Source organism: Notamacropus eugenii, chromosome 5 (genome assembly GCF_028372415.1).
Source record: "Notamacropus eugenii isolate mMacEug1 chromosome 5, mMacEug1.pri_v2, whole genome shotgun sequence".
NCBI classification, from domain to species: Eukaryota; Metazoa; Chordata; class Mammalia; order Diprotodontia; family Macropodidae; genus Notamacropus; species Notamacropus eugenii.
Window position 1 is genome coordinate 24,285,600 of NC_092876.1, and position 60,948 is coordinate 24,346,547.

Below are 60,948 nucleotides of genomic sequence, written 5' to 3' on the forward strand. Positions count from 1 at the left end.
AAATGAAAAGAATATTTAGAAGTTGCTTTGTCCAACTGTATGCCCATAAATTCAACAATCTCAATGAGATGGAAGTTATTTTAAAAAATATAAACAGCCCAGATTAATAAAAGTGGAAGTTGAGTACATAAATAACCGCATCTCAGAAAAGAATATTGAACATGCCATCAAAGAACTTCCTAGCAAAAAAATCTCCAGGGGCAGACAGATTTAACAGTGAATGCTATCAAACATTTAAAGAACAGCTCATTCATATACTACGTGGACTACCTCGAAAAATTGTCGAATAAGGATTCCTACCAAATTTTTTTTTTAAGATGCAAATATGGTTCTGATACCTAATCATGAAGAACCAAAACAAAAAAAGAAAATTATAGACCAATACCTCTAAGGAATGTAGAAGCAACAATTTTAAAAAAAGAATACACCAACTTATTGTGAGAATACTACATTATGATCAGGTAGGATTTATAGCAGGATTGCAGGGCTCGTTCAATATTACTAAAACTATTAGCATTATTGATCATATCAACAACAAAACTAACAGAAACCACATGATTATCTCAACACACACAGAAAAAGTTTTTGACAAAATACAACACCCATTCTTAATTCTAAATGGAAACTGGAAAACACTGGAAGTTCCATAGGAATAAATAGAACTTTCCATAAAATAACAAGCAACATCTACCTAAAACCATCAGCAAGCATTTTATGCAATGGGGACAAGCTGGATTAGAAATGCTGGCTGTAGAAATGAGAGAAGCAAAAGAAATTGAAGGAATTAGAATAGGCAAAGAAGAAATTAAGTTACCACTCTTTGAAGGTGATATGATGATATACTTAGAGAATCCCAGAGAATCAAGTAAAAAAAAAAACTACTTAAATAGCAAACAACTTTGGCTAAGCTTCAGGTTACAAAATAAATCCAGATAAATCATGCACATTTCTGTATATTTCTTACAAAGTCCAAAAGCAAGAGGTAAAAAACAAATCCTGTTTAAAACTACTGTAGACACTACAAAATATCCGGGAGTCTATCTGCTGAAACAAACCCAGGAACTATATGTACACAATTTAAAAAACACTTCTCACACCAAGTCAGATCTAAGTAAGTGGAAAAATTTCAGTTGCTCATGGGTAGAGAGAGTTAATATTAAAAAAAATGACAATTCCACCTAAATTAATTTACTTACTCAGTGCCATACCAATCAAATTACCAGATAATTATTTTCTAGAGCTAGAAAAAATAATATCAAAATTCATCTGGAAGAACAAAAGTTTCAGAATATCAATTGAAGTAAGGAAAAGAAATGCGAAGGAAGGTGGTCCAGCTCTATCAGATCTCATATTGTATTAGAAAGCAGCAATCACCAAAACTTCTTGGAACTGGCTGAGAAACAGAGGGGTAGATCAGTGCAATAAGTTAGGTACTCAAGACACAGTAGTTAATGAATAGAGCAATCTGCTGTTTGATAAAACCAAGGACCCCAGCTTCTGGTATAAGAACTCTCTGTCAGACAAAAAAATTGCTAAGAAAACTGGATAACAGTGTGGCAGGAAATGAGCATAGACCAATGCCTGACACTGTACATGAGAATAAAGTCCAACTGGATACATGATCTAGCTATAAAGATTGATATTATAAAAAAATTAGGGTGGCAAGAAATAGTGTATTTATTTGATTTATGGAGAATTGAGAAATTTATGACCAAACATGAGACAGAGAACACTATAAAGTGCAAAATGGATAATTTTGATTACATTAAATTGAAAAGTTTTTGCACAAACCCAATGCAACCAAGAACAGGAGGAAAGCAGAAAGCTAGAAAGAAGTTTTGCAACTAGTGTCTGTGATAAAGCCCACATTTCTAAAATATACAGAGAGCTGAGTCAACTGTACAAGAATACAAGTCATTCCACAATTGATAAATGGTCACAGGATATGAACGGGGAATTTTCAGAAGAAGAAATTAAAGCCATCTATAATCATATGAAAAAAAAGCTCTAAATCACCATTGTTTGGAGAGATGCAAATGAAAACAACTGTGAGTTGCCACATCACACCTATAAGATTAGCTAACATGACAAAACCAGACAATGATAAATGTGGGAGAATTTGTAGGAGAGTTGGAATACTAATTCAATGCTAATAACCAGTAGGTAGAGTTGTGAGCTGACCCAACCATGCTGGAGAGCAATTTGGAACAATGCTCAAAGGGCTACAAAAATATAATTTTCTTGTTGACTTCACCATTTAATTTTTAACTAATCATTCCAGTACATGATTTGCTCATTAATTTAGTATTCACCTAATCCTCAAAAGACATGATTAGTTTCTTGACTTTTGTTGTTGAGGACATGATCTTAAGGTCATCCCTCAAGTTACCTTCTTCTTGAAGCTGTCCATGGTATCCCTTTCTTAAATCAGGAGACCCAGAAAGGAATATATTTCACGTGCAGCATGACCAGGGCAGAATACAATAACATTGTCATCTCCCTTGTACTGGGTACCAAATTGGACTAAAGCATTGAAGTTTCGAGTGTGTGTTCATCCTTCATTGCCAAAGAAGACCATGCTATCAGAGAAATAATGACATGACTTGTTCTTGACTTTGTTTTGAATGAGGGAGGGCTGTGAAGGTCACCAGCCTCACTTCTCCTCCAGATCCATCTGAATCCAGTGACCAGATATTCATCAAAATGACTGGAGATGACGCAAGATAAGGCAATTGGGGTTGAGTGACTTGCCCACGGTCACACAGCTGGTGAGTATCAAGTGTCTGAGGTGAGATTTGCCCTCAGGTCCTCCTCACTCCTGCCCTGGTGCTCTATCCACAGCACCACCTACCTGCTTGGAGTAGTTAACACATTAAGGCCAGGCTTTTGATTCAGAGTATAAAGAGTGAAATGAAAAATTCTTTCACAACTTAGTGTGAAAAACAAAAAAGGTTATTTTAACCAATTAATAGTAAGTCAAGAAGCAGGGACAAAGGTGGCAAAGAGTGCCTGTCATTTTATACACTGTGATTGGTTTGGATACATATTATTTATGCTATTATTTTTCATCTGTTATCTATGTAGCTCTCTTAATGAAGTACATTTCTGATTTTGGGGAGAAAAGGCTTACATTTCTGGATGACATTGGACCAATCATTTCCCTTCTTTTCAGATAATGGATGGAATGTTCTTTGTAAACGTAAAACTCCTTAATTCGGTGTCCATAGTTTTTTTTTCCTCCATTGTTGGAGGAAAACAACCATCATCCACTTTTATGCTTAGGTATCATATCTGTAAGACCCAATATTTTGTCATGTATCCTATACATAATACAAATATTATTTTGAATGAATTAAACCCCATAGAATGCTGACTGATTAATTCCTTTGCTTTCACATGAGAGAGCCTTGAACTCAGATAGATTTCCATGGGAAGCTTACATTGAAGCAAACTTTTCTTCACTGAAGATCATGAGCCCAATTAACTGGAGTTAAGACAATCTAAATCTCTTTCTGAGCTCAAATTCAGCCTCAGACACCTACTGGGTGTGACCCTGGGCAAGTCACGTAACCTTGTTTGCCTCAGTTTCCTCAGCTGGAGAAGGACATGGCAAAACCACTTCAGTGTCTTTACCAAGAAAACCACAACGTGTGGTCATAAACCATCAGATATGACTAACACAATTTAACAACATATTTAAATCACTATGGAGGTTTTTAGGAATACATTGTTCATATCGGGAAGAATTTGCTCAGTTCTGCAAAAGACTGTTTTTTTCTACTCTGGAGCAGTTAAAATTCCCATACATATGATAAGTTTTGGAAAATTTTGTTTCCTCAAATTATTTACATTAATGTAAATAATCAGAGAAACTATTTTGCTGGGGTATGGTATGGAGATTAGCTTGATTTACTTCAAGATGAGTCAGTGATTGTTCCCCCAATTAAATAGAATTCTATTCACCAGGGAAGGTGGAACATAGCTTCTAGGTTTAATGTACTTTGAGTTGGAAGCAGGGTGCCTAGAGAATGGCTGCTCATCTCCACCTCAGGGGTCCACAGGTATCCTTGAGGCATTCCTGGTTTTCTCTCTACTGCCATTCTCTACTGCTACACTTCCTTCTTTGATTATCAGTTGTTATAAGTTTTAATTAGCTTTTTTAAATGATTATTTGCCATGCTTGTACACTTCATATAAAATTCTTCCTCTTTCCCCCCAAAAAATCTCGGACATACAGACAGAAGTCCAGGTGACAGTGGGCTCCACTTACAGAACAGACATGATCAAGGCCATAATACCAAACTCCTGGACACTGTTGAGCTGGAATTCCTGAGATCTTCCCCTTCACTAAAGTAGAGCTTTTCTATTGGGCTCCTGGGTCACTTCCTGAATCTACCTTTGCTTATTGCCTTCATTTCGTTCTCTCCTTTCTATACAGGCATTGGTGCCAGCTGATGCTGCCCCCACCACTGTCAGGGGACCAGTGGAAAAGGGCAAATCCCCTACTCATCTAATTTCTGCAAGGTTCTCCTCAGGCAAAGGTGCACTTTTCCTCCTCCCACTCGATGATCTCTTGTCAGAGCCCTGGCTAGAGGCTTCCAGCTTTGCTACTCGACTCTTCATTCTAAATTTTCTCCCTTGGTTTTACACAATACCCCACAACTGTGAGCAATCTAAGTGGACTTCTTATCACGTTCAGTTGAAATGCACTGATTGGACAGATATGTCTGTCCTGACCTGAATGTGCTGATCCAACTAAGACATGTCCTCATCTAGGTATCTGCAATGGGAGCTTCCTTTAAATGGGGTAGGGAGGTTTGATTGACTGAATCAACCAAGCTCCATCACAACATTCTCAGTTGCTCTTAGTCAACGTAGTAGAAGGTATGTTTACAGAAGTTGGCCATTCAGGGTAATGCCTATGGAGAACCTAAGATTCCTAGATCAAGCCTAGAATGGACTTAGGAGGTCATTGGGTCCAATATTCTTATTTTACAGAGGACTAAACTAAATCTCAGAAAGAGAAAGAGACTTCCCCAGTGGAGTAAATGACAGAGCTGAGATTCAGACCTAGAACCTTTACTTCTAGAATCAATGATCTTTTCACTGCCCTACCACAGAAATCACTGACTAGACCAGCTGTAGTCTGGAGAATCAAAATTATTTTTTTTAATTTTACTTTATTATTATTATTTTTTCATGTTTTACAATCACTGCCATAAAATTAAGATTTTATCCCCCCCACACCTACCCCGCACTGCCGCCCTCCCTCCCCACGACCGCATACAATTCTGTATAGGTTCTACATATACTTTCCTATTGAGTACATTTTCACTATAGTCATGCTACGTAGTCGAACTAAAATAAATGGAAGAAATCTTATATCAAAACATGATACACAAAAACACACACACACACACACACAAACATGATCTGCAACATTCTGCAAATGACTTCCATAGTTCTTTCTCTGAGTTTGGAAGGCATTTTGCCTTAGAAAACCACCACTGGGATTTTTTTTTTTAATAAGTTCTTGCGTTATTATGAAATTCCAAGTCTATCAGAAAAAACTCTCGCTCACTGTGGTCGTTGCTGTGCACAAAGTTCTCCTGCTTCTGCTCCTTTCATTCAGCATCAGATCATATATGTCCTTCCAGGACTCTCTGAAGTCTTCTTGTTCATCATTTCTTATGGCACAATAGTACTCCATTGCATTCATATACCATAATTTATTCAGCCATTCCCCAACTGATGGGCATCCCCTTGACTTCCACTTTTTGGCAACTACAAAAAGTACAGCTATAAATATTTTTGTACATGTGGGACCCTTTCCCATTTTTATGATCTCTTGGGGATACAGTCCTAGTAGGATATTGCTGGGTCAAAGGGTATGCACATTTTTGTAGCCCTTTGGTCATAGTTCCAAATTGCTCTCCAGAATGGTTGGATGAGCTCACAGCTCCACCAACAATGAATTAGTGTTCCAACTCTCCCACATCCTCTCCAGCATTTATCATTTTCTTGTTCTGTCATGTTTGCCAATCTTATAGGTGTGATGTGGTACCTCAGAGTTTTTTTGATTTGCATCTCTCTAATCAAAAGTGATTTGGAGCATTTTTTCATGTGATTATAGATATCTTTAATTTCTTCTTCTGAAAATTGCCTGTTCATATCCTTTGACCATTTATCAATTGGGGAATGACTTGTATGATTACACATTTGAGTCAGTTCTCTATCTATTCTAGAAATGAGGCCTGTATCCCCGAGCTTAGCTGTAAAAATTCTTTCCCAATTTACTACATCCCTCCGAATTTTGGTTACATTGGGTTTGGTTGTGTAAAAACTTCTCAGTTTAATGTAATCAAAATTATCCATTTTCACTTCATAATGCTTTCTATCTCTTCTTTAGTAAAAAAATTCTTCCCTTCTCCATAAATCTGATAAATACACTATTCCTTGCTTCTCCAGTTTATTTGTGGTATCAATCTTTATGACTAAATTGCGTACGCATTTGGACTTTATTCTTGTGTACAGTGTCAGGCATGGGTCTATGCCTAATTTACACCACACTGTTATCCAGTTTTCCCAGCAATTTTGTCAAACAGTGAGTTCTTATCCTAGAAGTTGGGGTCCTTGGGTTTATCAAACAGGAGGTTGCTATATTCCTTGCCTGCTATGTCTTGAGTACCAAGTCTATGCCACTTGTCTACATCTCTGTTTCTTAGCCAATACCAAGTGGTTTTGATAATTGCTGCTTTATAGTACAATTTGAGGTCTGGTAGCGCTAGGCCACCTTTCCAAGCATTTCTTTTCATTAGTCCCTTTGATATTCTGGACCTTTTGCTCTTCCAAATGAATTTTGATATTATTTTATCCAGCTCTGGAAAATAATTATCTGATAGTTTAATTGGTATGGCATTAATAAGTAAATTTATTTAGGTACAATTGTCATTTTTATTATATTAGCTCAGCCTACCCATGAGCAACTGATGCTTTTCCACTTACTTAAATCTGACTTTATTTGTGCAAAAAGTGTCTTGTAATTGTGTTCATATAATCCCGGGGTTTGTTTTGGCAGGTAAACTCCTAAGTATTTTATAGTGTCTAACTTAGCTTTAAATGGGGTTTCTCTTTCTATCTATTGCTGTTGGACTTTGTTGCTAATATATAGGAATGCGGAAGATTTGTGTGGGTTTATTTTGTAATTTGCAACTTTGCCAAAGTTGCTTATTATTTCAAGTAGTTTTTACTTAAATATCTGGGATTCTCTAAGTAAATCATCATATCATCTGCAGAGAGTCATAACTTAGTTTCTTCTTTGGCTATCCTTATTCCTTCAATATCTTTATCTTGTCTAATTGCTACAGCTAACATTTCTAGTACCATATTGAATAATAGTGACGATAATAGACATCCTTGTTTCACCCCTGATCTTATTGGGAATGCATCTAACTTATCCCCATTGCATGTAATGCTTGCTGAAGGTTTTAGATAGATACTGCTTCTTATTTAATGGAAAGTTCCCTTTATTCCTATGTTCTCCAGTATTTTTAATAGGAATGGCTGTTGTATTTTGTCAAAAGCTTTTTCTGCATCTATTGAGATAATCATGTGGTTTTGGTTACCTTTGTTGTTGATGTGATCAATAATGCTAACAGTTTTCCTAATATTGAACCAGCCCTGCATTCCTGGTATGAATCCTATCTGACCATAATGTATTAATCTCATGAGAAGATGCTGTATTCATTTTGCTAAAATCTTACATAAAATTTTTGCATCTATATTTATTAGGGAAATTGGTCTACAATTTTCTTTCTCTGTTTTGTCTCTTCCTGGTTTGGGTATCAAAACCATATTTGTAGCATAGAAAGAATTTGGGAAGTCTCCTTCCCCAATTTTCAAAAATAGTCTGTATAGTATTGGAATTAACTGTTCTTTAAATGTTTCATAGAATTCACTAGTGAATCCATCTGGCCCTGGAGATTTTTTCCTAGGGAGTTCATTGATGGCTTCTTCAATTTCTTTTTCTCAGATGGGGTTGTTTAAGTATTCAACTTCCTCTTCTGTTAATCTGGGCAATTTGTATTTTTTAAAATATTCATACATCTCGTTTAGATTATTGAATTTGTGGGCATAAAGTTGGGCAAAGTAGTTTCTAATTATTGTTTTAATTTCCCCCTCATTGGAGGTGAGTTCACCCCTTTCATTTTTAATATTAGCAATTTGATTTTCTTCTTTCTTTTTTTTAATCAAATTGACCAAAGGTTTATCAATTTTGTTAGTTTTTTCATGAAACCAACTCTTGGTTTTATTTATTAATTCAATAGTTTTCTTAATTTCAATTTTATTGATCTCTCCTTTGGTTTTCAGTACTTCTAATTTGGTATTGACTTGGGGATTTTCTATTTGTTCTTTTTCTAGCTTTTTCCACTGCAAGCCCAAGTCACTGATCTCCTCTTTCTCTATTTTATTTATGTAGGCATTCAAAGATATAAAACTTCCCCTAAGAACTGCTTTTCCAGTATCCCTTAAGATTTGGTATGTTGTCTCATTATTGTCATTCTCTTGAATGAAACTGTGGATTGTTTCTATGATTTCTTCTTTAACCCATTCCTTCTTTAGAATTAGATTATTTAGTTTCCAATTGATATTTGCTTTATATTTCCATGGCCTTTTATTACATGTAGTTTTTATTGCATTATGATCTGAGAAGGATGCATTGATTATCTCTACCTTTCTGCACTGTATTGTGAGATTTTTATGCCCTAGTCCATGTTCAATTTTTGTAAATGTTCCATGTACCTCTGAGAAAAAGGTATATTCCTTTCTATTCCCACTCAATTTTCTCCAAAGATCTATCATATCTACCTTATCCAGAGTTTTATTTACCTCCTTAACCTCTTTCTTGTTTATTTTGAGGTTAGATTTATCGAGTTTAGAGAGGGGGAGGTTGAGGTTCCCCACTAGTATAATTTTGCTGTCAATTTCTTCCTTCAACTCCCCCAACCTCTCCTCTAAGAATCTGGATGCTATACCACTTGGAGCATACATGTTTAGTAATGTTATTGCTTCATTGTCTATGGTGCCTTTTAGCAGGATATAGTTTCCATCCTAATCCCTTTTGATTAGAACTATTTCTGCTTTTGCTTTGTCTGAGATTAGGATTGCTACTCCTGCCTTTCTTACATGAGCTGAAGCACAATATATTCTGCTCCATCCTTTGACCTTTATCTTATGTGTATGCCCCCGTTTCAAATGTGTTTCTTACAAGAAGCATATTGTTGGATTATGGCTTTTAATCCATTCTGCTATCCATCTCCGTTTTATGGGAGAATTAATTCCATTCACATTCTCAGTTATGATTACAATCTGTGTATATCCCTCCATCCTGTTTCACGCCATTTGTACTTTTAGCTCTCCCATCTCCCTTCCCCTCCTCAATAGCATTCACTTTTCACCCCCTCCTCCTGCAGCCTTTCCCTCCTTCTTTTAGCCCCCCTCCCTTTTACTCCCCTTTACTCTTATTGCTTCTTCCCTCCCTTTTAGCCTCCCTCCCCTTTCTTCCCCCTTCCCCTCCTACTACCTATAGAGCTAGTTAGGATTATCTACTTAAGTTTATTGTTCCCTCCTTTAAACAAATCAGATGAGAGTACCTCTCAAACAATGCTCATCTCCCTCCCCTCCTTCCCTCTACTATAGTTTTGTACTTCTTCCTGTGATGTAATTTGCCATTTTCTGCTTCCTCCTTTTCACACCTCCTTTTACAATCCTTTCTCATACTTAAATCATATTTTTGACATGACATCATTTACTTTATACCTTCCCCTCTATGTATATCCCTTTCATCATAATAGCTGCACAATTCTCAATATTAACAGGTGTCATCTTCCCTTATAGGGAGGTAAACAGTTTGCCCTAATTGAGTAACAAGTTTTTGTTTTTGTTTTTGTTTTTGTTTTTCCCTGCTGTTTACCTTTTTATGATTCTCTTGAGACCTGCATTTGAAAATCAAATTGTCTATTGAGTTCTGTTGCTTTGGTGAGGAAGCTCTGGAAATCCCTTATTTTGTTGAATGACTTTTTCCTTGCCTGAAGTGTTATGCTGAACTTTGCTGGATAGATGATCCTTGCTTGAAGTCCCAACTCCTTTGCCTTATGGAATATTGGGTTCCAATTCTTTCGATCTTTTAATGTAGAAGCTGCAAGGTCCTGTGTGGTCCTGACTGTATGTCCTTGATAATTGAATTGTTTCTTTCTGGCTGCTTGTAGTATTTTCTCCTTCACTTGATAGGCTCTGGAATTTGGGAACGATATTTCTTGGGGTTTTGAGTTTGGGATCCCTTTCAGGAGGGGAATGGTGGATTCTTTCAATGACTATTTTGCCCTCTGAATCTAGCACTTCTGGGCAGTTTTCCTTGATGATTTCCTGGAAGATATTGTGCAGACTCTTATCTTCATCATGGGTTTCTGGCAGGCCAATAATTCTTAAATTTTCTCTCCTGGATCTATTTTCCAGGTCAGTTGTTTTTCCAATTAAATATTTTACATTTTCTTCTATCTTTTCATTCTTTAGATTTTGTTTGACTGATTTTTGTTGCCTCATTGAGTCATTAGTTTCTACTTGCCCAATTCTAATCTTTATCATGTTGTTTTCTTCAGTTAACTTTTTCATCTCCTTTTCCATCTTGCCCGGGGCAACTCCCGGGCCTTCGCCTTCTACTTACCTATCCCCGGTCCTCGGACATCTCCGGCCGTCTTCCTGGTTCGGGGGAGGGAATTCCCTCTCCCTGTTGGGGAAGGGGAATAAACAGGCAGAGCACCCGAAAGGAGTTGCAGCCAGCAAGCTTTATTCCGTTTTCTCCTTCCAGCTCTCCTGGTCATCCCCTTTTATTATCCCCTGTCTCCTCCCCCGTACCTCCCATGGGCGGGCGAGCTCCTCCCAAGTGCCTCCCCGTGGGTGGAGCCAGCCTGTTACCAGGGCCATCCCAGTACCTCGTGGCTTGCTAGACCAGCTAGCCTGCCACGTAAGCAGGTTCGGACCCTCAGACGTCTCACGGTCCTCACGGGGGACCCCGGTCCAGAGCTGTCCCCCAACACCATCTGACCAATTTGTCCCTTTAAGGAGCTATTTTCTCCAGTTAATTTTTGTATTTTCTTTTCCATTCGACCAATTTTCCCCGTTAGGTTTTGTGTTTCCTTTTCCATTTGACCAATTTTCCCAATTAGGTTTTGGGTTTCTTTTTCCATTTGACTAACTCTTCCTTGTAGGGAATTATTTTCTCCAGTTAATTTTTGAACTTCCTTTTCCCTTTATTCAATTTTCCTTTTCAAAGTAATGTTCTCATCAGGGAATTTTTTTTTTTATAAGTTTAATATCATTGGCCAGTTTTTCTAACATTTCCTTCTTCTGCTGTTCCAGGAGAGCTGTTTGTGCTTGCGAGAAGTTCATAGTGCTTTCTGAAATTTCAGATGGAAGTACAGTCTCAGCTCTGACCTCTTTGGTGTTTGTGTTTTGGTCCTTATCCCCATAGAAAGATTCTATGGTTTTTTCACCCTTCTTCTGCCTTTTCCTGTTCATGATGTTGACTGAGTGTTGTAGCTTCTGGTTCTTTCAGTCACAAGGTACAGAACTTTGTGTTGAGCTGATGTGTGAAAAAGCTAAAAGCAGGTTTTTGTTTTTTGTTTCCTGGATCAACCCTGGGGTTAGCTTGTTCAGTGTGTGGGTGGAGTGGTCTGGTCACAGGAGGTCTCCTTAGCTGAACTGAGGCAAAGGCAAGCTCAGGGGATGGTGATCCCAGCTTCCCTATTGTCTTCCCGTTTCCCCTGGAATGCTGAGGCACACCTAGATGCTAATGCGTGTTCCCACCCCTCCTGTCTCCTCTCCTGCCTCTGAGGCTTGCCTGGGTACTAGTTTGAGTTTTCTCTGCCCTGGGTCCTTTGTCCTTCGGGTTTGCCTCCTCCACAGTATGAGGAATCCTCCTTAGCTATTCTCCTAGCCTCTGGTGTTATGAGACTATTTTCTCCCTTCTGCTGTTCCCACTGAGCCAGGATTTTTCTGAGGAAATATTTTATGGTTCTTTCGTGGCCATGGGGGGGAGGAGAGAGCATTTACTGATCACTCCACCATCCTGGCTCCCGGAAGTTCAAGCAGGTGACTAACCGAAGTTTAATCCTCAGGCTGAAGGTCTCAGGAGCTCCTGCGCTGATATCTGGTGCTCAGCAGCTCTCAAACAGCTTGGTTTGGCTTGTCTCCCTCTCCGCTGGTTCCACCCGCCTCTCTCAGGTTTCTCAGGTCCCTTCTGCTCTGCTGTGCAGACCACGCTGCTCTGTGCACTGGGGGTTCACCCCTGTGGAACAGATCCTTCCCGTGGACCTTCCAGTCTAACCTGGTCTCCGAATCCATCACAGTCTGTCTCCTACTGAATTCTGCACCTCCAAAATTTAGTCAGATTCTCCTTTCAGAGGTATCCAAAGGAGTTTGTCCAAGAGCTTAGGTGAATCGTTGCTCTCACTCTGCCATCTTGACTCCGCCCCTCCAATCACAACTATTAATTGATAAAATATTCTCTTTCCTGAACCTCTTTCAGATTCTCTGACCATCCAGTGTCTTGGCAGTGTGGACAGATTAAATCTAAAGAAAGAGGGGTGCTTTGACCACCTCCAAAGAATTCCCAGGACCTAAAAGCATAGCTGGGGTTTAGTAGCATTGATGAAGAGCTCTGTCTACATTCCAAAGTCCCTTCTTGATCTTATCTATAAAGACATTGCTAGGAGGAATCACAGACACAATAGGAAGGACCAAGTTCAGGAACAGCCTCCTAGGCAGAAGGAACAAGTGGGAGGTAATATTCCTTGTAGGTCTTGGGGCCGGGGCTTGCCTGGCACTCAGAGATCAGCTCAACTGCCTCCCAAGGACCACTACCAATGGCCATTTGCCAATCTCAGTTTCTTGCTGCTGATGACTCTGCCACCAGCCTATTCCCATTGCTGTCACACCCACAATTTCTGCACTAGCTGCTGTGACATTTCCAGCATTCAATGCTCCAGTAGCAGCAGCACCATTTAGATAGCTCTTTCAGATTATTTGTTGTTGTTGTTTAGTCATTCCAGTTATGGGCTACATTTTCTGAACCCAGGTGGGGTTTTATTGCTAAATATGTTGGAGTGGTTTCCTTCTCTAGATCTTTAAAAAGGTGAAGAAACAGAGGCAAAGAGGGGTTTTTCATTTCCCCAGCGTCACAAAGCTAGTAAGTGTCTGAGGGTAGATTTCAAGTCATGAAGATGACTCTTCCTGATTTGAAGCCCAAGGCTCTAAACACTATAGCACCACCTACCTGCCTCAAGTTACAAAGGTAATACAGAGATAGATAGAAAGATGGAGAGACAGAGAGATAGATAGATATGTACATACATACATACATACATATATACATACATACATACATACATATAATTTCATTTGTTCTTCACCATCAGTTGTTGTCCTTTTGAAAGAGAACCAAAATGACATCACCACTACTCTATAAGGTAGATTCTATTGTTTTTCCTATTGTGGATACTGAGGCAGATACGGGTTAAATAACTTGCCCAAAATCACACATTTAACAAATGACTGATGCCAGATTTGAAATCAGAACGTCCTGAATTCCTGGCTTCTCAACACAACCAGACCATTTCTTTTGAAGGAAGGAGGCATGACAGACAGTCAGGAGCCTCAGTTCTAGCAAAGTAAACTCAGTTCCCACTTCATGTGAACCCCATTTGGAAGGTTCCTGGGTTTTTTTCTGCCATCAAATGTTTCAGACTTAGTAACCAAATAGGGAAACCAACCTCCTACCTCTAACAGGTATCCATCACTGGAAGGAGGTACAGAACTTCTGCATAGGTACACATTTCTGCTCATTTTTTCCCTCACTCCCTGAATGTCTCAAGGGGACAGGAAAGTTAATCATTGTCCCACATACACCCGCAATGGACACCAGCCTTGTTGGCCTAGAGGCTGGTCTACAAGATAGCACAGATGAACAGAAGCCTCATTCGTTTGTCAACCAGGGATCTGCTGACAGAGGCAAGAGCCATTGTTTTCTAGAATTAGAGCTCTGGACATTGAAATGGGTCACCACTCAAATTTCCCAAGGCCATATGTGAGGAAGCCATCTGTCTACAGGACACAGAGATGCTTAAAGAATGGATAATGTTGAACTTGCAGTCAGGAAGCCTTGTGTTTGGATCACTGCCTCAAGGGCTCCATGGGTGGGTGCCTCAGGGCAACCCACTTAACCTCTGAGATCCTCAGTTTCCTTATCTCCAAAATTGGGATGATAACACCTCCCACCTAACTGGAAAGAATTGTGAGAATCTAATACATGCTATATGGAGAGCTCTTTGTAAAATGAATTGTGGCCTTCTTTCTAACCCTAGCCTCCATTTATCATGTTTGTATCTTGTTTAGGCATGGGCATTTTCACATGGTCTCTCTTTAGATTGTGAGCTCCTTGACAGAAGGGGTTATTTTTTTTCTTTTCTTTGTATTCCTACTTTGTACTAAGCAGAGTACCTGGCACACAGTCAGTACTAAATAAGTGCTAGCTGACTCACACACTATATGAAAGTTATCTGCTTTTATTTCCAGGATGATTTGACCTAGGAAGGCAGGGCACTGTCAGGGATTTGAGGTCAAAAGACCTTCCCGCCAATCATCCCTCTCACTCACTTTCTGTGTTTGCCTTTAGACAAATGATTCCATCCTCAAAATCTCAGTTTCCTCATCTATAAAATGAGGCAAGCTTGAACTATGTGACCTACTAAGTTCCTTCCATCTCTACATGAGTGATCCTGGCAGCTTAGATGTCTTGGCCTTGGAGTGAATGGATGTCCGCTGAAAAGTTCCATATTTAAATGTGAGAAGCATGGACCTGGGGATCCTATGATGGAAAGGGCTCTCCATTTGAAGTAAGAAGTACTGGCTTCCGAATTTCCATTCAGCCATATGTTAGAGATATGAACTTGCATAAATCCCCTTTCTGAGGCTTAAGTTTCCTCATCTATCAAATGCAGGAGGTTAGACTAGATGACTTCTAAGGTCCCTTCCATGTGACCCTTAATTGTTCTAGATCTAAGATCCAACGATACCACCATTCTGCCATCCTTGTGGGTCAGGAGCCCAGTGATATTTCTCACAGAGGAAGTAAAGCAACATGTGGCTCTGACGGACCAAGCACAGCACAGAAAAGCACATCCCAGACAAGGAGAACAAAATGTGCCCCAGGAGGATGGAGGGCTGAGCCCAGCTTCAACGACCAGGCTGGATATGCATGACTGGTGGCGAACCCCAGAAGGATCCTCTATGCCTAGGATAGATGGGCATCATTAGCAGTAATCTTGGCTGAGAGTCCTACCTGAAGCAATCACACATAGAAGCCACTGTGTCCCTGGAAGTCTACGTCTGACCTGAGTCCTGCCTTTCTGTCTGTGATGTCACTGGCTGCCTGGATGAATGGAAGTATGGATGAATGGAATGCTGAAAGGATGGAGGGAGGGAGGGATGGAGGAAAAGACAGATGGGTGAATGCAGAGAGGAAAGGATGAAAAATCATCTACTAAGCAATTTCCACATGTCAAGAGCGATGGCACGAAGGTGCAGAAAGAGTGAAAAGCTGACCTGGGGAAGGTTGCGCATTGGGCTACCAAAAGTATCCCTGTCTGCTAGCAAACATAGTAGAGGTAGCTGGGCTCCATCTCCTGGAGAAAATGTAAACTGCAAAAAGCCTGAAGTAAAGCTGAGCAGCTGGAATTAGGGAGTGGCAGTAGTTGGTTTCCTTTTAACATGTTTAATTGTCCCTTAAGACACTAAGTCTTCGTTAGGTTCAATACTACTCAGAGCAAAAATACTCTAGGCTACAACAAAGAGAGTAGTCCTCCAAACAAGGGAGCTAGAGAGGAGTGTTGACAATTCTGATCCCCATGAGCAGGCACCCCCAATATTTAACTAGTATATTAAGTTTATAAGTCATCAGCAGAAAAGGGCAACAGTAAAAAATAAGACCATAAAAGGGAGCTTTTTTCACATGAATACTATCCTAAAGATCAAAGCAGCATAACTTGCAAAGTAAAATTCACATCCTGGAACTCTGTGCTCAATCAGAGAAGCCATGTGGGAACTGGTATCAGGACCTGTTGGTTTGAGGACATATGAACCTCAAACAAGTTCCAGACATCCACACGAAGATCAGCAGAATATCCACTATTACTGATAATTTTGGGATAAGATGACTTGGATACGGTTTGAATAGATGCTACCTTGAGCAAGCACAAATATGTTACTTTGTTCCCCCAGAAAAATATACCCTGTAAAGCAGACCTTCAACTCAGCCCCCCACTCCCAGTCCCTGTCCATCTCCATTGCTGCTGAGTGTTCCGAATTCTAATCCAAAGTCATGTGAGTGAGATTTTCTGCCTTTCCCCCTCCTGCCTTCTTTCCCACACCATCCTGTTCCCATCCTCATGTCCATCATCTACCTCTGCACCCTTGTGTTCTGGCTGACCTCTGTTGCCCCCTGTACTCTCTGAGTCCTATGAAAGTGTGATTTCAGGAAGAGCTGCACTGCACGAGGATTTGTCTGTTGGTTCCCTTTACAGCAGTATAAATAAAGCTTGACTAGGAGTTCCTCACTTTTTCCCTGAAAGATGGTGAAACATGATCTCACTATTTCCATCACAAACTTTTTGGACTGCCATCTGGTCTTCTGCTGCTCGAGTTTCTCTCTTTTCTTTTAATATATTCAATATATTTAGTTTTAATGCTCTTCAACCACTACCATAAAATTTAGATTTTTTTCCCACTACCTACACCCCCAGCACTCCCCTCCCTCCACAAGACAGCATACAATTCTATACGATCTACACATATGATCCTATTGAATACATTTTCATCATAGTCATGCTGTGCAGAAGAACTAAAATAAATGGGAGAAATCACATAACAAACTAAAACGTAACACACAGACACACAGACACACACACACACACAAATGATCTCCTACATTCTGCGATTGAATTCCACAGTTCTTTCTCTGAATGTGGAAGGCATTTTGCCTTAGAAGACCAATGGGATTTTTCTTTTAATGTCCTTGCATTGCTATGAAGATCCAAGTCTACCAGAAAATACTCTTGCACACTGTGGTCATTGCTGTGCACAAAGTTCTCTTGGTTTTGCTCCTTTCACTCAGCGTCAAATCGTATAAGTCTTTCTAGGACTCTCAAAAGTGATGTGCAACAATACAAGTCATTCCCCAATTGATAAATAATCAAAGGATATGAATAGGCAATTTTTAGAGGAAGAAATTAAAGATATCTATAATCACAGGAAAAAATTTTGTAAATCACTTTTGATTAGAGAGATGCAAATCAAAACAACTCTGAGGTACCACATCACACCTATAAGATTGCTAAACATGACAGAACAGGAAAATGATAAATGCTGGAGAGGATGTGGGAGAGTTGGAACACTAATTCATTGCTGGTGGAGCCATGAACTCATCCAACTATTCTGGAGAGCAATTTGGAACTATGCCCAAAGGGCTGCAAAAATGTGCATACCCTTTGACCCAGCAATATTGCTTCTAGGACTATATAACCCAAGAGATCATAAAAATAGGAAAAGGTCCCACATGTGCCAAAATATTTATAGCAGCACTCTTTGTAGTTGCAAAAAACTGGAAATCAGGGGATGCCCATCAACTGGGGAATGGCTGAATATGTTATGCTATATGAATGCATTGGAGTACTATTGCACCAAAAGAAATGATGAAGAAGAAGACTTCAGAGAGGCCCAGAAGGACTGATATGATCTGATGCTGAGCAAAAGGAGCAGAACAAGGAGAACTTTGTGCACAGCCACAACTACAGTGTGCGAGAGTTTTTTCTGGTAGACTTGGAACTTCGTAATAACACAAGAACTAAAAAAATAATAATGATAAAATTCCCAGTGGTTTTCTAAGACAAAACACCTTCCACACTCAGAGAAAGAACTATGGAATTAATTTGCACAATGTAGCAGATCATGTTTGTATATGCGTGTGTGTGTATTATGTTTTGATTTCTTAGATGATTTCATCCATTTATTTTAGTTAGTCTATACAGCATGACTATACTGAAAATGTACTCAATAGGAAAGTATATGTAGATCATATATAGAATTGTATGGCATCTTGGGGAGGAAGGTGGGGGGTGGGGGATTAGTGGGGGAGTGAAAATCTAAGCTTTTTGGTAGTGATTGTAGAACATTAAAAAATAAATAAAATAAAGTGATTTAGAGCATTTTTTTTCATATGGGTACAGATATCTTTAATTTCTTCCTCTGAAAATTGTCTTTTCATATCCTTTAATCATTTGTCAATTGGGGAATGACTTGGGTTGTTGTACTTTTGACTCAGTTCTCTATGTATTCTAAAAATGAGGCCTTCATTCCCGAGATTAGCTATAGAAGTTTTTTCCCGATATACTACATCCCTCTGAATTTTGGTTGCATTTGGTTTCGTTAAGCAAAAACTTTTCAGTTTAATGCAATCAAAATTATCCAACTTGCCCTTCATAATGCTTTCTATCTCTTCTTTAGTCAAAAATTCTTCACTTCTCCAGAAATCTAATAAATACACTATCTCTTCCTCCTTCAATGTGTCCATGATATCAATCTCTATGCCTAGATCATGTAATCATTTGGACTTTTTTCTTGTGTAGGGTGTCAGGCATGGGTCTATGCCTAGTTTCCACCACACTGTTATCCAGTTTTCCCAGGAATTTTTGTCAAATGCTGAGTTCTTATCCCAGAAGCTGGGGTCCTTGGGTTTATCAAACAGGAGATTGCTATATTCATTGTCTACTGTGTCTTGAGTACCAAGAATATTCCACTTGTTTATCCTTCTGTTTCTTAGCCAGTACCAAGAGCTTTTGGTAACTGCTGCTTTATAATACAGTTTGAGATCTGGTAGCACTAGGCCACCTTCCCAAGAGCATTTCTTTCCATTTGTCCCTTTGATATTCTGGACCTTTTGTTCTTCCAGGTGAATTTTGATACTATTTTATCCAACTCCAGAAAATAATTATCTGATAATTTGATTGGCACTAAATAAGAAAATTAATTTAGGCAGAATTGTCATTTTTATTATGTTGCCTTGGCCTACCCATGAGCAACTGATGATTTTCCACTTACTTAGATCTGATTTTATTTGTGCAAAGTGTCTTGTAATTGTGTTCATATAGTCCCTGGATTTGTCTTGGCAGGTGAACTCCCAAATACTTTATAGTGTTTACCCTAGAATTAAATAGGATTTCTCTTTCTATCTCTTGCTGTTGGACTTTGTTATTAATATATAGGAATGCAGAAGATTTGTGCGGGCTTATTTTGAAACCTGCAACTTTGCCAAAGTTCTTTATTATTTCAAGTAGTTTTTTGCTTGAATCTCGGGGATTCTCTAAGTACATCATCATATCATCTGCAAAGAGTGATAACGTAGTTTCTTCTTTGGCTATCCTTATTCCTGCAATTTCTTTATCTTGTCTAATTGCTACAGCTAACATTTCTAGTACCATGTTGAATAGTAGTGGTGATAATGGACATCCTTGTTTCACCCCTGATCTTACGGGAAATGCATCTAGCTTATCTCCATTGCATAAAATGCTTGCTGAAGGTTTCAGGTAGATACTGCTTATTATTTTATGGAAAGTTCCCTTTATTCCTATGTTCTCCAGTGTTTTAATACGAATGGATGTTGTATTTTGTCAAAAACTTTTTCTGCATCTATTGAGGTAATCATGAGGTTTTTCTTAGTTTTATTGTTGATATGATCAATAATGCTAATAGTTTTCATAATATTGAACCAGCCCTGCATTCCTGGTATGAATCCTACCTGACCATAATGTATTATTCTCGTGATAAGATGCTATATTCCTTTTGCTAAAATCTTATTTAAAATTTTTGCATCTATATTCATTAGAGAAATTGGTCTATAATTTTCTTTCTCTGTTCTGTCTCTTCCTGGCTTGGGTATCAAAACCATATTTGTATCATAAAAAGAATTTGGGAGAACTCCTTCTTCCATAATGTTCAAAAATAGTCTATAATATTGGAATTAACTGTTCTTTAATAATTTGACAGAATTCACTTGTGAATTCATTTGGCCCTGGAGATTTTTTCCGAGGGAGTTCGTTGATGGCTTGTTCTATTTTTTTTTCTGAGATGGGATTGTTTAAGTATTCAACTTCCCCTTCTGTAAATCTGGGCAATTTGTATTTTTTAAATTATTCCTCCATCTCGTTTAGATTATTGAATTTGTGGACATAAAGTTGGGCAAAATAATTTCTAATTATAGTTTTAATTTGCTCCTCGTTGGAGGTGAGTTCATTTTTAATATTAGAAATTTGATTTTCTCCTTTCTTTTTTTTAATCACATTGACCTAAGATTTATCAATTTTATCAGTTTTTTCACAAAACCAATTATTGGCTTTATTTCTTAATTCAATAGTTTTCTTGATTTCAATTTTATTAATCTGTCCTTTAGTTTTCAGTGTTTCTAATTTGGTATTTACTTGGGGATTTTCAGTTTGCTCTTTTTCTAGCTTTTCCAGCTGCATGACCAGGTCATTGATCTCCTCTTTCTCTATTTTATTTTTGTAGGCATTCAAAGATATAAAACTTCCCCTAAGAACTGCTTTTCCAGTATCCCTTAAGATTTGGTAGGTGACAATAACATTATTGTCATTGTCTTGAATGAAGTTGTTGATTGTTTCTATGATTTCTTCTTTAACCCACTCCTTCTTTAGGATTAGATTATGTAGTTTCCAATTAATTTTTGGTTTATCTTTCCATGGCCTTTTATTACATGTAGTTTATACTGCATTATGATCTGAGAAGGATGCATTGATTATCTCTGCCTTTCTACACTGGATTGTGAGGTTTTTACGTGCTAGTACATGGTCAGTTTTTGTGTATGGGCCATGTACTGCTGCGAAAAAGGTATATTCCGTTCTATTTCCATTCAATTTTCTCCAAAGATCTATCATATCTACCTTATCCAGAGTTTTATTTACCTCCTTAACCTCCTAATTGTTTATTTTCAGGTTAGACTTATCAAGCTCAGAGAGGGGGAGGTGGAGGTCCCCCACTAGTATAGTTTTGCTATCTATTTCTTCCTGCAACTCCCCCAACTGCTCCTCTAAGAATCTGGATGCTGTACCACTTGGAGCATACATGTTTAGTCATGATAATGCTTCATTGCCTATGGTGCCTTTTAGCAGGATATAGTTTCCTTCCTTATGTCTTTTGATTAGATCTATTTCTGCTTTTGCTTTGTCTGAGATTAGAATTGCTACTCCTGCTTTTCTTACATCAGCTGAACCACAATATACTCTGCTCCAGCCTTTGACTTTTACCCTGTATGTATCCCCCCATTTCAAAAGTGTTTCTTGTAAACAACATATTGTTGGATTACGGCTTTTGATCCATTCTGCAATCACTCTCCGTTTTATGGGAAAGTTCATTCCATTCACATTCACAGTTATGATTACAATCTGCATATTTGCCTCCATCCTCTTTCCCACTCTTTCTATTTTTAGCTCTCCCATATCCCTTCCCCTTCTCAGTCGTTTTCACTTTTCACCCCCTCCTCCTGCAGCCTTCCCCTCCTTCTTTTAGCCCCGCTCCATTTTACTCCCCTTTAACCTTTCTGCTTCTTCTCTTTGTCTTAGCTTCCTCTCCTCTCTCTTTCCCCTTCTTCTCCTACTGCCTATAGAACTACTTAGAATTATCTACTTAAGTTCATTGTTCCATCCTTGAACCCAATCAGATGAGAGTACCTCTCAAACAATGTTCATCTCCCTCCCCTCTTTCCTTCTACTGTAATTTTGTACTTCTTCCTGTGATGTAATTTAGCATTTTCTGTTTCCTCCTTTTCACACCTGCTGTTACAATCCTTTTGCACGCTTAAATCACATTTTTAACATGACATCATTTGCTTTATACCCATTCCCTTTATTTATATCCCTTTTATAATTCATAATAGATATACAATTCTCAAGATTAACAGGTATCATCTTCCCTCATAGAGAGATAAATAGGTTGCCCAAACTGAGTAGCAAGATTTTTCCCCCCTGTTTACCTTTTCATGTCTCTCTTGAGACCTGCATTTGAAGATCGAATTGTCTATTAAGTTCTGGAGTTTTTGTCAGGAAGGTCTGGAAATCCCTTACTTCCTTGAATGATCATCTCCTTGCCTGAAATGTTATGCTGAACTTTTCTGGGTAGTTGATCCTTGCTTGTGGTCCCATCTCCTTTGTCTTACAGAATATCGGATTCCGGTTCCTTCGATCTTTTAATGTCGAAGCTGAAAGGTCCTGTGTGATCCTGACTGTAGCTCCTCAATATTTGAATGGTTTCTTTCTGGCTACCTGTAGTATTTCTCTGTCACTTGATAGCTCTAGAATTTCACAATGATATTTCTTGGGCTTTTGAGTTTGGGATCCCTTTTGGGAGGTGAACAGTGGATTCTTTAGATGACTTTTTTGCCCTCTGGATCTAGCACTTCTGGACAGATTTCTCTGATGATTTCCTGGAAGGTATTGTTCAGACTCTTTTTTTCATTTTGTCTTTCTGGCAGGCCAATAATTCTTAAACTTTTTCTCCTGGATCTATTTTCCAGGTCAGTTGTTTTTCCAATTAGATATTTTACATTTTCTTCTATCTTTTCATTCTTTAGATTTTGTTTGACTGATTCTTGCTGTCTCATAGAGTCATTAGTTTCTACTTGCCCAGTTCTTTAGTTTTCTTCAGTTAACTTTTGCATCTCCTTTTCCATCTGAGTAATTTTTCCTTTTTATTAAATTGTTTTCTTCATTTAACTTTTGCATCTCCTTTTCCATCTGACTAATTTTTTCTTTTTAGGAGTTATTTTCTCCATTTAATTTTTGTACTTCCTTTACCATTTGTGCAATTTCCCTTTTTAAAGCAATGTTTTCATCAGTGAATTCTTTTTTTATACTTTTAAATTCATTGACCAGTTTCTCTTCTATTTCCTTCTTCAGCTGTTCCAGGAGAGCTGTTTGTGCATGCGAGTACATCATAGTCTCTTCTGAAGTTTCAAATGGAAATACATTCTCACTACTGACCTCTTTGGTATTTATGTTTTGATCCTTGTCCCTATAGAAAGATTCTATGGTTTTTTCGTGCTTGTTTTGCTTTCTCTTGTTCATGATGGTGACTGGGTGCTGTGGCTTCTGGGTCTCTCAGTTAGAAGCTGCAGAACTTGATGTTGAGCTGACCTGTGTGAAAAAGGTAAGAGCAAGTGTCTTTTTATCTTTTTATTTTGTGTTTCCCCAGTCTTCCCTGGGATTAGTTTGTTCAGTGTAGGGGAGGTGTGTTCTGGTCATGCGAGATTTCCTCAGCTGAACTGAGGCAAAGGCAGACTCAGGGGATGGTGATCCCAGCTGCCCTATTGTCTTCCTATTTCCCCTGGAGTGCTGAGGCATGCCTAGATCCTAGTGTATGTTTCCAACCCTCCTGGGTCTCCTCTCCTAGCACTGAGGTTCGCCTGCATCCTAGTGCAAGTATCCACCACTCTGGGGCCCCTCTACTTCTGGTTCACCTCCGCCACAGTAGGAGGAATCCCCCTTAGCTATTTTGCTATCCTCAGGTGTTATGAGACTATTTGCCCCTTTGCTGTTCCCACTGATCCAGCATTTTTCTGGAGAAATATTTTATGGTCCTTTCAAGGTCATCAAGCAGGACATGGAGAGCATTTACTGATCACTCTGCCATCCTGGCTACTGGAAATTCAAGTAGGGGACTTTCACACGTTTAATCTGCTGACTGAAAGTCTCAGGAGCTGCAGTGGCTTGTACTTGGTGCTGGGCGCCTGTCACTTGTTCAGCTCTGCTTGTCTCTCGCCCTGGGCTGGTGCTCCACGGGTTCTGCCTGTTGCTCTCTCAACTTTCTCCTGGGCCCTCTCACTCTGCTGAGCTGGACAGGCAGTGCTGTGCTCTGTGGGCTCACCCCTGCAGAACAGATCCTTCCTGTGGACCTTCCAGTCTGTCCTGGGCTTTGAATCTGCCACAGTCTGTCTCCTATTGGATTATGCACCTCCAAAATTTGGTTAGATACATTTTAGAGGTATCTAAAGGAGTTTGTCTAAGATCTTAGATGAGTCGTTGCTCTCACTCTGCCATCTTCAACGCTCGAGTTTCTTTCAGTCAAAGAAATTTATAGAAAAGGAATTGTTTCAAAGAAAATTGGTCCTTCTTAGTGACACAAACATGTTGGATTTTTCAGGGAATGTGTATAAAAACCTTTATTCTGATGACATTCCTCATGTTTTGTATGTGAAAAAACCACTATTGTTGTACAAGTAAAACAGCTACAGGAAGAAACTGAACCAATAATGAAGGTTTTGAAGACTCAGGAACAACAAAGTTGAGGCAGTCTACCTGGGATGGTCAGATAACGCTTGACTACCTGAGTAACAAACACGGTTTTAAACAAGAATATTTAGATACATTCTAGAGAAATGCAAAACTTCAGTATGAATGTGGCACCTCTTCTGAAGCACCAGAATGTCTTTACTTTTTTAGAGAGTTGTTCCCCTCAACTGGTAGAAATGCTTTGGGTTAACTGTGGGAAAAACTAGCATCAAAATGTTGATGCATAATTGGGATGCAGCCATGGAAGACTTTATAAGACTGAAAGAAATGAGAGATGGTATTTCTCTCCATTCTCCAATCCATTCCCTTCAGCCGAAGAACATGGCTGATTCATTGGTCTCTATTTGCATTTGTCAATAACACAAAAGACAACATTATTGATATCTTTCCTTACCATCCACAGAATCCTAATGCAATTGAAACCATTGGTCCACATATTCTCCACTATTTGACTTCTTCAGTCATAACAAACAAAGGTGTTCCAAAACAAAAGCAGGTATTAAAGATCCAGTCAAAGTTATTCAGCCAGAGTCCTACACATACAAAGATCTTATAGCAGAGTTCATTAAATGTTTGTTTGTTAACTTTGACTTAGATGCTCCATCCAGGACCCCCTCTGCTCTTCTTCATCTTTGCCACTAGATGGTGGCACGCCTTGTCTGTTCTACAAGGGCTTACTTTTCCCACCCCCACCCCCATCACTCCCTGTGAAACCCAATACCTTCCCCAGGTGTCACTTCCCAGAGACACCACTTGTGGAGGTCCCAGCCTCACACTGGTGGCAAGCGTTCCTAGAACCACATTGGCTCCAATCAGGGGTTCCCAACACCACCAGAGTAGACTCAAATGATGTCCCTAGAGCAGGGACATCGCGTTCCCTGAATAAACCATACAGGGCAGCAGAAGCAGAGCAGAGGGAACTGGGAGTGCACTTTCTGTCTTCTACAAAGGCAGGCTCTGGGAGGAGTTTGGCACTCCACCCTCCAAAGGGAGAGGAGGTTGAGGGAACCTCTTCAGACTCACAGCCTACAAATCCAATCCATGAATCCAAAAAGTCAGAATCCAGACTTGGGGAATCTGTTCCCCAGCTACTGTTTGGTGCATTTTATGTTCATGAGGTTTTCACCTAGAAGCTCATAATTAGGTCATTTCTAAGTCACTGAAGGTGGGAGTAAAAGATATCATGTGCAAGGGTCAATGGTGCACCAAGAATACTTGATGTAGGGCAGCCTTGATTTTAGACCATCAATAATGCAAAGTCAGCAAAGCAATGCATATGGTCCATAAATTAGCAATGTTCACATGTGCATTGACTCTAACCTTCTATACAGAGACATGTTGTATGGCACAATTCTAATGGTTTAGGGATATTCAAGAGTCAATCTCTGACATTTTAACGTGAAAACTGATTATCAATAATCAATAATTGGCATGGGGTTAGATTCAGAGCTCTCCCCTCCAAAAGCCAGACTTTAAGTTCAGTTCTTAAGGTCAGAACTGATTATAATATTGGACTCCCTTTCCTGTCCTTGAACACCCTGGTGAAAGCTCTCAGACTAGCATGGAGTATACATCCTTTGAAATGGTAGAGTAAAGCCTGGTTTGATAGAGAAATACTTTCCCTATTCAAGAGATAACAAATCCTTCATTTTAACATACCCCATCCTCAATTAGATTAAAAAATTAAATGTTAATGTTGCTTGATGGACCACCTACAATTTCAAAGGTTATATAAAGTGTGAATCCAACCCCATGATTTTCTTTGGTGTAAGAGAAAGGCCAAATGACCATCATTTTGCTAACAACCTTCTGGCCTTAGTATTAAAATTTTTATATTAACCAGAAATTCTGTTTCTCTAATGCATTTAAATGCCACATCAATCAGTCCTATTCTTCACCCTATGGGTCAATAAAGGCCTCTTGCTTTAGAAACTCATCTTTAAAACTGGTTGACATGGGTCTGGCCTAGGATAGAAATGAACTTGGGAATTTTTCAGAGGTACCATCCTTCCCATCAGACTAGGAATCATTGGACAACTCATGTTACCAGTGAGGTACCAAGTCCTAACTTCATCCTCTCCGTCAACCCTCAATCGCTGTTTCATCCTCAAGCCTCAAACCTAGAAGGACTGTTAGATCTTGGAACATCAGACCTAGAAGATCTCTCACAGCAATCTGAGTACAGTACCTCAGAACTGGAAGGGAGTATAAAACCCCATTCAAATTCTCCCTTGCTGGAAGAGCCCTAGGCTGTAAGAGTGAAAGAATACATCCATAGCTGATCAGTAAGGTAGTGGCAGAGCAGTAACAAAATTCAATCCCCATCAATTCCAATCAACAAGTATTTATTTAAGACCAATGCCCTTCCAAGCACAGATCTGGGTACTGGACACACAGAAATAAAAGGAGACAAGCCCTAAGGCTGCTGGGAGGTTTTGTTCTGCTGAGGCAAAAATCCGTTGTTGCTAGAATAGCAAATCAAGAACATGTTCAAAGTCATTTTGGAGAAGAGGGTGCAGGTCTGACCTCAAGGGTAGAGCATTCCCAAGAAACTGAGGTTCCAAAAGGTTCACTGGATGATCAGAGAAGAATGAAGAGGAACAAAGGAAGGATTGGGCTGCCCTGAATGGCTGTGATGAAAGTGTGATGGTTGTTTGGGGGAGGGAAATTTGTCCCAGGCAGCTTATGTCTAAGGAAGTATTCCATCAATCCACCCCTCAATGAACAGTCCTTTACTAATGCTGGGGACAACTGTGTAGAACACTGGACAGAGCACTGGGTCTAGAGTAGGGAAGGTCTAAGTACAAATACAGCCTCACACAAACTGTGTAACCAAGTCACATAACCTCTCTTGGAATCAGTTTCCTTATTTTTGAGTTGGGAATAAGAACAATACCTTCAAGGTTGCAGTGAGGATCAGATAAGATCATAATGGTAAAGCCCTTGGTGCCCTGCCTGGCACATTGTGGAGCCAGCATGCCAAGGGCTTTCTATGCCAACTGAAGGATCCAGTCCTGTTTCCTGGGAGCAGTGGGGAGCTAGTCAAATTTTCTGAGCAGAGAAATGACATAGCCACGTCCCAGATTCAGCAATATGAATTTGGTATCTTGGGGGCGAGAGGAGGATGTGAACACAGAAAGAACAATTACCAGGTGCATGCAGTAGTTCAGGGCAGGGTGGATGAGGGCTTGAATTCTAGGGTCAGCTCCAGGGGAGCAGAGATAAGCAGGACCCTAGGAGATGTGGATGAGGTGAAATGGAGATCGGCATCCATATATGTGCCGAAATACATGAATCAACTTGATATTTGCCACGTATTTGTATACAGAATAAATATGAAATCATATGTAACTATACTAATAACAAACTCCGTATAAATGCACATATATCTAAACATATACACATACATGTTGCATGTTTGTATACTCATGTGTATATATACACACATATAGATATATGTCTGCATATATTTTTATTTGTATACACTCAAATGCTATTTTTCTGCTCCATTAAAATCTAATCTCACGTGAGTAGGGTTCAATTCATTCTTTGTCTTTGTATACTCAATGCCAGACACTGAGATCTTGCTTGAACTAAACTGCCAAGCATTCAAACTCTCTCTTCATGGGGTGCAACTCTGATGTGCTGGCCACGTTGCTTGAATACAAAATGAAAGCTTGCCAGAAAGACTATCTTGTAGAGAACTGGCATGGAGCAGATCACATGGTGGTCAGATGAAGTGATACAAGGGTCAGATGAAGTCATGCCAGGACACTCTCAAGGTCTCCCTCAAGAACTTTGCATTTGATTGTGACATGGCAGACACAGGTACAAGACCACTGTGTATGGTGTGCCCACATCAGATAGGGTGCTGTGGTCTATAAGCAAAGCAGAATTGAAACAGCACAAAGGAAAGGCAGGATGCACAAAGTCAAAGTATCTACCCCAAATATTCACACTGACTATCTTTGCCCAATCTGGGGTAGAGCATCCTGAGCTCATATTGATCTGTTCAGCCACAGTTGACCAACATTGAAATTTGACTCTGTCATGGTGATGTCATTTTGGTCCTCTTCTAGAATCAAGGACAACACCAACCACCACCAATGACTCTCAAAGTCTACAGCACAGCCAAGGGTATAGTAAACCCTTAATAAATACTTATTGATTGGGGCCCTCACTACCTACCTGAGCCTTCTGCCCACCTTTGGTTACCTCTCACAGTAAGGAAGTCTGTCCTGGCATTAAGTCTAAATTGACCTCAGGTTTCCTTCCACCACTTTCTACTCTTTTTGCACTCTGGGGCTGACCTGAATAAATCAAATCCCATTTGCACTGACTGCCCATAAAATATTTGAAGGAAGTTGTCCTCTCCCCTGTACTCTTCCTTCAACCTGAGTTACATTACCTAAGGTTTTTTCACTAATTCTCGTATGGAAAAACTCTGATGACTCTGGAGAGAAAGTGCAGTTGATGACTTTGCATAGCTTTGCCCACTCAAATATAATTCAGTTTCAAGTCAGGATATTATCACCTTCCTAATGTCACTGGTCCTCTTGAAGAATTAAGGAAGAACAGTATTCTGGGAAGAGGAGAAGCTGCCAACATGGGGAACCAATTGTCCACTTCCATTTGGGCAGTACTGCACTTTCCTCCTCCTTCTCCTTTTCCTCTCCCTCTGTCCTCAAGGGAACTCTTACCCCTATGTCTGAGTGCTCTGCCAAAGGAATATAAATTTTGATGTTTACACTTTACAAGGTATCATGAGGTTTGGGGAATAAACTTTTCTTCCCTATTGATTCCATCATTGATTATTCTTTTCAAGCTGAGATAATTACTTCTTCTGTCCTGTAGTTTTCATCTGTGATTTCTTGAAATATAACTCCGGAAAACTTGGCTTGGATACAGGCAATTAGGATTCAAATGGAGCTACTTGACCATACCTTTCAACTCAAACACTTTTTCTTTCATGGATTGGCCACTACTGGGTCCCAGCCCAAGCCTCACTTTCTCATTGTTTGTGTTGTGATGACTCAGAGTAAGTGTAAATAGCCAATGTTTCTGTTCTGGTCACAAACTCTGAGGGTTCTCTCCCCTCTCAGACTGATTGTTTGCTGGAGGTAAACAAAACCATCTTATGCCTCTGCTTTTACCTAGCCTTTAAATACCTTAAATACTTAGAAAAAATGAAAACTGGGAAAGACCTACCTTAAAACAGTCCAGGTCTCCCACTACACCCGGGTCATCACCAGCTGTCCTGGTCTGTGCCTTGCCACTGAATTGCAATGACTCTGGAAGAGAAAGTGAAACTGATGATTTTGCACAACTCTGCCCCACTCACATTCAATTTACTTGCTAGTTAGGGCATTATCACCCTCCTGATGCCACTGGTCCTCTTCAAGAATAAAGGATGAAAAACAACTACATGGACAGGACTAAATGACCTTTCCCCTTCTGGAAACACATGCTGTGGACCTTTGACTGATTAAATGCATAGGGAGAAGTTAGAAGGAGAAAGAAGAAGAAAAACAAAATGCTGGGGAAAACAGCCCTGCCGCGGCCGTGGCACTGAGAGGAACAGATCCGAGCGGGCCTCAGGGACAGGATCTCCAGCAGCCGAGCAGGTCCCTCCACCCACAGATGATGGGGGTCAGTGAGAAGGTCTCTTTGGTTGGTTGAGAGAGGAGTGGGGTGCCCCCATAACTCAGGCCCCCTCGGGAGGCAACAGCAGAGGCAGCAGCAGACCAAGGCTCCCCAAACAGGCAGGAGCCCAGATCCATTGTTGAAGATCTCTGCATAAATCCCCTGAGGGAACTGAGCCCGTGAGGCGGCCCTACTCCCACTCAGGCAGCTGAACTTGATATCACACTGAATAGCAGCCCTGCCCCCACCCAAAGCCCTGAGGCTGGGAAGCAGCATTTGAGACTCAGACCCCAAGCACTGGGTGGGAGGATCCGGAAGCGAAGTGGGTGTGAGGAGAATATGCAGAGGTCAAGTCACTGGCTGGGAAAATGCCCAGAAAAGGGAAAAAAACCAAGACTAGAGAGGGTTACTTTCTTGGTGAACAGGTTTCTCCTCCCCTCCTTTCTGATGAGGAAGAGCAGTGCTCACCCTCAGGGAAAGACACGGAAGTCAGTGCTTCTGTATCCCAGCCCACTCAATGGGATCAGACCATGGAAAAGCTCAAAAAGAGCTCCGAAAATTTTGAAAATTATGTTAGAGGACTGGAGGAAAAACTGGAAAGAGTAACCAAAGACAGGCAAGCAAAGTATGAACAGCAGATCAGCATCCTGCTAACGGAGACCCAAAAAATGCTGAAGAAAATAACACCTTGAAAAATAGGCTCACTCAACTGGCAAAAGAGGTTCAAGAAGCCAATGAGGGGAAAAATGCTTTCAAAAGCAGAATTAGCCAAAGGGAAAAGGAGGTCCAAAAGCTCACTGAAGAAAATAGTACTTTCAAAATTAGAATGGAACAGATGGAGGCTAATGACTTTATGAGAAACCAAGAAATCACAAAACAAAACCAAAAGAATGAAAAAATGGAAGATAATGTGAAATATCTCATTGGAAAAACAACTGACGTGGAAAATAGATCCAGGAGAGACAATTTAAAAATTATGAGACTACCTGAAAGCCATGATCAAAAAAAAGAGCCTAGACATCATCTTTCATGAAATTATCAAGGAAAACTGCCCTGAGATTCTAGAACCAGAGGGCAAAATAAGTATTCAAGGAATCCACAGATCACCGCCTGAAAGAGATCCAAAAAAGAGAAACGCCTAGGAACATTGTGGCCAAATTCCAGAATTCCCAGGTCAAGGAGAAAATATAGCAAGCAGCTAGAAAGAAACAATTCAAGTATTGTGGAAATACAATCAGGATAACACAAGACCTAGCAGCTTCTATGTTAAGGGATCGAAGGGCATGGAATAGGATATTCCAGAAGTCAAAGGAACTAGGACTAAAACCAAGAATCACCTACCCAGCAAAACTGAGTATAATACTTCAGAGGAAAAACTGGTCTTTCAGTGAAATAGAGGACTTTCAAGCATTCTTGATGAAAAGACCAGAGCTGAAAAGAAAATTTGACTTTCAAACACAAGAATGAAGAGAAGCATGAAAAGGTGAACAGCAAAGAGAAGTCATAAGGGACTTACTAAAGTTGAACTGTTTACATTCCTACATAGAAAGACAATATTTGTAACACTTGAAACTTTTCAGTATCTGGGTACCAGGTGGGATTACACACACACATGCACACGCACACGCACACACACATAGAGACAGAATGCACAGAGTGAATTGAAGAGGATGGGATCATATCTTAAAAAAATGAAATCAAGCAGTGGGAGAGAAATATATTGGGAGGAGAAAGGGAGAAATGGAATGGGGCGAATTATCTCTCATAAAAGAGGCAAGCAAAAGACTTATTAATGGAGGAATAAAGAGGGGAGGTGAGAGAAAAACATGAAGTTTACTCTCATCACATTCCACTAAAGGAAGGAATAAAATGCACACTCATTTTGGTATGAAAACCTATCTTACAATACAGGAAAGTGGGGAATAAGGGGATAAGCAGGGTGGGGGGGATGATGGAAGGGAGGGCATCAACACTCATGGGGAGGGACAGGATCAAAAGACAATAGAAGTAATGGGGGACAGGATAGGATGGAGGGAAATAGAGTTAGTCTTATAAAACACAACTATTATGGAAGTCATTTGCAAAATTACACAGATTTGGCCTATATTGAATTGCTGGCCTTCCAAAGGGAAGAGGTGGGGAGGGAGGGAGGTAAAGACGTTGGAACTCAAAGTTTTAGGAATAGCTGTCGAGTAATGTTCTTGCCTCTCGGAAATAAGAAATACACGTAAAGGAGTATACAAAGTTATCTGGCCCTACAGGACAAAAGAGAAGTTGGAGACAAGGGCAGAGAAGGATGATAGAAGAGAGAGCAGATTGGTCATAGGGGCAATTAGAATGCTTGGTGTTTGGGGGGAGGGGACAAAAGGGGAGAAAATTTGGAACCCAAAATTTTGTTAAAATGAATGTTGAAAGTTAAATAAATTAATTAATAAAAAAAAACAAAATAAAATTAAGAGGGTAAAAAAAAAATGCTTCAACTCTGGAAAAACATCTCAACTATCTACAATCCAAGTCAACCCAACTGAGCTTTCAGATAGAAAGACAAGAAAGAATATAAAACTGTAGTCCTTCCAGAAACATACAGTGAGAAAACTACAATGAAGATGCTTAAGCAATCACACAGAAAACTTCACAGACATAGTGAGGAGAGTCAAGCTGAGAGTGACTGAATCAGAGGACACTGACACGGAGAAGACTCACACTTAACTTACTAAGAAATGTCACAGTTGATCATATTAGGTAAGTCAACAGGCTGTCTCAGAGTTAGAGGAGACAGACAGTAGAGATGGTTACAATGGGAAGACTTGGTCCATTGGGGAGTGTCCCTCTCTGATCAGAGACTTTTCTTCTAAGGGTCACCTCACACCAGAGGGCAAGGAGTTTTAGAGTCTGAAAGGTGCTTGGTCCATTGGAGAAGTAAAGAAGATAAGGTGCATAGTGCAAAAGCTCATGATGTTACCAAACCTGTGGACTTGAAACACCAATCCCTTTCACCACCACAAACCGCTCACTTTAAACATCCAAGTTGGGAGAATGAGGTTCCCCAAGGAAGGTCTTTTTTTCACAAAAGCAGATGACAGAAGAAAATCCAGACTTGCTCACTCATTTCACTAAATTCTGGGGACCTGTCCTTGTTTTCTAGAAGGCTCATTGTGTAGGAGGGATGCAGACCTTGGCTTCCTCCTCCAAGGTGCCACAAGGTGAGAACAAATCACTGCTAAGCTGTGGCAAAAGAGCAACTTCATGTCAGGAAAAACTCCCTAAGAATTAGTGGTGCTCAAAGAGGGAGAGGTTACCTGCAGAGTTTGTGGCTTCCCCTCCTTGGAGTCTGGACAGCCACATGTCAGACAGGGGCTTCATGGACAGGGAACTGTGGAGGACTTTTCTACCTCTGCATTTCTACTGATCTTCAGGGATTCTTCTTAACTTCTCTTTTCTTCTGTCACACTCAGGAAATTCACTTTTGTCCCCAGAGGGAGACTTTGCACTTCTCCTTCTTGGAGAAGAGATAATAGAAGGAGTGTTACTCTAGTTTCCAGTAAGTGCCAGGCATTGTGCTCAACACTTTTAGAACTATTGGACCATTTGGTTCTCACAACAACCCTGAGATACAGAGGCTATTCTTATTTCTATTTTACAGTGGAGGAAACTGAGGCAAAAAGAAGTGAAGGGACTTGCTCAGGATCACACAGCTGGTAAGTGTCTGAGACTGGACTGGCAGTCAGCTCTCCCTGATTTCAGGTAGAAAGCTCTATTCCCTCAACCACATAGCAGCCCATGTAAAATGATAGATCATTAGATAAAGCCTAGTGTTGCAGGCTCTTAACATCTTTTTTCTTCCTGCCTCGTTCCTGGGCTTCTCTCCTGGAGAGATTACCTCTCTGACATTGAACCATAAACAACTGCTCTCTGAGGGACGTTGTCCAATTGTGGTCTAAGCTATTGCTGCCCATCCTCTTTATGGGATGTGATCACTCTGCCAATGTAGTGCTCAAATCCAGGTCATTTGTGTCCACAGGACTGTTCTCTTCAGGTACTAAGTTAGTAACTGTGTCCAGGAAGGGAAGTTATCTTTGGTTAGGGAAATCAAGCTGGCTAGTCACCATCACTAGTTACTTCTCTATCTAAGCATTATCCATGTATGTCTTTAATTATCCATTCTCCTATACCCCTGGGAACAGAAGCCAGTTCTGTAGCTTCAGTGAGAAGACTGTTCTCTTCTCTCTTGTTGAAAATCAAGACCACATTTGCCCTTCTCCAATCTTTTTGTGCCTCTCTCTTTTTCCATGACCTTTTACACATTATTTTATTTACTTATTTTATTAAATATTTTGCAATTACCTGTAAAATTTTAAATATTACTATTTTACCTTTTGAATTCCCAATTCTCTGTCTCCCTCCTCTTTCTCGTTTCTCTTTGAGAAAGCAAGTGTTTTGTGTGAGTTTAAAAAGAAGAAGGAAGTGAGAAGAGAAAGCAAGAGACAGAATGAAAGAGAAAATGGAAATAGAAGAAAGAAAAAGAGAGAAAGAGAGGAGTAAAGCAGATATTATGGGATTGTTTTCTCTAACTTCTCCACAACATATGGACAAGTCTTCAGTCAATCTGAAGACTCTCTGGGACATTCAGTGATTGGATGAAGGCAGATGTCCCCAGGGAATGATCATGACACTGAGGGAAAAAATCAGAGGCAGATTTGAACTGGTGCACCAAGGGGGTGCACAGGACTAGAAGAGTCAAAACTGGGGAGGGCCTAGAGGAGGCTGATGTTTGTTCCTATAGCACAGGATTGCAGGGACACCAGAGAGTGAGCCCAGGGGAAGTGTTCCAGTCCTTGCCACCCACCCTTAATTGTCAGTCTGATCAGTGGGAGCTGCAAGAGCAAGCCCAGAATAATTTTACACCATGCTGTGTAGGAGCTTATCCTCTCCCTGTCCTGCACTGAGACTAAGCTCCCTGAAGGCAGGTGCATCTCCCTTTTCTCTGCATCAGCAGTGCCCTGGGCAGAGCTTGGCACATAGGAGGCTCTTCATGAGTCATCACAGGGTTTGTAGCTGAAATCTTGGAGAACAGGTCCTGACCTGCATCAATGAGATAATGGTGGCTTCACTGAAAATGAATCCCAAGGAGATCAAAGACAACACAGAATGGTCCCATAGGTACCAGAACATCCATAACAAAAGTCATGGAAGCTCAAATACTGCCACCAGCAGAAGAGAAAGGATACTGGGGATTCAAAGGTGCAGGGAATCTGACTGAATTATGGGGCATGAGAATCCTGGAATGTGGAACTCAGGTGGATATGATCATACAGAGAAGCACATGACAATCATTATGAACTGGTGCAGCATGAGAAAGGGGAATCCAGGAGGATACTGAGGGCAAAGGTCACAGGAATCCAAATAAAACAAATGTCAGCCAGTCAAGAGTCACCCAGCATTTATTAAGAGCTTACTGTGTCTCAGGCGTTGTGGGAGGTACTGAGGATACTGAGAAAGGCAAAAGCAGTGCAAATTCACCAGGAAGGTTCATTCTCCTGTAATGAACACCAAGTCATTAACCATGCATTTAGAAGAGAGAAGAAGAGTAGAAGAAAATAGGTAGAAAGAGGAATCAGGAAGTGACATTGGAGCTGAGGTTTGGGGTTCAAGCCAGGAAAAAGATTGTGAGGAGTGAAATTCTTCCAGGCATAGGGTATAGCCAGAGCAAAGGCCTGGAGATGGGAGATGGAATGCCATACCAAAGCAGGTCATTGGCTCATGTAGCTGAATTAGAGAGATCTTAGAGGAGAGTAAACTAATAATAATCATGCCCAGCATTTCTGCAGTGATTCATGGTCTGTGAAACACTTGGCAAATCTCACATTTGATCCTCACAACAAGGCTGAGGGGGAGGGGCTGTTACTGTCCCCATTGTATAGATGGGAAAACTGAGGCTCAGACAGAGGAAAGACTGACAGGGAATGTCTGAGGCAGGATTTCAGCTCAGGTCTTCCTAATCCCAGTTCAGCTTGCACACGAGAGGGGCAGCAGTGTTTAATGGTCAGCACCAGGTCTGGGCCAGGCTCTGGTCACTGCCCCCCATCAGCAACACAGACACCCTGGTCCATACAAGATCCATGCCCCAAGTCTGTGCAGCAGATCTGTTCTCCCCCAGCACCTCAGTCCTGACTGTCCCAGGAGCTGGCCCAGGAGAGGAGCTCCCCATCCCCACCCCCACACACACCCCTCTCCCTGACCTCAATGAAGGAGGCCAGAAGGCCACTGATGAGAGGACAAGGGTTCCTCTTCTGAGGATGGTCCTCCCTCTCTCTCCACACAAGGACTTCCTGTTTCATCTTCCTCTTTGCTGTGACCCTGACAGGGAACCATAGTGTTCAGGGAGTGACACAGAGCCCCAGAGCAGCCTGGCTCTCTCCTGTCTCATCCATGCTGCTGCTGCTGCTGCTGCTGCCCCTGCATTGGAAGGGTGAGTGAGGCTGGGGCAGAGGGAGGCTGGTCTGAGGGGTGAGAAGAGGTAGAGATGCTGACCAAGCCTCTGTCTGCCCTCAGGGTCCCTGTCCCAGAGATTGGAGGTGCAGCCTTCAGTGACTGTGGAGGAGGGAATGTGTGCCCACGTTCCCTGCACCTTCAATACCTATGGACTCTACGTCAATTACAACAAGAGCATTTATGGCTACTGGTTCAGAGCAAGTTCTGATGTTGTGAGAGACAGGCCCGTGGCCACCAATGACCTATTGTGGAAGGTGGCACATGGAGCCCAGGGGAGATTCCATCTCACTGGGGATCCCAGGATGAAATCTTGCTCTCTGAGCATCACAGACGCCCAATTCTCAGACAGGGGACGATACTTCTTCCGTATTGACTATGAATCTGGTAGATACAGTTTTGGAAATCAGCTACTTTATGTGAATGTGACAATTAGGATGCTCCTCTCCTGCTCCTCAGTGTATGAGGCAGGGAGGTCTGAGGAATAGGATGGCCTTGAAGACTGTAACGCCCCATGGAAATGGTGAGGGATCAGAGGATACCTGGGGAAGACCCAGGAAAGGTGTGAAGATCCTGCCTAAAGCTTCAGAGCTACAAATGGTGAAGCCTTCTTTGAGTGGAACCAGGACCCCAGACAAGACTGAGAGGCACCACGGTTGTTCTGAAAAGAACTCTGGAGCTGCTGCCAAAGGAAGGAGATTCCAATTCTATATTTCTGCCTGACTCTCCTTGGGGCATTTTGAAGTATAATTTTTCCCTTTGCCTCTTGACTCCATTTCTCTTTATGTGAAATGAAGGGCTTCTCCTCCATTTTCTTTATTGATATTTCCCCTTGACTTACAATCTGTGGGTGACTTCAGTCCTGAGGATAACTCGGGATGCCCAAAATGCTGTTAAGGAGCAGGAGTCTGAATGGGGTCATATTATGCATGGAACGTAGTAGGACCCTGAGGAATGGGGGAGGGACCAGCATTTGGAAGAACACTTGAGTCCTCAGTCCCCTTCCCACTCCATGGCTCACTGTCTCTCTCCTCTCCAGACTTGAAGCAGAAACCAGACATCTCTATGCCAGAGGTACTAGAGTCGGGAAACCCGGTGACTCTGAAATGCACATTTCCTTCAGCCTGTGGGCAAGACAGGCCTTTCACATTCTCCTGGATTGGGGCTTCCCTCTTTTCTAAGACACAGAGCTCTAGGACGTCACCCTCCTCACAGTTCTCCTTCATCTCTGGGCCCCAGCACCATGGCACCAACCTCACCTGTCAGGTCACCCCTCCTGGAGGCCATTTGAGCACAAAGAAAACTGTCCAACTCAATGTGTCCTGTGAGTACTGGGGCAGCAGACCTGCATTCCCCATGTGAGGCTGTAAGGGAGGGATGCGTTAAGGGACCAGGGTCAGGGCCAAACCTTGGAAAAGCAGATCCTTTTTTTCCTGTGCTGAGTAGGAAAAGCTGCCTCCAAGCATATACACAGGCTGGAATTTCCTGTATTTTTTCTCTCTCAGCCTCTGTGGCTTCATGTGCCAATGCCAGTCAGGTAAGGTTAGCCTAAATGCCCTCTAAGCTCCTTCCACTCTGATAATCCGAGATTCTGGAATTTAATCTTTTCCTTGCCTAATGCTTCGCTGGACAGAAAACCCCACCCCCAGTCAGCCTGGTCTTTCTGTTGCAAATGCTGTGCAGAATGTGACCATCACCATGGCCCTGGACAATAGGACAATAGGTATCAGCAGAACCTCTAGGGGTGTTGAGGGAGTGCATCCTGGGGTTTCAGCTTGTACTCTGAGGGTGGGTGTGGATGTCAGGGAGAGGAAGGAGACAGGAGAGACTAGGACTCGCTGCACAGGCCCAAGTTCTCTTTGGCCTGGGCTCCTCCTGCTTTTGGAATGACATCAGCTCATGTTTACACCAGACTTTAAGAGTTAGAAACCATTTTCTTCCAAATAGTCTCAGTAGATAAGGAGTGTGAGAGTTCTGATGCCCATATTCCAGATGAAAAACACTGAGACTGAGAGCTGTGAAGGAAGCCTTACCTAGTACACACAAGTCCCTAGTAACAGAGAGCTCTGAGCCCTAAATGTAGAGACTGAATGTAGTGACATCTACACTGCAGCTGGCTTGGGCTGAGAGGGACATGGTCCACCTTGAATCCAGTTATTAGGACAGTGCTTTGTCCACTGGACCCATCAACGTTTCCATGTTGGGGAAGCTGACGGGGCTCTCTACACTCCAGTTCAGTCAGGGAGTCTTTGCTACCTGAATCGTTGATGTTGGGTTCAGGGTTGATCTTGAGTGTTTGAGGGGTCTCTGCAGGAGGAGGTCATGGGGATTGGTCAAGGAGCTGCTTTCAGTGGGGCAAAAGAGTCTGGCCATCAAGGTTGAGCCTTGAGCATTCAGTCAGGACAGGGCACTATTGGCCCTGAGGACTTAGGCCTGCTGACTATGGGAAAGAGCAACGTTGTGTTCATCACTTTGGGCTCATATGATGTAAGATGTAAGAAGGCTCATTGTGCAGACATTTCACTCTACTGGGAACCTGTTTTTTTGTTTGTTTCCATCTTTCATAATATTGTTCCCTTAATTCCTTAAGTGAAAGAGAGAAACAGGAAGAGAGGGGGAAAGAGAGAGAGACAGAGAGAGAGAGAGAAATGGAGAGAGGAAATGAAGTTACGGAAGAAAGACAGAAAGAAAACAAGATGGAAGGTAACAAGGAAGAAAAGGAGGAAAGTAGAAAAGAAAGGAGGGAAAGATAGAAGAGATGAAGGAACTGAAAGTAAAAAGGAAGGACTGGTCAAAGGAAGAAAGGAAGAATAGGAGAAAACCAATAAGAAGAAAGATGAGAAAGGGAAAAATAAATGTGAAAAGAAGAAGAGATGGAAGGAAGGAATGAAAAAGAAAGGTAAAAATACAGGAAAAAGTAAGAACAAAAGGAAGAAAATTCATAAGAGAGAAAGAATGAATAAATGAAGGAAGGGATAAAGAAATAAAGAAAAAACATGGAAAAAGGACGAAAACAATAAAGGAAGGAAAGTAGAAAAAAGAAAGAGTTTCCAAACAAAAAAATATGAAGGAAAACAAAGAAAATGAAGATGAGAGAAAAGAAGGAAGAAAGGAATGAAGGAAGGAAGGAAGGAAGGAAGGAAGGAAGGAAGGAAGGAAGGAAGGAAGGAAGGAAGGAAGGAAGGAAGGAAGGGAAAGGAGATATACAAAACCCAACCTGAGGCAAAGTCAGGAACATGACCCAGCTGAGTGTGCCCTGGTAGCACCAGAGGCAAGGGAGGCCTCCTTGGTCTGGCTCTGGGGAGCAGCCAGGGAAGAGGCAGTGCCGGGAAAAGGGGGCAGCAATTCAGGCCAGGCTGGGCCTAGACTTTCCCTCCCTGCCTGGGGTCCTGTTCTCCTACACTTGCCCCTTCCTCATGGTATCTTCAGGAACTCACACCTGATAGAAAGCTCTCAGATCCTTGCTCATTACAATGAAGGTGGGAAACAAGGGGTCTCTGAAGTCCCTCCAGGTTCTCAATGCTGGGACCTCCTGATCTTTTTCAGGTTTTCTTCCAGCAAACAGCTCAGCTTTTGTTGTACAGGAGAGACAGTCACTTCACCTGCTCTGTGCTGCCAACAACAATCCTCCAGCCACACTGAGCTGAATCCTGGGAAACCAAATCCTGGCCTCTTCCCAGCTCTCAGAGGATGGAGTCCTGCACCTCGATCTGTCCCACCTGGGCCCAGCAGATGGAGGAAATTACACCTACCTGGCTCAGCATCCTCTGGGCTCCAAGCAGGCCTCCTTGAGCATCTCTGTGAATTGCGAGTGTGAGGTGTCTGGGCACCATGGGGTGTTTGGACCCTCGTGGAGAAAGGAGAGTATACAGGGGTTAGCTGTATCTTGCTACAGACACCCCAAGGTTACTCAGCCCTTCTTGCTCCTGGGTCAAGGAAGGCTTGATCTGTACGTGTTGTGTCCAAGCAGAGCCACCCACCTCCTTCCTTTGGTGGGTAGGGGGGAAGCCTGTGGAAGACAACTGTAACAATGACACCTTCCAGGTGACATCAACCAAGTCTGTGCCCTGGGCCAACAGCAGCCTGAATGTGAAGGTGGACAGGGTCTCCAACATCACTATCAGCTGTAAGGGAAAGAACCACCAGAGGATCCACACCCTGCTCTGTCACCTGGTGCCAGGGGATGGATGGTGGAGGGAGGGAGCTGGGGCAGAGGATCCCGAGGACAGGAGGCCATTATTGCCATGGCCTCTATTCACCCCAAACTAACTCTTTGTTCAGATGAGTCCACACTGTCCCACCTCATCCAAAAAGATGTGATCCTGAGTGTCCTCTGTGGAACTGGTGCCATAAGTCTGCTAGCAATCTGCCTCCTTCTGTGAGTGTCAGGGCTGGGAGGACGAGGAAATCTTGGGGGTCAAGATTCAGGAAATGATGGCATGATTTCATCTCTGAGAAATCCTCAGATATCAATGTTTCCCTGAATTCAGGCACCAATTTTGTAAGTGTGTAAGAAGAGAATCAGAACAGAAATTCCAGTACCTTTCCTTTTTCAGATTAAAAAAACAGAGATTTAGAGAGGAAAAGTGACTTGCTCAAGGTCACCCTTATGACCCAGTATGTAGTTAAGTCATGATTTAAAGCAATCCAGGCCCCTGACTCCACTTGAGCTGCCAGGATCAAACAGAGAAGCTGAGACTCAGCGTATACAGCACTGGGTCTGGAGCCATGAAGATCTGAGTTCAAATCCTGCCTCAGATATTTAGAAGATGAGTGAACCTGGGAAACTCACTGAAGCTGTCTGCCTCAGTTTCCTCATGTGTAAAATTGGGATGATTGGCTCTGACTTGTAGGGCATTATGTTAATGTTAGCTGTTATCATAGTTACATGGGATTATATCTGTAACAGGCTTCTTACAGTGCCTAGAACATAGGAAGTGATACAGGAATGTTACCTATTATTGTTAGTATCATTATCATTATTATTGAATGGGGTCATATCTGTGTAGTCCCGGGCACACTGAGTGGAACGTAGTAGGTCCTTACAGCAATCTTGTTTCCTTCCCTGGCCCCTCCCCATTTCAGTTCTCCAAGCTGCAGGAGGGGCTCAGTGTCACAGATAGTGAAGGGCAGAGCTGGGTTTGGCCCCCACATGATCAGCCCCCAAAGAAGTGAGATGAAGGGGAGGTGGTCTGCTGCCTGGGATTGATCAATCCTCAGGATAGGCATTTATATTCTCTGGACAGGAGGAGAGAAGATTCCACGGTAAGAGGCTAATAATTCCACTCTTAAAGCAAGAAATTAGGACACTTGCCCTTCTCCATTTGGTGGAACCACTGAAGCGTTTAAATACATACATATATTTAGTATATCTAATATAAAATATACATTATATTATTGTCTATTATAATATGTAATATAAATATATATATATTATAAATATTTAAATATATTCAATGTATGGTATAACAATATGTACAGTTTACTTTCCCTCTGAATGGCAAAAATAAAAGCCTAAATCACTGTACAAAATATATCTGGTGCAGCAAAACCCCAGTGAAATACCCAAAGCAAAGCTCTGACCTTGTTTCTCAGTCCCCTCTACGCTTTTGTTACATTCCTTCCTTTCTAACGATCTTCCCCCTGGATGAGGATCTGCCTTCTGTCTGCAGGGCATTGTCCTTTCCTTCTATAACAAGCAGTGGCCCTGTGCCTTCTCCTGCCTCTCCCCTCCACCCTTTCCATCGTCCTTAGCTCCTCGTCCAGCTTCGGCTCCTTCTCCTCTTGAACAGCCCTGATCGCACCTTCCCACAGCGCTGCTGCACTTGCATCCATGCTTCCTTTTGGTGCCTGCCTTGGTTCAAATGCCAAGCGAGTTTCTGCATCAGCATAAGCTTTTTTATTTTGTCTTTTACTTTCCTTTTCCATTTGTTTCTTAAAACTTTGATTTTCAGTTCTGAAATCTTTGCCTTCCCCATTCATTGAGAAGGACAGAAATACAATGCTCATTATATGTACAGATGATTTTGATATAGGTATACACACCTGTATACATAAATGTATATTTATGTGTGTGTTATATATGTATATATATATCAAGTCAGGACAAACGTGTTTCTAAAAAGGTGAAAAAAATGATTCCGTCTGCACTCGGAGTTCATCAGCTCTCTCTGTGAAGGTGGATAGTTTTTTAGTCTTGAAACCTCTGGAATGTTTTAGGATCTTTGTCTTCAGCAGAGTCGTTAAATCTTTCATGGTTAATCATCCTTACAATAAATTCGTGCTGTGGTTCTGCTCTCTTCACTTTACGTTACTTCATATGAGTCTTTGCATCAGTTCATAAAAGCCTTTTAAGCATTTTCTGAACTCTTCCATTTTTCCCTTCTTAAGACATAATAGTATTCCATCACAACTTGTTCAACCAATCACTCCCCAACTGATGGGTATTCTTTCAATTTCCAATTTTTTGCCCACATCAAAGGAGCTGCTATAAATATTTTTGTACCTTTGTGTCTTTTTACTTTTGCTTTGAGTCTTTGGTGTACAAACCTAATAGGAATATTGAGGGTGGTGTCAAGAGATAAAGAGTCTGATAGCCCTTTGGGCAGTATTTCAGATTGCTCCCCATAATGGGTAGACCAATGGGGACCCAGCTAGTTGGTGACTCAGCTCATCCTCCCCTTTCTGTTCCCTCTTTCCTTCCTTCTCCTCTCCAAAGCAATGTAACTTTATGTTTACTGGCTAGATTTCTTTCTTTTCTTTTCTTTTCTTTTCTTTCTTCCTTTCCTTCTTTCCTTCTTTCTTTCTTCCTTCCTTTCTTTGTTTCTTTCTTTCTTTTTTCTTTCTTCCTTCCTTTCTTTCTTTCTCTCTTTCTTTCATTCATTTTTTCTTTCTTCCTCTCTTTCTTTCATCTGTCTTTCCCCAAACCTTAAACCCAGTGCACTATGAAGCCCATACATTGGACATTAATAAGGCCCTGCCCAAGGTCCCTTTAATGGCTGTTTTCTGGACCCTCCTGGCTTAGAGTGATTTTAAATAGTAACTGTTTCTCATTCCCTCCCAACATGATTTAGTTATTTTTTTCCTTTTGCTCCTTAAAGGGACCATGCCCTGAATACTACTTACAGAGGCCCATTCATTGAATTCACAATGCTACCTCACTCTAAGTGAGTACCTGAAAAACCTTAATCTAAAAATGCCTGTCTCCCATTACATCCTAGGGTGTCTCAAGACATCCTGATGAATATCTGGTCACTGGATCTATATGACCCAGGAGGAAAAAGTGAGGCTGGTGACCTGCACAGACATCCCTCACTCAAAACAAAGTCAGGTGCAACTCATGTCATGATTTCTCTGATGTCATGGTCATCTTTGAAAATGAAGGATGAATATACAATAGACCCATTCACAGCTGCACTACAAGTGCATTAGTGTGCCTCTTTTTCTACATTAGTTCCAGTATCTGACATTTTTCTTTTCCATCATGTTAACCAGTATAATGTGTATGTGGTAGTACTTCAGGGATGATGGATTTGCATTTGTCTAATGAATACTGACAAAGAATTTTTTCATATCACTATTGATAACTGTGATTTCATCTTCTGAGAACTGCCTGTTCATGTGCTTTATCAATTAAAATATGTCTCTTTTGGATAATCTTGGCTCACTTCCCTATATGTTTAAGAAATGGGACTTTTTTTCACAGAAATGTGATATAATTTCTTTCTCTGTTTCCTTCTAATATTGGCTTCATTACTTTTCTTTGTGGCAAAACTGTTTTCATTTCATCTAATCAAAACTGCACTTTTCCTCCCATACTTCTGTCCATCTCTTCATAGACTCTTCTCTTATCTATAGATCTGACAAGGAAGTTTTTCCATGTTCCTCCGACATGCTTATGAAATTGTTTGTGCATCAAGATCATGTATCCATTTTGAGCTTATTTTTCTATATAGGATGATATTTCATCTTTATCTCTGTTATGCATAACTACTTTCCAGTGTTCTCAGTGGTGTTTCTTACCTCAAAAGCTTCGATCTTTCAGTTTGTCTTTGAATAACTCTAGGTACTATGCTCATTTGCTTTGGAATGTTGTGTGCCTTATTCATTAATAATTCATTCTCTTTAGTATCTAGTATGAGATTGTTCTGATAATTACTGCTTTGTAACAGAGTTCCAGTACTGCTTAGCCTCCTTCCCCTTCTCCTTCCCTGTTGGGTAAGTTGAATCTCTAAACCTGAGTCTATGTGTGTGTCTGTGTGTGTGTGTGTGTGTGTGTGTGTGTGTGTGTGTGTGTGTGTGTGAGAGAGAGAGAGAGAGAGAGAGAGAGAGAGAGAGAGAGAGAGCGAGAGAGAGAGAGAGACAGGCAGACAGACAGAGAGACAGAGAGACAGAGAGACAGAGAGAAAGGATTGTTCCTTCTTTGAGTCAGTTCAGATGAGAGTGAGGTCCAAGTGGTACCACCACCCTCCCCTCCTCCCTCCACTCCCCACTACATTCCCCCCTACATTGTAAAAACTCTTCCTTGCATACATCTTTTATGGGTGTTAATTTCCCAATTCTTCACTCCCCTTCCCCTTCTAACAATGCAACCCTCTTTCTCACTCTTATATTCTTTCTTTAGCATCATCCCAACATAACAGACTTATACCCCTGCCCTCTGTCTATGCACATACTTTCTAACTGCCCCAACAATGATGAAATTCTCAGGAGTTACCTGTCTCATCTCCACATATAGGAATGTAAGCAGTTTGACCTAATGGAGCCCCTTATGAAATTTGTTTTCCATTTTTATCATCTCATGCTTCTCTTGAATCATGAGTGAATGCCATATTTTCTTTTCAGCTCTGATCTTTTCATCCAGAATGCTTGAAACTCTTCTGTCTCATTTTTCCCCAGTAAAATTATAATGTTTGGCCAGCTACGTTATTTTTAGTTTGAATCCTGTCTTCTTTGTCTTCTGGAAAATCGTATTCCAAGTTCTCCATTCCCTTAATGCTGTAGTTCAGCTGTTTCAATCAGGTCTGACAATTTCTGACCCCATTTCAGTTTTTCTAGGCAAAGAAAATGAAGTATTTTGCCATTTGCCTCTCTAGCTTGTTTTATACATGAAGAAATTGAGGCAAACAAGGTTAGGTGACTTGTCAGGCTCATACAGCTGATAGATGCCTGAGCAAGATGAGTCTTCCTGGTTTCAGTCCTGGCACTCTATCCACTCTCTTACCTAGTGCCCCTTTAAAGTAGTTAATGATAAATCTCATGTGATACTGACTGAGGTTCCACAGTATTTGAATTGTTTCTTCTGATTGCTTGGAATATATTTCCATTGATTTCAGAGGTCTGGAATTTGACTATAATATTCCTGGGAGCTTTCATTTTGGATTCTCTTTCAAGGGGTAATTGGTCATTAGCACTTTTTAAGTTTTGGGAGAACATGGAAATGTTTGTTGTGAGTGAGGTAGTAGTCAGTAGATAGGCAAAGATTTCAGACGAGACAGTGGGGAACATAGTGAGAGCGCTTGGTACAGCAAAAGATGGCATCAAGGGCTTTAGGTAGAAGCTTTAACCAGGAACAAAAGGAGAGCATCTTCTTCATCCATGAGGAAAGTAAAGGAAGAGGTACGGAAGACATCTCAGTGATGTGGAATGACTAAGACATTTCATGTTATGTTTCAGTGAGGTGAGGAGAGGAAGAGGGGACTAAAAGGAGTTCTCAGCCAATGGCCTCAGCCATTGGGTGCATCCTGAGGCACAGTCTTCAGATGAGAGAGTAAGGGATGAGGTTATATGAGTGACCTAAGGAGAGATGAAAAGGTTCGAATTGCTCTGTGGTGAGTGGGATAGAGAACTGATTTAGGAAGAGTAGGAGGATTGCCTTGATCCAGTGAGGGACCATTTCGGAACCACAGTGGGAAAAGCCTTCAGCCTCTAATGATTGGGAAGCAGTATTATCCCATAGGATCATAGAATGTAGAACTGGAACAGACCTTAGAGACATTTTTATCCAAGCCTTTCATTTTACATATGAGGAAACTGAGGCTTAGAGTGAGGATGAGATTTACCCAAGACCTCAGAAGGAAATAATAGCAAGCGCAAGTCTCTTGATGCTCAGCTCCATGGTCTTTCCTAGACACTCCTGTGGTTCATAACTTTGTAAATTTGGAGGTTGGAAATCACAGAACAGGAGAATGTGAAGGGGAAGGGACCATAGAGACTCTGTAGTTTTATTGCCTCATTTGACAAATGTAGAAAGAGGAAGCCATTGAGGGAAAATGGTATGTCAGGGTGAGCCACAGAGTGAGTGATAAGGCCCTACTTCTCTGTATCTGAATCTCAGCTTCTCTCCCTTGCACCAACTCTGCATTTTTACCTCCTCAGGGTAAAGATGCTCAGGAAGAAGTCTGTGGAAGCAGCAGCAGAAGAAGCATCTATGGGAGAGGCAGAGGTAGAGCATGCCAACCCCTACCCCTCAAATGTTCACTCAACTCTCAGTGCCCAGCACAATCGCTAACCCAAGGCCATCTCTCCCCATCTTCTACTCCTGCTCTCATGATGCTGGAACTGGATTTGACTGAACATCCCTTTACCCTTTCTCCAGGTTCCCAAGAGGCCATCTGGAGTGGATCTGTCCCTCAATATCATTTCACCACCTGAAGACACAGCCTCAACACCAGCAGCTCCAGAGGATGGACTAGATGAGTTACCTTATGCCTGCCTCAACTTACAAGGAGCAAAACCTAGAGAAGACAATAGATTCACTGACCCCTACACCACATACTCAGAAATTAGGTTCCAATGAGCAATGGTTGAGGCCTCAGCCTTGGTTGTACACAGAGTGGTTCAGAAGTCACTTCCTGAGCTCTATTATCATTCATTACACAAACGTGTATTAAACACCTTCTGCAGACAGATACTGAATAAGACACATTCCTCATGCTCATGGAACTTTCAGTCTAGTAAAGGGAACAAACACAAGCCCATTGTTGTGGTCCCTCCCTGAGACGTAGACTATTCTTCACTAATTGGAATCCTGAGAGAGCCATCTGCCCTCTTGGCCTCTAGTGGTCATTTTCATGGGTCATCATATTTCTAACCCCATAACTTCTGAGTCCCCACCAGTGTGTTTCCCAATAACATTCAAAACGCATAACGAGAATCCTAAAGCATCCCTCCCCCAAACCTGGGACTGACCTTCCCACCAACACACACAGTGTAGGTCTGTATGGGGGAGGGTGGGAACACGAACTCTTAGTGAAAGATAATGAGACACCTGTTCAGGGAACACATGTGGCCAAGACAACTTACCATTCTGAAAAGGCAGAGCCTCAGTAATTTTTGTCTTTCCTGAAATGTCCTTGCAAAGTTCATTGCTGACCATGGGATCTCTGAGACTTCTACACTTGTTGCTGTGCTACTCCATTCAGCTACTAGGCTGAGCCAGTCTGCTACTGACCACTATTAGCTCTTCACAGGGCACAGCATCTCAGCTGGATGGGTCACTTCCTTGGACTCACTTGGCTGCGGGTCTTTACTGGTCTTTTACTAAGCTAGGTTGGCCCCATGATTAGAGCTACAATCTCCTGAATTTCCCATTTCAGACTATGCTCTGGGCAAGACACAGGATTTGGTTAAGCAAATTCTCTTTCCCCAGGTATCATCCAGGCTAGCATCCAGGCTAGCAAGGAAATAAGACCCAAACACAAGGAATGCTAATATGTCATTACATGTAAGAGCATTAGAGTGAAAGAGAACACAGTAGTAAGTCCCAGTAGTGAGGTCATGTATCAAATATTTCACCTCAATATTTCATAAGCACCTGCTATGAAGGCCCTTCTCTTGGTGCTTGAGTTGTTCCAACCTTCTTTCACTCATGCAGAAACTGAGGCTCAGAGAGAAATATGTCATCTTAGATTTATCAATGTAAGGGAATTTTGAGGTTACTGAGCAGAGCCCCCTCATTCTAGGAATAAAGAAATAGAAGACAAGAGAGATTAAGTGACTTTCTCAAGGTATTCTCACATGCCTCATCTATCTCTTCAGATGTCATGAGAGGAGACTGCATCCTTAAGGTAGCTTTCACTTCTAAATCTACAACCCAATGAGCCAGTAAGATGTGTCTCGTGATTGTAGTCTCTAGCATGACATGGCACTTAAAGGTTTCCCAAGTGCTTTACAAATATTCTCTCATTTCATCCTTACAACAGCCCTGGGAGTTCAGTGTTAATATCATCTTCATTTTACAGTAAACTGAGTCACAAAGAGGTTAACTAATTTGCCTAGGGTCACACAGCTAAGAAATCTCTAAAACAGGTTTTGAACTCGGGTCTTCTCAATTCTCAGTCCAGTGTTCTGTGGACTGTGGCATCGTTTGACCCCCTTCACAAGCCTAAAAATGTTAGCTAGTAGTATTACCTGCAAAACCTCACTCTTCTCCTTTCTACAGTCTCTTCCTATGCATCTCTAAAATTTATGGAGGACTGACACAGGGCAAGTGTTCACATCGTGGACGGAAGAAGCGATACAAGAACACTGTCTTAAGTTTCTCTTCAGTTCTCTCTTAAGAACTTTGGAAATGATTGTGAAACATGGGAGACACAGACACAGGACTGCCCAGCATGGTGTTTCATCATCAGAGATGGTATTGTGCCCTATGAGCAAAGCAGAGCTGAAGTAGCTAAAAAAAAATAAGATTCCCAGATTAAGAGAATCCTCCCCAAATGTTCCCATGCACTGTTTGTACACAACTGGTGGTAGAGCATTTGAATTTGTATTTTCCTGATCAGCCACAGTTGGACATGCTATCAATTATGATAATGTCACATTATGTCAATTATGTCCATTATATGACACACCTACTTTAATTGTCTGTTAAAACTTCCTTGCCTAATAAATGGGGAAACAGAAGAGCAGGGAGGGACGTACCATTTCCCTGAAGTCACTGGTCTAGGAAGTGACAGGTCCAATTTTCAAACCCACTTCCCCCGACTGCAAAGTGAAGTCTTTTTCTATTGCCTAATACTGTGGCCTTTGAAACCTGTAGAAAACTGTCCCACTGTGAGAAGAGTTGAACTCAGATACAGATAGGTAGAAAGATAGTGAGACAGACAGATGGCAGAGACATAGTTAAAGAGATACAGAGAGATAGATGTGGATAAACAGAAAGACAAAAATACACTGTGATCAGTGATATCTGAAATGACTGAGGAAACAAAGTTTGAACTTCTAAGAATGCCCATTTATTTGTTGTTTTGCCTTTAATTTTAGTTTTCTCAATTACATATAAAGAAAAAATTTTATCTTTTTAAAAATATTATTTTGAAACCTATATTCTTTTCTTTTCTCTTTCCCTCCCCCTGATTGACAAAACAAGCATTTTCTTATGGATTATACATGTGCAGTCATGCAAAATATTTTCATCTTAGCCTTTGCAATAAAACATGCAGACCAAAAACCAAGAAAAAAGAATAATAAAAATTTAAAAGCATGCTCTGATCTGCATTCAGATTCCAATTCTTTCCCAAAAGCTGGATAGATTTTTTCATCATAAGTCCTTGTTGTATTCCTGAGAAGAGCTAAGAAATTTACACTTGAATACTGTACAAAATTGCCCTTACTATGTATGTCCCATGTTCTCCTGGTTCTAATTTGTTTTATTGCTTCATCGTATGTAAGTGTCCCGGGGTTATTTTGAAAGAATCCTGCTCATCCTTTCTTATAGCACAGTAGTATTCCACTTCACCATATACCACAACTAGTTCAGCCATTCCCCAGTTCATGGGCATCCTCTCAATTTCCAGTTCTTTGCCCCCACAAAAAAAAAGATGCTATAAATATTTTTGTAAGTATAGAGCCTTTTTTCTTTGATCTCTTTGGGTTACAGACTTAGTAGAAATATTTTTGGGTCATACCATTTTATTAAACAATGCATGTGAATTGTAAAATAAATTGGGACCAGACCTCCCCAACTTGGCATTGGACCCTGAAAATGATTTTTATTCATTAAAAGATAATAATCAGGGTAAAATTAAGACATATAATTAGTCAGCCTGATTTCTCATTAGAGGAAAGCTTAGGGGCTTTTCAAGTTGGAAGGAGGAGTGAAAACAGATGGAACTCCCTAAAATCAGCAAAAGAGATCTCACTCCTTCCAAATGTCTGTATTCAATGAAAAGAACAGTGACACAGTAACTGGTTGACCACAATAGGGCCAATTTTCAGATGTATGATTGAGACATACACTTGTGAAAGAACTCCTCACATCAATCGTTGGATGTGACCAGGCTTCTGGTCAGTATAAGCAAGGTCCTTAATCAAGGGTCTCTAAGCAGCAGGTAGAGCGGTTCAGCTTTCCAGTCGCAGAGGAATGGGTTCAAACAATGCAATGTGAACTCCTCACAATTCCCATAATGGAATAAGTTTTCTCACAAGAAAGAAATTAGACTAAAGTCACTAGAGCTGTAACGGAAAAATAAAAGGAATCTGAGCTAGATCTAGACTTGAGTCACATAATGGAGTCAGTGAGGTTCCTTCAAATACCATATGAGAGAGACAGAGAGAGAGAGAGACAGAGACAGAGAGAGAGAGACAGAGAAACAGAGAGAGACAGAGAGACATAGGGTAGGAGAGAGAAATGATAGACAAAAGAGATACATAGGTAGATAGACAATAAAATAGATATAGATACAGACAGATAGAGATAACTAGAGATAGATATAGAGAAGACAGACAGATGGAGAGAAACATATAGATATCTATGCACATGCATATATATAGATAGATATGATATGCACACATATGTATATATATTTTTTTCTCAAAGGGCTGTTTGTGCCTACTCTTATGGATCTGCTATGATCACAATTGAACATAACATTGATTTCACACAAAGTTAGTTAAAATATAAATCAGGAGAATGAGTCAGTGGAATAACCCATTGGTATCAGAATGGGGAGAGAGTTTTTTGTACTCCTGATTCTGCCACCAAATCTGAATGATTCCATGAGAGGACTAGCCCCATTTGAACCCTCATCCCCTCCTTTTTGGAACAGAAACCTGGGTGGGGGGGTAGAGGCAGCAGAAAGGGAAAGGAAGGTATGATACTAAAACATGAATCCAGTGAGGATACATGAGTCTCCCAAGGAAAGGGAAAACATCTCTCAGGGAATCTGTCAGCTCTGCAAGGCATATTGACCTTTAAATATAACTCCCTTTCAATTCCATTAAATAAACACACTTTAAGAAACGCTTTTTAAACTAAGGGTCCCCGCATAGATTTCAAGGGTTCATGACCATAGATGGGGGAAAACTTACATCCCTATTATCACTAATTTCTAGCCTAATTTTGGCATGTCTAGCAATTATTTGAAAATATGAGTCTGGGGCAACCATAGGCTTGCCAACTGGATCTGAGACTAAAATACCTCCTCCTTTAACTTTATAAAGTCCTCCTCCAGTGTTTTATCATGGTATGGAGGACATTGCAAACTTTCCAAGGTTCTAACTGCAGATCCCAAATTCTAGGAGGTCTTACCAAATCAAAAGCTTTTAAGTCTACGCCCCCACTCCCCCCACCTCCAACCTGGAATGTTCCCCCTCCTTATCTCTACTTCCTTGGATTCACTGGCCTCCTTCAAGACTCAATTCAAATTCCACTTTCTTCAGAAGGTCTTTCAGTGGTGCTCCTTCCACCCTCAGGCTTCCCCAAAGGCTTTTTCTTTCTCTCTGCTATGTTGCCTCATTGAATAGACTGTGAACTCTTTGAGAGCAAGGACTGTGTTTTTGCCTCTCTTTGTATCCCTGGTGCTCAGTCCAGTGACTGGCTTGCAGTTGGTGCTTAATAAATACTTGTTGAGTAACTTATTGACTTTGAAGCACAGACCTGGGAATGAACTGTGTGTCTATTTCTGAGGACATTTCACACTGGATGTCCTGTAGGCATCTCAAACACAACAATAAGTCCACAACTCAACTCATTAACCAACCCAATCTCTTTCCAGGTCTTGTAATTGGTACTTTCACAATATGTGTCATGTCTTTTTCCCCATGCCCCCACACAGTCACCCTCCCTGAACTCTCTTGGCTATGCTCCCAACAAGAATGTGCTAAGTGATCTCTTCTTCCTGGCTGAGCCATTCGTCTAGTTGTTACTGTGGCTGTCCTTCACTCTCAAAGAGGACCACAGCATCAGAGAGATGATAACATAACTTGTAATTGACTGCTGTTTGAGAGAAAGAGGGCTGTGCAACGTCACTAGCTTCCATTTCTCCACCAGAGCCATCTGGTTCCACTGTTCAGATATTCATCAGGATAACTGAAGATGGCCCAGGATGCAATGGGAGACCCTTGACCTTTTAAGCTAAGATCATTTCAGGTTCTCATTTTGAGTGAGGAAACATCCATTCAATGAATAAGGCTCTTTAAGGAGTGAGCTGAGTTAACAAACTGGAACTGGCCAGCTGGGTGCCTATTGAGGCAGCTCAGACTACTCACAGGTTGTGTTTGTCATCCCTCTAGTAGATGTCTATTAAAAGAAATCAAAGGAAATGGGAAAGGATTCATGTGTGCAGAAATATTTATAGCAGCTCTTTTCATGGTAATCAAAAGTTGGAAATCAATGGGCTGCCATCTAATGGTGAATGGCTAATCAAATTCTGACAAATGAATGCATTGGGATATTACTGTGCCCTTAGAAGGGATTAACTGGATAATTTTCAAAGAAACAGGGCGTCCCTCCATGAGTTGATGCAGGCCACCACTGGAAGAGTTTATGCAGTGATAACCACATTAAGAAGGAAAATCATTTTGAAAGACTTCAGAACGCTGGTCAGCACAAAAACAAGGCCCAAGTCTAAAACAATGGTGATGATTGTGTATTTAATTGACCATATAATGGGTACCAGTGGAAAAGGGCAGATCTCCTACTCATCTCATTTCTGCAAGGTTCTCCTCAGGCCAAGGTGCTCTCTTCCTCCTCCCACCCAACGATCTCTTGTCAGAGCCCTAGCTAGAGGCTTCTAGCTTTGCTACTGGACTCTTCATTCTAAATTACCTCCCTTGGTTTTACACAAGCCCCCACAGCTGTGAGCAATCTAAAGAGAATTCTTATCATGTTCAATTGAAATGCACTGATTGGACAGATATGTCTATCCTCACCTGAATGTACTTATCCAAATAAAACATGTCCTCATCTAGGTATCTGGAATGGGAGCTTCCTTTAAATGGGGTAGGAAAGTTTGATTGACCGAATCAACCAAGCTCCATCCCAACTATTTCAGCTGCTCTTAGCCAATGTAGTAGAAGGTATGCTTACAGAAGTTGACCATTCAGGGTAATGCCTATGGAGAACCTAAGGATCCTAGATCAAGGGCTAGAAGGGACTTTGGAGGTCATTGGGTTCAATGTTCTTATTTTACAGAGGACTAAACTGAATCCCAGAAAGAGAAAGAGACTTGCCCAGTGGGGTAAATGACAGAGCTGAGATTCAGACCTAGAATCTTTCCTTCTAGAATCAATGGTCTTTTCACTGCCCTACCACAGAAATCACTGACTGGACCAAATGTAGTCTGGACAGCCACAACTATTATTTGATAAAATGGTCTCTTTGCTGAACCTCTTTCAGATTCTTTGACCACCCAGTGTCTTGTTAGTGTGGGCAGATTAAAGCTAAAGAAATAGGGGTGCCTGTTAACCTGACCACCTCCAAAGAATTCCCAGGACCTAAAAGCATAGCTGGGATTTAGTAGCATTGATGAAGAGCACTGTCTGCATTCCAAAGTCCCTTCTTGATCTTCTCTATAAAGACATTGCTAGGAGGAATCACAGACACAATAGGAAGGACCAAGTTCAGGAACAGCCTCCTAGGCAGAAGGAACAAGTGGGAGGTGATATTCCTTGCAGGTCTTGGGGCTGGGGCTTGCCTGGCACTCAGAAATCAGCTCAACTGCCTCCCATGGACCACTACCAATGGCCATTTGCCAATCTCAGTTTCTTGATGCTGATGACTCTGCCACCAGCGTACTGCCATTGCTATCACACCCACAGCTTCTGCACTATGCTGTGACATTTCCAACATTCAATGGTCCAGTAGCAGCAGCAGCATTTAGATAGCACTTTCAGGTTATTTGTTGTTGTCGTGTAGTCATTTCAGTTATGGCTGACATTTTCTGAACCCAGTTGGGGTTTTCTTGGTAAATATGTTGGAGTGGCTCGACATTTCCTTCTCTAGATGTTTATACAGACTAAGAAACAGAGGCAAACAGGGTTTTTTGACTTGCCCAGGATCACACAGCTAGTAAGTGTTTGAGGGTAAATTTTAAGTCATGAAGATGAGTCTTCCTGATTTGAAGCCTGAGGCTCTAATCACTATAGTACCACCTAGCTGCCTCAAGTTACAAAGGTAACAAAGAGATAGATAGAAAGACAGACAGACAGACAGATAGATAGATAAATGCATATGTACATACATACATACATACATACATACATACATACATACATACAATTTCATTTGTTCTTCACCACCAGTTGTTGTCTTTTTTCAAAGAGGACCAAAATGAAATCACCACTACTCTATAAGGTAGATTCTATTGTTTTTCTTCTTGCAGATACTAAGGCAGATAGGGGTTAAATAACTTGCCCCAAATCACACATTTAACAAATGACTAATGCTAGATTTGAAATCTGAACTTCCTGACTCCTCAACACAACCAGACCATTTCTTTTGAAGGAAGGAGGCATGACAGACAGTCAGGAGCCTCAGTTCTAGCAAAGTAAACTCAGTTCCCACTTCATGTGAACCCCATTTGGAAGGTTCCTGGGTTTTTTTCTGCCATCAAATGTTTCAGACTTAGTAACCAAATAGGGAAATCAACCTCCTCCCTCTAAGAGTTATCCGTCACTGGAAGGAGGTAGAGAACGTCTGCATAGGTTCACATTTCTGCTCATTTCTTCCCTCACTCCCTGAATGTCTCAAGGGAGCAGGAAAGTTAATCATTGTCCCACATACACCCCCAGTGGACACCAGCCTTGATGACCTGGAGACTGTTCTACAAGACAGCACAGAAGAACAGAAGCCTCATTCATTTGTTAATCAGGGATCTGCTGACAGAGGCAAGAGCCACAGTTTTCCAGAGTTAGAGCTCTGGACACTGAAATGGGTCACCACTCAAAATTCCTAAGGCCATATTCGAGGAAGCCATCTGTCTAGAGGACAGAGAGATGCTTAAAGAATGGATAATGTTGAACTTGCAGTCAAGAAGTTTTGTGTTTGGATCCCTACCTCAAGGGCTCCATGCCTGGGTGCCTCAGGGCAAACCACTTAACTTCCAGGACCCTCACTTTCCTTATGTGTAAAATTGGGATGATAACAGCTCCCACCTAACTGGACAGAGTTGTGAGAATCTAATACATGATATTTGGAGAGCTCTTTGTAAACTGAACTGTGGCCTTCCTTCTGAGCCTAGCCTCCATTTATCCTGTATATACCTTGTTTAGGCATGCGCATTTTCACATTGTCTCTCTCTTTAGATTGTGAATTCCTTGAGAGAAGGGGTTGGTTTTTTTGCTTTTCTTTGTATTCCTACTTTGTACTTAGCAGAGTACCTGGCACTCAGTCAGTACTAAATAAGTGCTAGCTGACTCACACACTATATGAAAGTTCTCTGCTTTTATATCCAGGATGATTTGACCAAGGAAGGCAGGGTAGTGTCAGGGATTTGAGGTCAAAAGACCTTCCTCCCCAATCCTCCCTCTCACTCACTTTCTGTATTTGCCTTTAGGCAAATGATTCCATCCTCAAAATCTCTGTTTCTTCCTCCATAAAATGAGGCAAGCTTGAACTATGTGACCTACTGAGTCCCTTCCATCTCTAAATAAGTGTTTCTGGGAGCTTAGATGTCTTGGCCTTGGAGTGAATGAATGTCCCGTGAAAAGTTCCATATTTAAGTGTGAGAAGTATGGACCTGGGGATCCTATGATGGAAAGGGCTCTCCGTTTGAAGTCAGAAGAGCTGGTTTCAGATTTCAGTTCAACCATATGTTAGCTACATGAACTTGCATAAATCCCCTTTCACAGGCTTAAGTATCCTCATCTATCAAATGTAGGAAGTTGGACTAGATGACTTCTAAGGTCCCTTCCATGTGACCCTTAATTGTTCTAGATCTAAGATCCAATGATGCCACAATCCTGCCATCCTTGTGGGTCAGGAGCTCAGTGATATTTCCCACAGAGGAAGTAATGCAACATGTGGCTCTGAGGGACCAAGCACGGTGCAGGAAAACACAGCCCAGACAGGGAGAAGAAAGTGTGACTCAGGTGGATGGAGGGCTGAGCCAATCTTCTACAGCCAGACTGGAGAGGCATGACTAGTGATGAACCCCGAAAGGATCCTCTATGCCTAGGATAGGTGGACATCATTATCAGTAATCTTGGCTAAGAGTCCTACCTGAAGTAACCACACATAGAAGCCACTGTGTCCATGGAAGTCTACCTCTGACCTGAGTCCTGCCTTTCTGTATGTGATGCCACTGGCTGCCTGGATGAATGGGAGTGGATAGAAAACTAAAAGGATGGATGGAGGGAGGGAAGGAGGGAAGGAGAGATGGGTGGATGCAGAGAGGGAGACATGAAATATCATCTACTAAGCAATTTCCACATGCCAAGACTGATGGCACTAGGGTACAGAAAGAGTGAAAAGCTGACCTGGAGAAGGTTGCCATTGGGCTATGGAAAGTGTCCCTGTCTGCAGGTACACATAGCTGAGGTAGCGGGGCTCCATCTCCTGGAGAAAATGTAAACTGCAGAAAGCCTCAAGTAAAGCTGATCATCGGGAATTAGGGAGTGGCAGTAGTTGGTTTCTTTTTGACTTGCTGAATTGTCCCCTGAGCTATCAAGTCTTGGATGGTTTCAATACTACTTAGAGAAAAAATAATCTAGGCTACAAGAAAGAGAGTAGTCTTCCAACCAAGGGAACTAGAGAGGAGTGTTGACAATGAAGGTGGGATGGAGATAGGAGTGTGTGCTGAAACTGTATCTCATTGTGATCCCCATGACCAGGAACCCCCAATTTCTACCTAGTATATTAAGTTTGTAATTCACCAGCAGAAAGGGGCCACAGTAAAAAATAAGACCACAAAGGAGAGCCTTTTTCACATGAATACTATCCTAAAGATCAAAGCAGCATAATTTGCAAAACAAAAATCACATCCTGGAACTCTGTGTTCAATCAGAGAAGCCACATGGCCACTGGTGTTTGGATCTGTTGGTTTGAGAATAGATAAACCTCAAACAAGTTCCAGACATCCACAGTAAGATCAGCAGAATATCCAGTATTACTGATAAATTTGAGATGATGTGGACAGTTAACTTCAAAGTTTTCCTCATCACTTAGAGCTGACTTGGATACAGTTAGGATAGATGCTACCTTGAGCAAGCACAAATATATTACTGTGTTCCCCTCAAAAAATATGCCCTATAAAACAGACGTTCAACTACACCCCCCACTCCCAGGCCTTTCCCATTTCCATTAGGTCCGTGCTGCTTAGTGCTCCCAATTCTAATCCAAGTTTATGTGAGTGAGATTCTCTGCTTGTCCCCCTCCTGTCTTCTTTCCCTCACCATCCTATCCCCATCATCATGTCCTTCATCTACCTCTGCACACTTGTTTTCTGGCTGGTCTCTGTTGCCCCCTGTGCTCTCTGGGTCTTATGAAAGCATGGTTTCAGGAAGAGCTGCACTAGCGTAGATGAGGATTTGTCTATTGGTTCCTTTTACAACAGTATAAATAAAGCTTGGCTAGGAGTTCCTCCCTTTTTCCATTAAAGATGGTGGAACATGATCTCACTATCTGCGTCACACACTTTTTGGGCCACAATCTGGTCTTCCTGCTGCTCGAGTTTCCCTCTCTGTCTCTTTTTTTAATATATTCATTATATTTATTTTTAATGCTCTACAATCAGTACGATAAAATTTAGATTTTTTCCCACTACCTATCCCCCCCACCCTCTCCCTCCCCAAGATGGCATACAATTCCATATAGGATCTACACATATGCTCCTATTGAATACATTTTCATTATACTCATGCTGTGTAGAAGAACTAAAATAAATTGGAGAAATCATATGACAAACTAAAGCATAATACACACACACACACATACACACACACACACACACATACACACACAAAGGATCTCCTACATTCTGCCACTGAATTCCATAGTTCTTTTTCTGAATGTGGAAGGCATTTTGCCTTAGAAAACCATCGGAAAATTTTGTTTTAATGTCCTTGCATTGCTATGAAGATCCAAGTCTACCAGAAAATACACTTGCACACTGTGGTCATTGCTGTGCTCAAAGTTCTCCTGGTTCTGCTCCTTTTGCTCAGCATCAGATGATATAACTCTTTCCAGGCCTCTCAAAAGTCATGTATAACAATACAAGTCATTCCCCAATTGACAAATGTTCAAAGGACATGAATAGGTAACTTTCAGAGGAAGAAATTTAAGGTATCTATACTCATATGAAAAAATGCTCTAAACCACTTTTGACTGGAGAGATGCAAATCAAAACAACTCTGAGGTGCCACATCAAACCTATAAGACTGGCAAACATGACAGAACAGGAAAATGATAAATGTTGGAAAGGATGTGGGAGAGTTGGAACACTAATTCATTGTTGGTGGAGCTGTGAGCTCGTCCAACCATTCTGGAGAGCAATTTGGAACTATGCCCAAAGGGCTACAAAAATGTGCATACCCTTTGACCCCGCAATATCTCTTCCAGGACTATATCCCCAAGAGATCATATAAATGGGAAAGGGTCCCACATGTACAAAAATATTTATAGCAGCACTCTTTGTAGTGGCCAAAAGCTAGAAATCAAGGGGATGCCCATCAATTGAGGAATGGCTGAATAAGTTGTGGTATATGAATGTAATGGAGTACTATTTTGCCATAAGAAATGATGAACAAGAAGACTTCAGACAGGCCTGGAAGGACTTAAATGATCTGATGCTGAGCGAAAGGAGCAGAACCAGGAGAGCTTTGTGCACAGCAATGACCAGTGTGTGAGAGTTTTTTCTGGTGGACTTGGAACTTCATAATAACGAAAGAACTTAAAAAATAGTAATAATAAAATCCCAATAGTTTTCTAAGCAAAATGCCTTCCACACTCAGAGAAAGAACTATGGAATTCATTTGCAGAATGTAGCAGATCATGTTTGTATGTGTGTCTGTGTGTATTAAGTTTTGATTTGTTATGTGATTTCTTCCATTTATTTTACTTCATCCATACACCATGACTATAGTGAAAACGTATTCAATAGGAAAGTATATGTAAATCATATATAGAACTGTATGGCGTCTTGGGGAGGGAGGGAGTGGTGGAGGATAAGCTGGAGGGTAAAAATCTAAGCTTTTTGGTAATGATTGTAAAACATTAAAAAATAAATAAAATAAAATAAAAAGATATAGAGCATTTTTTCATATGGGTATACATATCTTTAATTTCTTTCTCTGAAAATTGCCTGTTCATATCCTTTGATCATTTATCAATTGGGGAATGACTTGTATTGTTGTACATTTGACTCAGTTCTCTATATATTCTAGAAATGAGGCCTTTATTCCCGAGATTAGATATAAAAGTTTTTTCCCAATATACTATATCCCTCCGAATTTTGGTTGCATTGGATTTGGTTGAGCAAAACCTTTTCAGTTTAATGTAATCAAAATTATCCAACTTGCAATTCATAATGCTTTCTGTCTCTTCTTTAGTCAAAAATTCTTCCCTTCTCCATAAATCTAACAAATGCACTATCCCTTGCTCCTCCAGTGGGTCCATGATATCAATCTTTCTACCTAGATCATGTACCCATTTGGACTTTATGCTTGTGTAGAGTGTCAGGAACGGGTCTATACCTAGTTTCCACCACACTGTTATCCAGTTTTCCCAGGAATTTTTGTCGAACACTGAGCTCTTATTCCAGAAGCTGGGGTCCTTGGGTTTATCAAACAGGAGATTGCTATATTCATTGCCTACTGTGTCTTGAGTACCTAGCTTATTCCACTTGTCTACTCTTCTGTTTCTTCGCCCATACCAAGTGGTTTTGATAACTGCTGCTTTATAATACAATTTGAGATCTGGTAGCACTAGGCCACCTTCCCTAGCATGTCTTTTCATTCGTCCCTCTGATATTTTGGACTTATTGTTTTTCCACATGAATTTTGATATTATTTTATCCAGCTCTAGAAAATAATTATCTGATAGTCTTATTGGTATGACACTAAATAAGTAAATTAATTTAGGGGGAATTGTCATTTTTATTACATTGCCTTGGCCTACCCCTGAGCAACTGAT

The 60,948-nt window shown here is 41.2% G+C and overlaps 1 protein-coding gene and 1 pseudogene across 1 annotated transcript; both read left to right on the forward strand.

Moving 5' to 3' along the window:
* The first annotated feature begins 16,685 nt into the window (after nucleotides 1-16,685).
* LOC140507425 (eukaryotic translation initiation factor 3 subunit E pseudogene) lies at nucleotides 16,686-25,109 on the forward strand (annotated as a pseudogene).
* Nucleotides 25,110-33,276: 8,167 nt separating this feature from the next.
* On the forward strand, nucleotides 33,277-40,729 carry LOC140507426 (sialic acid-binding Ig-like lectin 9). The gene is made up of 7 exons (XM_072615519.1): nucleotides 33,277-33,313; nucleotides 36,475-36,579; nucleotides 36,663-36,986; nucleotides 37,639-37,923; nucleotides 38,105-38,136; nucleotides 40,280-40,412; nucleotides 40,644-40,729. The coding sequence occupies exons 1-7, from the start codon at nucleotides 33,277-33,279 to the stop codon at nucleotides 40,727-40,729; spliced, it is 1,002 nt and encodes a 333-aa protein (XP_072471620.1).
* The last annotated feature ends 20,219 nt before the right edge of the window (nucleotides 40,730-60,948 follow it).

Coding starts and splice junctions, on each gene's coding strand:
- LOC140507426 (XM_072615519.1), top strand. CDS start 33,277: ATGCAGACCTTGGCTTCCTCCTCCAAGGTGCCACAAG. Junction 33,314..36,474: donor CTCCTCCAAGGTGCCACAAG/GTGAGAACAAAT, acceptor TGACCCTGACAG/GGAACCATAGTGTTCAGGGA. Junction 40,413..40,643: donor CATCTCTGTGAATTGCGAGT/GTGAGGTGTCTG, acceptor GACACCTTCCAG/GTGACATCAACCAAGTCTGT.